Raw genomic sequence first — 62,851 nt, 5'->3', positions numbered from 1 at the left:
GGGGGCTTCGTGAGGCGGCGCGCCCGCGGGGGCTTCGTGAGGCGGCGGCGGGCAGCCGGTGGGGGCGGCTCCTGACCCACACCAAGCTTGGCAAACTGCTGTGTGGGATAAGATGCTACGAGACAACAAGAAGCAGCTATAATAAAGGAGATTTATTAGCTGTTGCAGTTTTCATTCATACAGGCTTACTTAATTACAAATCTTAAATGGGCTTGTATCATCATCAGGGAATGAGTAAATAAGATAAAATTACAGAACACAGAACCTGACATGAACAAAAAGATGTGATGATCTCTGGTCAAAAAAAAACCAAAAACACATCACTGCTGCAAGGGGACCACTCAAATGAAAAAAGAGCTAAGATGGCACAATGATTAACTTAGTATGGAAAAATTACTGCAGAGAGAATGAGAACCCTTTCAACGGAGCCAGTGGCTGGGGGTCCCCTGTAAGCAGGGAAGCTGACTCTTTGGCCACTGCTTTTTGCGTGCCCAGCCTCATTTGCCCAGTCTGCCCGCCTCTGATCTCCCGCAGCACCGGCTGGAAGTCCTCCGTGCGTCAGTGAGGTGAGGAAAAGCTGCTCAAAGTAGTTTTTGCTGGGATGAGCTTGGGGGCTGGCTGAGGGGAACGGGGGGGCAGGGGAGAGGGTTGCAAGGCCTTCCTTGGCTGGGTGGTCGCGTGCCGGGTTGTTTGGCGACGCTGCGTTTGCCTTTTCCTTCAGGTGGGAGGCTTGCCACTCCGCAGGTCTAACGGTGTCCCCACTGATGTTTCAGGAGCTGCTGCAGAAGAAAGAAGAAGCGGCGTGGGGACCTGGGAGGCAGGAGCGAGCCAGAAGAGGAAGCCGAAGCGTGCAGATGCGGGGGGGAAGGAGAGAGGCACCCTGGGCAAAGCACCTGTCCCGTTAGCGGGGGCGCAGTCCCATTTGAGTCGAGCGTTGCCGGCGCCTTTGGTGATCTGGCCGGCTTTGTGCTGGGCGACCTCCCTGTAAGCAGGGCTCGGGTCTTTGCTGTAGTTGGCCTTTTGCCTTGCTGCTCCTTTGGCTGCCTGGGGAGCGTGGCCCCCTGTAACGCAGGGCGAGAGCCACCTCTCCGCACCCTAGTGGGAAACGGAGCTCGCCGGACCCCGGGGCCACCCTGTAAGCAGGGTAGTGCCGTTTCCCTGCCCCTCTTCCTCCTCCGGCCCCTCGGCATCGTTGCCTGGTGGTGGCCTGTCAATGCGACGGCCCCGTACTCGGGGTGTGCGTCAAGGCCTCTGGCTTTACCTGCGAAGCCCCTTGGCGCGTTGAGGTCTGTGGCCTCCGTGCAGGCTAGGGACAGGTCACAGGCTCTTGTCTGTTGCCCGTGGTTGTGGATTTATTCCCAGGGTTTGGCTGCGCTGCATTGTCCTTCCCTTCTGGAAAGTCGTGCCTGTGTGCGTGTTCCCCTTCCTTTCCGTGTTTGTGTTTGTGGAGCAACTGAGCTTTCCCTTTAGGCCCCCACAAAGATGGCTGCAGCTTAGCTTTGGCTTCCCGGGGGGGAATGGAGGACTTTGGCGCATGCCGCAAAAGGGGTGTTCCCTCTTAGTCCCACGAGCGCAGCAAGTGTCCTGTCTTCCTCCTTTTTACTTAGTACAGATCAGAGCCACACGGTAGCTCTGTGGCCGAGGCCACCCTGTAGCCAGGGCTTGGGCCTGTCCTTGCTGGCGGCGTGACAGCCCCGTACTCGGGGTGCGTGTCCCAAGCCGCGGAGCCCTCTGCCCCTGAGCAGCCCGCCCGCCCTGTAATCAGGTGTGGGGAGGCTGCGGCGTTGCAGCCGGCTGCTTTAGCCATCCAGCTGGTGGGAATGACCCTCCCTGTCCCGTCAGAGGGTGCAGGTTGAGGTGCTGCTTGTGTGTGGAGTGACCTCCCTGCTCGGTGGGTCGAGGTTGCTTCCTAGGCTCCCAAAAACAAGACGTTGGTGATGTTGTGCTGCTGCCGGGCGGGCCAGCCTGTAGCTCAGGCGTTGGCGGGAGCCTTGCGCTCCGCGGGGCTTCTTGGAGAGGGTGAGGTGTGGGGGTACCGTCCTGTAGGCAGGGCTGTGCGTGCCCCCTGTGTGTGCTTGGGGAGCTGCGTTCTGAGAGACCCCCCCCGTATTCGGGCGGGAATGTGGCCCCAGCCTTTCAGAGGCACGGGGCCGCGAGATGTGGGGTTGGGCTTGCGCCCTCCCTGGAATCAGGGTTGGGATGCTGACAGTGGCCTTTGGCCGTGCCGCCCCGCTGCCTGGCTGCTGAGAGTTGTTCCTGCCGCTGGGGGGGAAACCGAGCTCTGTGGCTCCAGGGGTGTCGTCCGCCCGCCTGTAATCAGGGTCTGGGTGAGTGAGCGTTTGTGCTCTGCTGGCAGCCTGTGTGGGGTGACCGCCCCGCTAGAGGGGTGTGGGTCGAGGTGCCCCGGACTGGGAGAGAAGGAGCCTCCCTCGGGCGTAGGGATGGGGGCTGCCCTGTAAGTCAGGGAGCACCTGTGCCCCGCAGTCCCAGGCCCTTTGCAACGGAGCCAGTGGCTGGGGGTCCCCTGTAAGCAGGGAAGCTGACTCTTTGGCCACTGCTTTTTGCGTGCCCAGCCTCATTTGCCCAGTCTGCCCGCCTCTGTGATCTCCCGCGGCACCGGCTGGAAGTCCTCCGTGCGTCAGTGAGGTGAGGAAAAGCTGCTCAAAGTAGTTTTTGCTGGGACGAGTTTTGGATGGGCTGGGGGAGGGAGGGATTGCAGGGCCTTCTTTGGCTGGGTGGTTGTGTGTTGAGTTCCTTTGCTTCTATGGTTATTTTATTTTCTTCAGTTGGAGGATTTTCTGCTTATCTTGTCTCATGCTTCTTGTTTCTGTTTCAGGTGCTGCTGCAGAAGAAGAAGCGGCACGTGGAGCTTAGTGGCAGGGGGCAGCATTAAGTGTAAACTACTGGCTGTTAATCTTACGAGTTATCTTTGGCCTTTGGTAGCCACTGTTCTTATGTGGGTGGAGGACTTGATTGCTCTGCTTTTGATAGTGTTTTTTCCTGAGTATTAGTTTGTTTTTCATGTTGGTCTTCTGTTGATATCTACTATTAGTCTCCTTCATGTGTTTAATTTTGGTGTTAAATAAAGTCTTTTTTTCTTTAAACCTCTTTTTTCTTACTGGTTGAATTTTTTTGCCAACTTCTCTCACAGAATCACAGAATGGCCTTTGTTGGAATCGACCTCAGCTATCATGGTTCTCCTACCACACTGCCACAGGCAGGACCACCACCCTCCTTATTTGGTAGTACACCAAGCCTTGATTGCCTGCTGGGACAGGGCATTCACAACCTTTCTGGGTTGCCTATTCCAGCACCTCACCCCTCTCCTAGTGAACAACTTCTCTCTGACATCCAACCTAAATCTTCCCTCTCTCAATTTGAAATCATTTCCCCTTGCCCTGCTGTTATCCATCGTTTGTGAGTGTTGGCTCCCCTCCTGTTTGTAGGCTCCCTTTAGGTACTGAAAGACTGCAATTAGGTCATCCTGCAGTCTTCCCTGCTTTTCTCCAGGCTGAACCAGCCCAGCTCACTCAGCTTGTCTTCATAGGGAAGGTACTCCAGCCCCCTGATTATCTTTGTGGCCTTTCTCTGGACCTCCTCCCACAGCTTTCTGTGTTTTCCTCCCTCGTTATGGAAAATCATACAAGCTGAGGTGAGGATATTGGTGGATTTTGGTGCCTAGGGCTGACCGATGTAGCACAGCTCTTCCCTTAATCTTGCCCATGTCTTGTGTCAAGCAGCCTCAAGTGCAAGTTTTCATCCAGGTAAGATGCGTCCCTTCCATGTTTGCTTGTGCTTAAGTCTTCTCCCATTGCATTTTTTTTCAGAGCCCAATCTAGCCTGGGTGGGGGGGAAGGAGGAGAGACCAGGACAGGGGATACAAGTAGAACTAGCTGCTGTCTAAGAAGGAGAGTGGGGTAAAAAGAGTGTTAAAACGATACCAGCAAATGGGAAAGGTAGAAGGATAAGTCACCACAAAGGGAGTAGCAAAAGGTGTGATATGTTCTGATAATCATCTTAATGGTAAGAGTGCTACCTGAAGTTAAGTTCTGAATGTTCTCTGATTGCTGTTGTAAATCCAGTAAAACTTAAATAGGTGTAAGTATTGAAGTGTACAAGCTTCAATAGTATTTCTGTAGCAATGCACACGGATAGAAATAACTTTTCCAGCATAGATTTTCCTGAACAAGTATCTATAGCGTCCCACCTCAAATATGTGGATCAGTACCTTGCAAAGACGTCTGTCTTTCACCTCCCTGCTTTGTTAGTTTATCTTTTCAAAGAGAACTGTGAAATCTTTCAGAACTTGCCGTATGATATTCTTTTTTCAGGTAGAAAGAAGAAAACCACTTTTGCCTGTAGGTATACAGAGCATGCTGAAAAGATCGTATTTTCAGACTTCTTGCATAATTTAGAATTTTTCTGGATCAAAGGCCGAACTTTTTTGAATATGGGCTAGAAAATGGGAGCATTAAACTGAGTGTATAAATTTCTACAGTCTGACAGTCTCAATGACACCTTCATAAACTAATTGCCTTAATTTGATGGCTTTTATAGAAAAAAAGAGTTTATAATTAATAGGTCTTGCAAAGTTGGAGATAATCCTACAGAGATGATTCTGTATTTTCTAGTAGACTAGATAGAAATTGTGTGCGAGAGAGATGTCTGTGTATACTACATATATCCCAGCTATGTACTTAGAGCCACATGATGCTAGACCCATCAGAGCCTGACTTGTAAGGGGAAATCACCACACACATTGAAAAGAAAAAAAGGAATAAAAAAGCAGTGTACTACTGCCATTTCGCCCTCAAGGAATGGAAAAAATGATTGGATGATCTGCTTACTGCAAAGCTCTTCATGAAAAATGGAAAATGCATGCCACCAGTTTTCATAGGCTTTACCTAAAAACCTCTGAAGAAAGACAGTATTCAAAAAGCGTATTTAGATAAACCCAAGCATATTTCAAGAGAGAAGACCTACATCCCTGCCACTGCACAGAATGTTTCTGTGCCGCTCAACTTACCTACTGTATGAAGTCTCCAGCATCAGCCCTAGGACCCTGGAAGGCATCACAGGGGTGAGCCAGAAAAACCCCACAGAAAATAAAGACCAATAAGTGTTTCTCTACACGGATTTTAAATTAATTACTCTTGAGACTTTTCTGTGTCTAGCAGTTGAGATGCATTCCAAGTGAAATAATAATAGCTTTTACTTGCATTTTAGCTGGATTATTAAGACTATATAGTAATAAGTTGTTAGATTCATATGTTCCCCTTTGACATCAACAAGTTTTTGAGTGGAAAAAGATATGCCATACCTGGGAAGTGCAACAAGCTTGAAATGTGTATCACAAATTATAATTGATTTTGCCTTGCATTAGTTTTGAGCTTTTGCAGTACAAAATAACAGTATACAGAGTAAAATAATATGGTTTTCATTAAACCAAGTTATTCATGAAAAGTTGGGAAAAAAAAGAAGCATAAAGATCTAAGCAGACTGCAAAACATTTGGTCTTTAATAAAGAAAACTTGTTGTTTATCTTCTAATGAACAGCAGCATCCTCTACCACTGCAGCCTGTCAGCACCACACAGCTGTAAATCCATCTATCGGACCACTTAGTTACATATCTGTTCCTCTCCACAATACTCAGTTTCTGTGTTTCACTACCTCAAAAATATAAAACTTTATTTGATTTTGAATTTTTATGTAAAATATATTTCCATATGAAATATAATACTATCATTTTTTCCAGAACAATATTTTATATTTTCCCCTTTACCCTTATCTGCTGGTAAAGCAAAGCTGGCACATACAAACCAGTAAGTACAGAGAGTGACTGGCAAAACTCCTGCTTGCTTAGGACAAGCTGCCGAAGTGCTTCAGACATGGGGTGAGAAGGGAGAAAGATAGTTCCTTTGAAACAATGGCTGCACACACATTGACTGTTCTGCAACCTGTACTGTTTTCATTTTGTGACATGTTCTTATTTCTTAAATTTACTGGTCCCTTATTTTGGAAAGGTAGCTTCCACTGAGAAATTCTGTTCATAGTTTGAAAAGTTTATTAATAGGCTACTTCTTTCTCAAAAAAAAAAAAAAAAAGTGTGTGTTTTCTTTATTGGCATGTGTTATAATTTTCTAATGCACAGCGTTAATTACTGTTGACTGTACCTACCCAGCCATCCCCTTATCTTTCCTGCCCTCTAGCGACCAACCAGGCTTCTAAGTAAATTATGCGCTCCTCAAAAATCATGTCCCATTTAGGGCAGGTCATGCCACTAAAATAAATGTGCTGCATAGCTAGAGGCTACTACACAAATGACACACACAGAATGGCCATCATACCACCATGAGTCTCTTCAATGGCTGATAGCAGTGGCGTCAAGACTCCGCTCTTTCTCTACGAAACCCCCTGCTGCACCCACTGGGTGAGAGCTGGTAAATGTATTTCAGCAGTGGTGTTCTAACTCTATTGAATTTTACTGTTTATCTCACGGAAGAAACAAACATTGAAATATGATTTAAATGTAGATTTATTTTACATGATGTGACCCTATAAAAGGCAATTGAGTCTGAAAAGCAAGTCTTTGACTCACTGAATGGCTAATCGAATCTTGCTCTTAGAGTACGTTTAAAAATAATTTTCCATTCAGAGTGTCCTGCTGTGGTTTTACACTCCAGCTGTTGGGAAACTGTAGTGGAAAGGGATGTCAGCCTATAGGTAACTTAGTGTAATGGTATGAAAAGAAAGGGGAGTTTCTCTATTTAGATCTAAAATAGCAATACATTTTATACCCAGGGCTTTTTCTAACTCTCATTGATTTTCAGTGGCATTTCAGAGTGGTTTTTGCCAACAAAGCGTAAGTAGAGTTCATACCAAACTAGTAAAATGAGTTCTAGTTGTAAAGTTCTTTCAAGGGCCTTGGTAACAGGATGCATTCACACGGACACAGGTATTTATTCTTCCACAGACACATAACCTCTTGGTCTGCTTTGAAGCAGAAGCACTGATACTAAGGAACATGATTTAGTGGGCAACACTGGTAGCAGGCAGATTGTTGGACTAGATGATCTTACAGGTCTTTTCCAACCTTAATGATCTATGAATTTGAACTTAATGCATTTGCTACTTCTGCCGTAGGCCTGAAGAAGCATTTATGAACTCAAAAGCCTGCATACTTTTTCCAGCAATGTTTCCTCTCTGCAGATCTTGTTTTCTTACATCACGCTATTATCATGGGTAAAATGAAGAGCGTTTCTCAGAAGTATGCCTTGTGATTTCTGGCCTGCTCACAGACTGCCTGCTTCTTCCAGGCAGGATGATGTGACAAATAAATACTTAAGATCTCTGAGAGGTACTCTGCCATGAGTCTCCCCAGCAGAAGACAGGCTCAGGGGGACCTGGCAGTGCCCATTCCCTGCCTGCACCACACTAGGGGCTGCCTGGGGTCCACTGGGTCTGACTCACACTACCTCTACAAACGCTGTGACCTGAAGAGGAAAGGCAATGTGATGCTTCAGGGAGTAACCACGATTCTGGCTCAGCATTTATGTGCTCTTTTGTTATTTATTCAGTATTTCCTCAGTATTTTTGGGCAACGTAAAGCATCCTGTCAGAGGAAGAGAGTTTTGCAGCTATTTTTTCATAAACCCCCACCCTGCCCGTACCCTCAGTATTTTCAGCCCTGTTTGCCTCGCTGGAGTTGAAGGATACAAACCACAGTGCTGCAGAGGAGCTGCTGGGAAGCTCTGACATGGCTGCAGGCCCGCACACTGTATCTGTGACAGTTTGTGCCAGAGCATTATGACTGCATGCAAAGCTGCAGATGAATTATGTGTGTGACAAGCTGAGGAGGAACAGTGCCCACAGCCTGATGTTTTCATACTTGCGGAGCACAGCTAGCAAGTGGAGGAGAGCCAATGGGACAACACAGGGCTGCTTGTCACGGTGTGTGCTTGCTGTCACTGTGCTGGCTGCATCATTTGGTCTCAGTTCTACTGTTGGCTGTGTGCCTATTTTTGGGCTAAACTACACAGCCAGGAGCACTGGACCTTGACCTCTTCCTGCAGCACCGCTGTGGCCTGGGCAGTTGGTACTCTCCCTGCAAAAAAACATGGGCACAATTAGGGTTAGACATTAGCAGGGACAGGTAGTTTGGTCTTAACTACCTTATTGCAGAGAGGGGTGGTGTTTAACAGAATGGAAGTGACTAAACGGCACAAATTAGCAGCTAGATCCCTTTCCTGGCTCTCAGGCCATTTAGTTTACTGCTGTAACAATAGCCTGCAAGTTCAACAAGTTTGAGGTACTTATCCTTCCTGCCTGTGGAACAGGAAGCTCCTGGCCCCTGTCAACTACCTTTTCCAAAGTGTTTTTGAAAGATTATAGCATGAGTGGAAAAACGCATTTCAAAATTACCTAATTAATCCCCTTCTAGTTAGTCCCAACTAAGCTCAGACTTCCCCATCAGGCTTGTTAGGCTTAAAAGAAAAAAAAAAAAAAAAAAAAGATACTCTCCATTCGTCCTCAGATCCTTGAACTGGCAGTCATGGAATCGCGGTATCATATAATAGCTTGGGTTGGAAATGACCTCAGAGCTCTAACCCTGGTCAGGGCCCAGGGCCCCCACCCGGCCCAATCCTGATCATCTGCAGAGATGGGGCACGCACAGCTCTCTGGGCAGCTGTGCCAGGGCCTCACCCCCCTTTTGCCAGGATAGAGCAAACTGTTTAATTTGTATCACTCCTATTTCATAAGTATGCAAACACTTATTTTTGAGTAATGTTTTTTGTTATGTAAATAAATACTTCAGGATTTATTTTGTAATTGCATCAGGAAGTTATTAGCACCATAATGCACTCAACATTTTTTTGAAAAAAAAAGTCCTTTATTAGCACATCCTAATCGACATTTCATTAAGTACCATGGGAACACTACTACAGCTGTGGGACAAATCATCAGCTCTTGTGAAGATTTTCCCCTAGTAAGGATCAGGCAGCGCGTATCTGTTGTCTGTTGTGATTCCTGCCAATCTGTGAAAAAACGTTGGAAAAACTGTTCTACCAGGAATGCAATGCCAGACTGTATTCACAGCGGTAAGAGCCTCTGCGAGGCAGAACAAGAGCCAGCACTACGGCCGGAAGAGGTTCTTGCGGGGAAGCAGCACAAAAAGGGACGTCGCAAATCCACCGACTACCGGTACCCCCAGTCGTCAGCCCCCACAGCGGGCACAGACCCCCAAATCCACGCCACCGCACCCGCGGCGGCCGGCCAGCACCACGTATGGCGCATGCGCGCCGCCTCCCGCCCGCCCCTTCCCGGCCGCAGCGAGGCCGCTGCCGGCTGCGGTTGCGCGGCCGTTCCGCTTGGATCCCTCCGCCGCGATGCGTTGGGCCCAGCGCCCTGCTCAGCGGCGCGCGTCCGGGGCCGCCGCCTTGCGGGGCCGCGGCCTGTGAGCGGAGCAGGGAAGGCCGCTCAGCCGCATTCGGGGGGCCCGGCTCGGCATGGCGGCGCGGCGGTGCGCGGGAGGCGCGGCCGCTTTAGCCGAGGCGCCAGGCTGCGGCGCGGCGGTGGAGCCGGCCAGGGAGCTGTTCGAGGCCTGCAGGAACGGGGACGTGGAGCGGGTCAAGCGGCTGGTGCGGCCCGAGAACGTGAACGGCCGCGACACGGCGGGCAGGAAGTCCAGCCCGCTGCACTTCGCCGCAGGTACGGCCTGTGGCCGCGGCGCCGGGGAAGGGCCGAGGGTGGCCGGGCCGCGCATCGCCGCCTCCCCGAGGCGCGGAGCCTGTTCGGGCCGGGCGGCGGGGCGGCCCTCGGCCCGGGTCTCTACCCACGCTCTGCCCTGGGGGCGCTGCCCTGCCCCCGCGTCCGGCTGCTGGGCTCGGACGGGCCGGCGGCCTCCCGCGTTCCACGGGTAAACGGGACGGCCCGGCCGGCCGCGGGCCGCGGCACCTAGTGCCGCCTGTGCTGCGGCGTGTGGGCTCGGCAGCGCCGAGTCCTTCTGTAGTGCTCCCGGCCCCTCGGCAGGCCTGCTCCGCAGCCTTTCGCCGGCGGAGGGTGCCGGACAGACAGCACGATTCCGAAGTTTTTTTGCATTCGTGTAGCTAACAAATAGACTTTGTTAATTTGGCACTTAGGCAAATAGCTGACATCACAGAACAACTGCTGTCTCTTCTGGCTGGCCGGAAGACTGTATACTACCTTTTCAGACAAAGGCACGATTGTGGCTGTTGTTTTCGTGGTGTTTCTCTGGTTGGATTGCAGCCTTAGTGGCAGGACTGTGGAGCAGGCGGGGTGTGAGGGCAGCTTTTAGCTAGGCATTGTGCATAACTAAGAAATACGTTTGTTTCCCTGGTGAATTATTTTGGAAAAGGTTTCTAATTAAGGTGTCATTTTCTTACATTCAGTAAATTTAATGGATTTGAGTTCCTGAGAGCTGCTTTTTTCAGACAGCTGTGATTCGCAGATTTGGGAATCTTGGTCAGCAGGGGAGCCCAGGGGACAACATAAAGCATCCTGTCAGAGGAAGAGAGTTTTGCAGCTATTTTTTCATAAACCCCAACCCTGCCTGTTCACTCATAAACTGTGAACTTCTAAACGAATGAGACTGCCTAACAGCATTTTGTAGAAGTGGGTTGGTAGGTTGGATTTTGGGGTTGGTTGCATGTTAGTTTTGGATGTTGTTATTTTGTTGCTTGTTTTTGTTTTGTGCCTGAGGTGTTCCCCATAGGCAGTGACCTAGTTTGCCTCTCTGAACAGCGCAGATCTGTCTTGGCTTTAAAAACCAGGTCTTCTAACTTACTGAAAGCTTTTTTCCATTAAATAGGCCTCTAATATAAGGCGAAAGTGTGTGTAAGTGCTTTTGTCCATGCTTCTGTCCCCTTCAAGCTTGATAGAGAGAATTTAACTGCCTTTCTCATAGGGCTGTAGCCTGTGCGAAAAGTTTCTAGCTAGGGCAGGATGTAAAATGCATGTGTAATGTCTTGATTAATGTGCTTCCGCTGCTTCGGATGGGCTGACAGCAATAAGGGCTCTACCTGCAGTAGGCTCAACTTGGAAGTTGGTCATAAGCAACTCCTTGATTTGGGGGTTAAGAATGTTTTTGTTTGTTTTACTTTTTCCATGTTATTCACAGTTTGAGTAATACCAACTTCTTTTGTCTCTGTTGCCCGAAGGAATTACATTCCAGGATACAAAAGCAAAAGTCTGTTGTATTCTTGCTTTGTTTAGCCTAGGTGCGTGTTGTTAGAAAAAAATGTTACAAAACTTCTCTGACTAGTTTCATTTACTTGCAAGGCTTTGTTTTGTGTTTGAAACATGAAGATAGTTTTTGTGTTGCCTTTTTTCTCTTTCAGGGATACTCTGGGTTCTGAATTTGGTTCTTTTTTTTTCTTTTCTTTAACTATCACTGTAATGGGAAAAAAGCACAAACACAAATGCTCCTTTTTTCCTGTGTGTCCTAAGTAGCTCTGCTGCTTTGCAGTAAGAAACGAGAGCCTGGCTGCCTCCTCTGCGTACACACACACACATAGGAAAGGCTTCTGCGTGTGGTAGGGATGTAGTAGGGATCCCTTCCGGTAGGAAAGGCTGTGGAGAGTCCCTGTACCACACTTCATGGTGAAGCCAAGTTCCAGAAACTGGTCTGATGCAGACAATCCTCCATCTCCACTCCACCATAACTGTGGGTGGTTTGGGGGTGTTGCTATTCCCCCAGCTGGGGGATATTTCCCAGCTGGGATGGCTTTGCCCTGAGAGAAGCTATGGGTATGAATTGTGTTTGATTGAACCTACGTACTGACTGGAGGGCTACAGAGTGAATTCTCTACAACTATAGTGAGGCTTGCCACAGCTCATTATGGATTGATGCTCATGTTGGTTCTCTGTGTTCAGAGCTGTGTGCACACAGCAAAGCTTTGATGGACAGGCATGTCTTCTATGCAAGAGTGAGTGATGTTTATCTGTCAGATGCATAACTGAGGCAGAAAGTTGGATCAGAGGCTTTTCTAACCCAACTAGTAAAGTAGTTTCTGGAAAACATTTTATGGTACCAAAAGCGGGTGCCAAACAGTCTGTTGTCAAATAGCAGCAGTTGTGATATGTTTACAGGACTGAGGCACTTGTGAAAAGTCTCATCTGAGTAGATCCTGTAAGAATTAGGCAAATTGTGGTTATGCCTTCACCCTAGAAACATGATTTCTGGAAGTTTTGAAGATGTAAGAAAAATTCAGTGGAAGATTGAGAAATATGCTGCATATGATTTAATATGTAGACAGTGTAGCTCTTCAAGTATATCTTCTACAGGAGCTGATTTTTTGACATATAGTTCTATAGAGATTGCTTTCGTAAAGGTGCTAGCAAACTAAAGTTTGAATAAATGTGTTTGTCCAGGCGGGTATTGAGTATGTGCACCTCCTCTCTGGGCAGCCTGTGCTCTGTCACCCTCGCTGTAAGGAAGTTTTTCTCATGTTCATGCAGAACTTTATGTGTTCCAATTTGTGCCTGTTGCCCCTTGTCACTGGGCACTGCTGGGAAGAGCCCAGCCCCCATCCACTCAACTCCTGCCCTTCAGATAATTGGAAGTTGATAAGATCTTCTCTGAGTCTTCTCTTGTCCAGGATGAAGAGCCTCAGGTCTCTCTGCTTTCCTCGTGGGGCTCCAGGCTTCTGTTTACTGTCTGTCTGGGAGAAGGAGTCACTGAAGTCAGGTTTAGTGAGGAATGCGGTATGAGAAACTTCAGCTGTGATGAAACTAAAACTGAAAAGTTCTGTTGGAAATAAAATGCTGGCGCATCTTGTGCGTCTGTGGTTCTCTCACTGGAACTCTGTGCAGTGGTCAGGAATAAATACCATTTTAGCTTCTGATTTCCTTGACTCCTGGCTGCCTGCTGAGGCTGGGCAGGTTGGGTTGTAACAAAGATTAAACCCACTGGCCCCGAGTGTGCTGCTGTTTGCAGTCACACAGTGATTTGTGCTGAGGGAAAAGCTCTCATGAGGAGCTTCATTCCACACAATTCTTGATTTCCCCTGGAAAATGGTTTGCAACTCTGGTTTTTAAAGGAAGGAAGGCCAAGTCGTGTGCACAAGGGGTCATTACCCAGCAGGTGCTTGGTACACCAACATGTGGCTCTTACCTTTCCTAATAAGTTCGTGACTCAGATTGGTCTTCGTGAAGCTTTGAGGGAATTTTGTAGGCAGTGTCCCTTAGAGCATCTCTGTGTAGGCACAGGAGCAGCGGTTCTGAGTCATCGTGTCCTCTTAACAAAGGTCCTAGAGAAAGCATGGGCACAGTTGGTAGTAGTTTGAGATACTGGTGTATGTGCCATTACATAAATGTGCAAGATACAGCTGAAATTAAACAGTAGTAGCTATAGAATTGGCTTAAAGAATCCATTATTTTACATTTGCATTGCTAGCCACAGATGGGCCTTGTTTTTGTTGTCCACTAACATGAATGACATGAGTAAAATTGCCCCTGAAGGTATAATAGCATTTCTGTGCTTCAGATCAAGCTTTTGTAGTCACGTAATGTAGACTTTCTGGATATCCTTAAAGTATGGTTGTGCATGCTTATCATGAATGCTCTCAGATAAATGTTTTACATTCCTAAGGATTTTCTTGAGAGAATTTCAAAGATGAAAACAGTGTGTTCATTATGCTAATGAACCTTCAGAGAGCAGGTAGCCATACTGCTTGTTTTAACCTGTGAGTAACGCTGCCTGTTTTTTCAAACAAGCCATGTGAAATAATTTTCAAACTGTGTTATATGGTTTGTTTATTTTTACTTTATATAACTTGTGCATGCACAAGCTCACCACTTCTGCTCCCTGAGCTCATCTATTGGTCCCTCTGCAGATGTGCTGTGGGGTGGCAGAGTATCATACAGAGTAGTATTAGCTTTAATGGCCACATGAAGTGACTGAAAAAGAGGATTTGTGGTCAGTAGTCTGTCCTTTTGTTATGCTTTCAAGAAGCAGTTCACTCGTGGGAGCCCTACCAAGATATTCATTGTTTTAGTAATCTTGATTATTACTTTTTTACTGATTTTAATAAATAATTTGGGGTGTTTTTGAAAATAACCTTCCTTTAGTAAGAAACACCAGCTGAGGTCTTTATTTAGAGTGATTGCTGTCATTTAAATACGTTGTTTCAGCATGGGTGAGAGGGACTGGGGTTTGTCTTTCCCTGCATCTTTCTTTCATCCCCAGCACATGAGACAAAGCTGTTTCTCTTCCAGGTTTTGGTCGGAAGGATGTAGTCGAATACTTACTGCAGAGTGGTGCCAATGTCCACGCACGAGATGATGGAGGCCTTATCCCACTTCACAATGCTTGCTCTTTTGGTCACGCCGAAGTTGTCAATCTCCTCCTGCGGCACGGTGCGGATCCTAATGCTCGGGACAATTGGAATTACACTCCCCTTCATGAAGCAGCCATTAAGGGCAAGACAGATGTCTGCATTGGTAATTTTCTTGCACTTCTACCGTGACTTGTTTTCTTTCACTGTAAAAAATGCAATGTATTGTATTGTAAAATGTAAAAGATAACCTTTTAAAGATTATTTTTACTTTATGAAGCCATGTCTGTAAGGCTTAAAAATCTGATAAACTTAAATTCCTGCCAGTTTTCAGAGAAACAAATTGACTATAATTTTTAGATCTGTCTTTGTTAATTGCCCAAGTGTAATGATTGACATTGAGGGAAAAGCACCTCAGAGTGATCTGATAGATACTCTTCTGCTAGATACTCTTCTGCTTCTGCCCAGCCTCTTATTTTGCTTTCTGCTGTTACTCATAGTGCACTAAAAATAAAACTTTTCAATAATGAGCTAGTTCTGTCTCTTTTCATAGCAGTCATGTTAAATGAGCTGAGGATATAAAGAAAATTTTAACAAGTTGAGCAAGTGAATATAGTTGTGTGTATTGACTACACAATTCTTAAGAGAGAGGAAAAGATAGAAGTAGAGGTTGAGAAATTAGTGTTTGGACTGTGTGACTTCCTCCAGTTTACTTTATTCAGGAGCACATCTGGAGAGCAGTATATGTAACATGGTCTGTTTGGCCCCAGTATCTGTGCAAGGTCTATGAAGATGCATGGCTTGGTACTGCTGTGTGCTATTTAGGGAGCAGTCCCCTGTGGTTTTGAGGCAGTGTGCTCTGGACCTGTCGAGAAGGAGCTGCTGGTTTTAGGGCATATGTCAGTCTCAGGTTTTCACTGAAATTGCTTCCTGCTGGTGGTGGAACAGAGGTGGAACAGACTTTTTTTCCTCATGTGTTTCACTAGTTCACAGGTGCCATTAAGGAATTCTGACATCAAAAGGTTGAAAGGGGAAGTTGGGAACAATGATGGCTTTTTTTGTTGCTTGTTGCTTACATTGTCTCATAAGTCTTGTCAAATTGTTTTCTCATGAAATACTCTTGCATTTTGAAGTATTGCTGCAGCATGGTGCTGAACCGACCATCCGGAACACAGATGGAAGAACAGCTTTGGATTTAGCAGACCCATCTGCAAAAGCAGTGCTGACTGGTACGTGATAATCTTTAGATTAACTAATAATACTCCAGTGATTGTAATACAGTATCTGTGTATTCTTTTTCCCTCAGTAACTTTAACTCATTTCTGTTTTAAAATTCTAGATAGAAAATCCTATATGGCCTTATCATGTTGTTAACAGGATGCATTTCGGATAAATACTTTGTTATAACAGGAAATAGCATCACATTTTTAGTACTTAGCTCCCTGCAGCTTTGAAAGAGGATAAACTGTAAGCCTCAACTCATGAACTTAAATATATGGATATTTATTTAATAACTTTAGAAATTCTCTTCTGTCTTCCAGGTGAATACAAGAAAGATGAGCTCTTAGAAAGTGCCAGGTATGTGTTTTTATGGACACATCTGGAACTTGGTTACTTTTTTATAACTCTTTAAAGGTTTTCTGTGTAATGAATATATACATCCATGAGTTGACATTCCGTCCAGGTAGTAAGCTTTGGCTGTTTCTATTAATAAAGCTACAAAAATAACTACATAAACACTTTTTTTTTTGCTTTGCCTACTGAAACAAATAATAAACATAATTTTAGATTTGCAGAATGTTATAGCAAGGAAAAGTATGAAACCATAAGCTGCAAACAATTTTAATAAAATAACTGCCTATTTCATATCTTCTTCTACAGGAGTGGAAATGAAGAAAAGATGATGTCTCTCCTTACACCATTGAATGTTAACTGTCATGCAAGTGATGGCAGAAAGGTATTTTTCTTTAAAAATGCAATTTAAACTCTGTATCATAAACTGTTTATCATTTAGCAGTCGTTGCTTGTACTGGCTGTCTTAGTTCCACCTTTTGCAAGCAACATTGTTTGTCCTGGCAAAGTTCTTAGAAATAAGGCAGTCTAAAACACAGAAATGAATTGCAGAACTCAAAAATCTGTCGAGGTCCTTTGTCCCAGAATGTATTAGAAATAAAGCAGATTCAGGATTTGTGTTAATTATGTCAGTGGAAGTAGACAATGAGAAATGAACACAGTTATTATGCGTCTGATTCAAACTCTCTGGGCTTTTTTGATATTACAGGTGTTTTAAGGACTTCAGTAATTAGTACTGTTAATAAGTTTTGGAAGAAAAAAAAAGAGCAAATGCTGGTTTTGTGTTACTGATTACTGCTATGTTCTGTCATTTCAGTCTACTCCTCTACATTTAGCAGCTGGGTATAACCGTGTAAAAATAGTACAGCTGTTACTCCAACATGGGGCTGATGTGCACGCTAAGGATAAGGGGTAGGTTCATTTTTCCTTAGTTCAGAAGAAATGAAAAATGTTCAAATTTGAGGTGAGGTATAGTAACAACATGTTAACTGTGAAGATTTTCTGAGCTGAGACTGAATCTTTCTGTCGTGACAAAAATACTATGTGGACAGTCTTCAGTATTGTGATGCAGAAGAATTTGAACAGAACTGACCGTAAAATATGTAGCCTTTCAGGTATTATTAGCCATCTTATTTTTGCTTAAGAAAATACATCAGCAAATCACTGGGGAGTCAGTAAATATCATAATGGCCTAGTCTTAATTTTATTCCTACTTTTAAGTTTCTGGACTTCTTTATCAAGTGATGAAAAATTGAAGATCTGTTCTTCAGAGTTATCTGTGGACTGCATTTTTAAGCATTTGGTTGTTATCTCAGAACATGTAGTAAAATATGGATGTGCTGAGTTTGTTTATGGTTGTATAAAGTATTTTTAAAATATGTTTTTCATTATATGTATGCCTGTGTACGTTAAAGATTATGGAAAACAAACTCTTATCCATCCTTTTATCCTGTGATCCCTTCACTGCTATGTAGATAGCTGTCTGATCAGGCAACTTTGTCCATTCAGTGTTGAAATGCACTTTTGTCGTTTCTCCTTTACTAGCCCACAGTAGAAGAGCACACTTTGGCTGATTTCTCACTGGCTACTAAGACCATTCAGCTTGGTAGAACGTGAAACAGGGTTTAGAACTAGCTCTGCTGTTACTGTGGAGTAATGTCTTAACAGTTACTTAAGCAGTACCAGTAAAACTCCTCTGGTATCCAAGGGAGAAAATTTTATAGCAGTGTTCTTGTGAAAAAGGAAGTAACAACTCTCACTTTAGACAGCTATTGCCTTTACTTCTTTCTCACTAAGGTTCCAAGTCTTAGAGGAGCCCTTCAATTGCATTAAGACAGTGCAATTCATTTCTCATCTTCTTGTTAACTTACGTGTTTTTTGTTCTGAAAAAGGCTGATCAGTTTATATGGGCTCTTCTCAAGCTTCCCATTTCCCCTCATTTTCGTTTGAACAACTCAGGTACCATTGTTGTTTATTTTTAATGTTTAAGATGCAGCGTAGTATTATTAGCAATGCTTAGATTTTAGAATTTAAATAGGAGTACTAAGATAATTTCTCTCTTCTCTCCTGTATAGAGATTTGGTGCCACTTCACAATGCCTGTTCCTATGGTCATTATGAAGTAACAGAGCTTCTAGTAAAGGTTAGTCTTTGGAAGAAAAAAAAAAAAGCAAAATTAGATTGGGTAACATTAAATAAGAACAGTTTTGACTAATAGACTGATTAAATTTGCAAATTTTTCATCTTTCTAAAAACTTAAAAGTTGATAGATTCTGCTTGCTGTATGTTAGTTATCAAGTTGAAGTTACAGAATTTTCTGCTTGCAGGGAAGCTTTCCTCTTACAAATGTGCTTTCTGTTTTTAACTCATGTCTTAGAAGTTAAATGGTTCTATACCATCAAGTAAGTACTGCTGCTCTCAAGCTTTCCACCTTCACACATAAAAAATAGCCAAACGAAAAGAGCAGTACTATGTATTTAAGAATAGAAAAGTGTAAGTTTCCTGAAGGAGTGAACTTTACAGCGTAAATTCTGGCCCAGAATCACAGCCCTCACACCAGAGAAAAATAATGTAAACTGAATTGGCTTATCTGAATTGTGTTAATCTTGAAGATAAAGTCTGATACACATTAAACCAAGGGCTTCAAGACGTGCCCTGCAAGAGTCTGTGCCACAGAGGGACTCGGGAACTGTATCCATTCTCATCTGTCACAGTAAATCATGAATTAAAATAGCTGAGGGGTGCTGTCAGATGACTTAGTCTGCTTGGGTTCTCAGGGAGTAGCTGGTTTTCTACCTTGAGATCTCAGTCCCCACCAATCTCAGGTTTAGAAGAAAATAAGTTAAAAATGATTAAAAGAAGCATATTTTGTAGTAAGTATAAACAGACAAGTTTTTTGTTTGTTTGAACTTTACAGGCCAGTCGTAAAGTGAATCTTCTGGTACTAGACAAAAAATGTACCTGGCCACTCCTTGTCTCTTAACTGCCAAGCTGCAATTGTATTTCCTGTTGGTATCTGCTCCAGTAATTACTGAATTATTTTTTGTGAGCAATACAGTGTTAACAGCAGCAGTAGGTATGAGCATGTCCAATCAGACTTCCTTATGGTTAGAACTGAAGGTGTCTAGAGAAGAATTACATAGATGTTAAAGTCCAGGAGTCTTACTCGCAGAACTTTGTACTTAATGTTTTAAACCAAGATTGATTTTGCTTATTTCTTTCTGGACATCTTGGCTGTCATTATTTGGGGGCGTTTACAGAATGTGTGTTGTTCTGAGCTACTGTAACTGTTCACTGTAGAGTTTTTCTAGAGCAACAAGTAATAGGAGCTTGTCCAGACGTGATTTGATGTAGGTGATTTAGACTCTTAATTTGATTTGACCTGTAGATGAGCTGTTTGATTTTCAGAGAAGAATACCTGATGAGACTAGCTTGCCTTTAGCTTCTGTAAATGTAACTTAGAGACACCAGAGGATTAAAAACTGCAATATGTTGAAATATTCTGTTATATTGAATGTGAAAATCTGGAGAATGTCTTGGATACCACTTCCATACTAGCTTTGATTTTTTTATTTTAACAGTCTACTGCATTGATAAGTTTTTCTTCTAGAAATCTGGGTTTGATATTGATCTTTTTTACTGCTTTCCTTTTCAAGCACGGAGCATGTGTGAATGCAATGGATCTGTGGCAGTTCACTCCTCTGCATGAAGCAGCTTCTAAGAACAGGGTGGAAGTATGTTCTCTTCTGTTAAGTTATGGTGCTGATCCAACACTGTTGAACTGTCACAACAAAAGCACCATTGATTTGGCTCCAACGCCCCAATTAAAAGAACGATTAGCATGTGAGTATAAAATCAGTTCTGCAGTTTTAGATTGGACTGTATGCTTAGGTTCCTTGAGGTTTTCCTGTGACCCAGCGGAAGTTGAATGTGGAAAATGCTTACACTTTACTCTTAATTGTGCCATGTTTGGCATTTTATTTCACCACTTAAGATTTAAAGTTGCTGGAATGTTTCTGAAACTAGGTCAGTTTTATTTGTGGTCAGGATGTTTTTTATGGCCTTTCTTCCCTGAATACATTTTCCCTTGTGACCTTACCGGTACGCTTTTGTTTTTCCCGTTTACTCCTGTCATTGCATCAAGACTGCTGAAATATTCTTTTTTATTCCATTGTACTTTGTTAGAAGAAAAGAAAAAAATAACTGTTTTGAACATTGACTGTGTTTGTTCTGAGTACACCACAATCACTTAAAAAAAAAAAAAAAAAAAAAGGTGCTGATTTTGTTCAGCATACTTAACAGGTTGAGAAAAATGCTTTCAAATCCTGTCCCTCTGTGGTCAAACAGTGACTCTGAGGTATGTTGAAAATCTACACTAGACTTCATGGTGGCAACTAGAAATAGTTTTCCAAAGGGAAGTCAGAAGCAGAGATACTCTTGGACTTTGTCCATATGCAAAGAGTGGAACCTAGAATGTGGTGGGTGGAGTAGATCTTGTTGGATGTCTCTGGCTTTAGTTTAGAAACAAAGTGGGATTCTTGTGTTTTAACTTAACTAGTAAGTTCTATCAAGTGGTGTAAAAGCTTAAGTCTGAGCTGGAAATTTTTTGCACCAATGACTGTTGCAGGGGGAGAAGCCCCTTCAATGTCCTATCAGGAAATAAAATGGTTGTTTTGGTCTAACTCAAAGAATCAATCTTCTTGATCCTTCTAGTGTTTAGGAATGTAATGTTCTGGAATGTATGTATTTCTCTTTAAAGATGAATTCAAAGGTCATTCACTGCTACAAGCTGCAAGAGAATCTGATGTTGCTCGTATAAAGAAACATCTTTCTTTGGAGACAGTTAACTTCAAGCATCCTCAAACACATGAGACAGCACTGGTAACATTTCAGAATTTCTTAATTGTCTTGCATGTATCGTGACTGACCTACACGTAGTAGGCAATACTTTGAGGGCTCAGTTGCATTGTTAAACAGTGTAGTTGTGTAATTCAGACCAGTGTCTAGAATTGGAAAAAAAAAAAAAAAAAAAAAAAAAAAAAAAATTTTGTTTAAGAGTAATGTTAAGACTAATACAAATTGCCTCTTTTCCTTACGTTGTATAAATTCTCTTCTATAGACTGCTCTAATTTTTAGTATTAGCAAGTTAGATGTGTCAGCTTTGTAAAGCTTAAAATCTTTTGAGAGTTTGGAAAAGTATTAGAATGAATCTAAAGAGTTCATCTCTTAAGGAACTCCTTAAATTAGTAGGCTTCTTTGTATATTTCTTTTTATGCTGACTTTGCACACAACCAGATCTTAGTAAGTAATAAAACCTTGTGTTGGTAACTGGTTATTAATGGTTTTTAATGTTTGTTGGGTTTTTTTGTTTGTTTGTTTTCAGCACTGTGCTGCTGCATCTCCATATCCTAAGAGAAAACAAGTATGTGAATTGCTGCTGAGGAAAGGAGCTAACATTAATGAAAAGACAAAAGAGTGAGTGGTTACAAGTGAATCCTAAACTTTCATTTAGAAGATTTTGCCAAATACCTTCTGAATCACTTTTATTTTTTTTCTTTAAAGCTTCTTGACACCTCTGCATGTGGCATCAGAAAAAGCTCATAATGATGTTGTTGAAGTAGTTGTGAAACATGAAGCTAAGGTATGAATTAATATTTTTACTTTTCTTTTTGTTGTTTAATTTCTGTTTGTCTTTTCTTGTCACGAGAATGGACAGCAGAGTAGACACTTGGCTGAATTTGTTTTGGTAGTTATAGATTTATACCCTTAAGACACAGACAATCAATCCAGCAGTGCAGTTATGCACTTTGAGACATTGTCTTTGGTCCTATTTTATAAAATGTGCAGACATCGTTCGTTTCATGTTATTAAAAATTTATAAAATATCTTACTACCTGCTGTATTATCAAGAAGGAGAAATTATACTCTGCTTTTAAAAAAAAAAATGGGAGATGCACAAACAAGAGGTTACTCAGAACTGCAAAACAGGTAGACTTTATCATGTGCTGTAAAAATTACAGTAAAAGCGAAGTGTTACATCAGTACAGTGTTTTGACCCAAATTTCCACAAAAAGAGAATGTAGAAAGGAGATGCTCTGTAATTTGGGCTTGGGTTGTTCCAGACTGGTATTTTAAGTTCTTCTATATGGAAACTTGGATACAGCTTTTGGATGTGGCCTGCTGTAAAGTTTACAAAGTGATAATCAAAAGCAGTGGGACAGTAGGAAGTACAGATAAGCTTTGGGTACACAATTTTGAATGTTGGTTGCCTTGGTTGAAACACTATTATAAAGTCCTAAATCTGAAAGACTGCTCTAAGCCAATGCAGATAAAAGTGACTTTACACACTGGCACAAAAGATGCCTGCTGCACAATGAAAATTACAGTCTACATCTGTATATGGTAAAACTGCCATAACTGTTCACACATGTTTACACACATGTGATTATTCCCCTGATTCTAAAAGGAGTCTATTCTTCCTCTGTAAGTGCAGTTATAACTTTATGAACAGCTGTTGTTTGTCTTACCTTTTTTGAAATGTCGTGACCTTTGATTAGAATAACATTCAGCATATTTTCAAAGTAGGAAGAATACTTGTGAAACACTCCCATTCAGCAATGAAAATAGCTTTAACAGCGTTTTGCTGTTACTATTTCCTTTAAGAATGTATTCTAAAGATTGTTTTATTTTTAGGTTAATGCATTGGATAACCTTGGCCAGACCTCTCTTCATAGAGCAGCACATTGTGGTCACCTCCAGACTTGTAGGTTGCTGTTGAGTTCTGGATGTGATCCTTCCATTGTATCTCTGCAGGGCTTTACAGCCTTACAAATGGGGAATGAAAGTGTGCAACAACTACTGCAAGGTACAACTGATTTATTCAAGATGTGTTTAGGAAGTGATGTGATAACAAGTTACTTGCTATTTCGAGTTCTGTCAAGGAATAATAGTGATCAAACCAAAAAAGATACTTTTTGTGGAAGGTAAAAGCTGGCTTGAGTTATTCAGTTCTTATTCCATAACCACATGCGCATGGAGATGTCCTGCTTATAGGTATGATTAAATCTCTAGTGGTGTGCAGGTTGTTGGAGCTGCTCAGAATGTTTAACGGTAAAGCCACCTGGAACCATTTTGTAAAAGTCCTGATATATGGAGGGGAGGGTACAGTCTTGTAAGTAGAAAATGGATTTAAAAAGAAAAAAAAAATGGTTGCTGTGCAGTTGCTAGCAGAGGCAACAGGCTGTGTAGATTTTAATGACTGAGGTTCAGATACTGTATGTGTAAGTTTCTTCAGATTAGTCTTATTCTGAAACTGAATATTTAATTGGTTTCACAGCATTCTAAAATTGGTAGGAATCATGTTCCCGTAGGCAACTTTTTAAACACTTGTAGAGTTAATAGGTACAGCTGTACATAATTTAAAAAAATACAAAACCAATCTATAGTTGAATAGCTTTTTCCATTAAGTCCTTGACTTCCTTTAAGTTCTTGAGATACAGAAATTATTTCCTATCCTAAATTATTTCAAGTATGTACAGTTAATGATCTGCCGTGCAATCTCACTTGTTTTGCAGAAGGTATCCCTCTAGGTAATTCAGATGCAGATCGGCAGTTGTTGGAGGCTGCAAAGGCTGGTGATGTGGATACTGTTAAAGTAAGTTTAGATCTGTCCCAAAAATAAGTGGGAATTGCATCCTGTCATTTCTTCCCCCCACCAAAAAAAAACAAAAACAAATGAATAGCTTTTCTTACTACTTTATGAAAGTTACAATTCATGGTAAAACCTTTCTGTTGTGCAAAAACTATGGATAACAAAATTTTGATGTTTTCCACCTCCTGAATTTGCATTCAATTCTTACTTTAAAAATGTATGTATGTCACAGATGTGAGATTGGGAAGAGAAGGTAATTATTTTTTCAGGGGATACAACCTATGAAAAGTAATATTTCTATTTAAAAAACAGTTTTTAAAATGAAAAAAGGTTTTTTCAGAAATGGGTGCGTATAACAGCATTTTATGACCCAAATTAGCATGTTTCTACACCATATATAGGGATTCATGTTTTGTCTGTTGGGTTTCACAGAAACTGTGTACAGTTCAAAGTGTGAACTGCAGAGATATTGAAGGGCGTCAGTCTACACCACTTCATTTTGCAGCTGGATACAACAGGGTGTCTGTTGTTGAATATCTTCTTCAGCATGGAGCTGATGTGCATGCAAAAGATAAGGGGTAAATAATCACACTTGTATATTTTCATGGCTATTGTCACTACTTACGTTTGTGAGCTTTTGTCTTTTGATAGCTGATGTGCATCCCATCTTTCTTCAGTCAGTCTTTTATTTTCATGGGGGCTTCTGTTGCAACAAAACTGTTAGAATATCCAGAAAAACATTTTGCACCTGAGACGGTTACTGTTATTCTGTTTTTACTTTCATTCACTGCTACTGGCATTTATACTACTTTGGTAGCAGATATACGCAATATATGCATATAAGCTACTATGGAAAATGTAATTTTCTTAAAAGAGTTTTTGTTATAATTGTTTAAGGTATGTTGTGCTTTAGGTTCATATCTGTGTGTGAAAAGAGATTCTGTTTTTTTTAAGATAACCTTTTTATTATTTGTTTTCCAGAGGACTTGTTCCTTTACATAATGCTTGCTCATATGGTCACTATGAGGTTGCAGAGCTGCTTGTTAAACATGGTGCAGTTGTCAATGTAGCTGACTTGTGGAAGTTTACTCCCTTACATGAAGCTGCAGCAAAAGGAAAATACGAGATTTGCAAACTCCTATTGCAGGTACTACATATGCTTGAGAAAGGTTACTTTCTTACGTTTCTTATTCGGCCTGAAATGTGCTTGTACTTCTTGGACAGATTGGTTTGTGGTTGCTAAATGAATGAGGTAAACATTTCCCATAGGAGGACAACTATTGGCAAGTGTATTTATTTTTTTCATAGTAAGTGGAAGGCTCTCTGCAAAGGAGTCAAGAATGTGTGAAAATATTTGCTTAGTAAGGTGAAGATTCCTGAGATGCACAATATTTATTCTGTGTATGTGCATGCTTAACGCCTGTCTTTTGTGTGCACAGCATGGAGCTGACCCCACAAAGAAGAACAGGGATGGAAATACTCCTTTAGACCTCGTTAAAGATGGAGATACTGATATTCAAGACCTACTTAGAGGAGATGCAGCTCTGCTAGATGCTGCTAAGAAAGGTTGTTTGGCTCGGGTGAAAAAGCTCTGTTCACCTGACAATGTCAACTGTCGAGACACGCAAGGGCGGCATTCAACACCACTCCATTTAGCAGGTCAGTGTTCTATTTAACTGATTAGGATTAGTAAGCTGAAGTCCTTAATTTAGTATTCTATGCATATTAGTCATCTGTTTCTCCACTCTTCTAGACTGTTTAACTTCAGTTTTCCTGTTCTGTTTAGCCCAAGAGGGTCTTTTATTGGGCATATATTGACAGAGGTTTTAAAATCAGTTAGCCTTAAGTGGGAAGCTGTTTTCTGTAACAATGCACTGTCTTCACTGGAAGGGACGTATTAACTTCCAAGTAATTTAAGTGAATTATCATTCTCTACAGCTTGTTGAGGTAGTCTTTAAAGGTATGTTGTATTCATTCTGTCCTTTTGCACCCTTCCAGCTGGTTACAACAATTTGGAGGTTGCAGAGTACCTGCTACAGCATGGAGCAGATGTGAATGCCCAGGATAAAGGAGGTTTGATTCCTCTGCATAATGCTGCATCTTATGGGGTAAATATGTTGGACTTTGAAGATATTTTCTTACTAAAAAAATAAGCAGTGCATTTCAGTGACAGCATTGTGACCAATACTCTCCAAAAAGCTTTTGCTATTGAGTTATAACATAATCTTATTTATAAAAAAGTAAATAAGTAATTCAGTCATAGCAAGCTTATTGTCGTATGCAAGCAATTCTTTGAATTTGTAAAACAATGGTATGAATTGACAGAGTTGTTTTCTGAATGTGAACACATGCAAAGTCAACCACTTAAAAGGTGTTCCACAATTTATTTCTATACCTGTGCCAGTTTGATTCTACCAACAAGTCTGGTGTTGAGATACTAGTTGTTTGTGGCTCAGGATCTTTGTGCTTGGATCAAGTCTTTAATTCTTCTGGATTTGAATTCTGTAGTAGTCCCTTTTTTTTGGTGGTTGTTTTTTTTTCCTCTCCCACAAGAGAATATTAGTCTTTTATCAGAATGTAGTCTTTTATCAGGAAGAAAACACCTCATCTTAAAACTTCTATAGTAATTGCAAAGTAAATGCATCATAAGGAAAATCAAAATGAAATTTTGAGAGAAATTATCAGCAGTAGTTGTGAGTTAACTTAATATTTGGTAGTACACTGGAATACACCCCTGATGGTTTTGTTTTTCCAGCATGTGGATGTGGCAGCTTTGCTTATAAAGTATAACGCATGTGTGAATGCTACAGACAAATGGGCTTTCACACCTTTGCATGAAGCAGCCCAGAAAGGAAGGACACAGCTTTGTGCCTTGTTGCTGGCACATGGGGCTGATCCTACACTGAAAAACCAGGAAGGACAAACACCTTTAGACCTGGTCACTGTAAGTGTTGGGGTTCTTGGGAAATCTGTTCTTACCTGGTTCTTGTGGCGGCTTACCTTAAATGACTCTCACTGTGGGTTTTCTTGTTCATATGTGTCTTTCAGGGAATGTTAGTAGAGCATTTTTGAACCTTCAAATATTATCTTGCTTGAGGCTTACTTCAAAATGAGGCAGGGGAAAAAAGCACGAAAAGAATTTGTGCTTAGAAAATAATGCTCTTAATTTAATACTTAAATTTTTAACTAATAAAAAAATTGTAGTAATCAAATGTAAGCAAACTTTATAGCAACACGAATTTGGGAAACTATCTGACAGTTAGGGCTTTGATGGTTTGACTCTCCCTCCAAGTTTTATAAATCAATCCAAAGTTACCCAGAGTAAATTTGATTTCATAAAATCTAAAAAAAAAAAAAAAAAGTAGTTTTTCCTACAAATGTAGTTTTATTTAACTGTCTCAAAAGCTTTTGAGAAATATTGAAGTAAAAACTTTTTGGTTTATTACCATCTGTGTTTATAAACATCTTAAAGAATTGTCTGTGCTATTAGCATAAAAGCTCTTTGTTGAATTGCATTGTAAAATACATGTTTTCCAATATGCATTTGTTTGTTTTTTAGTATACTTAGGAATAAGTCTGGAATGATGATGATGCGTTCAGGATAAACAACTCTGTAAAAATGTTCCTCTGTTTTAATAAATTGTCTTCTGATGTTCAGGCAGATGATGTCAGCGCACTATTGACAGCAGCAATGCCTCCTTCTGCCTTACCATCTTGCTACAAACCTCAGGTTATAAGTGTATCTCAGACAGCAGGTTCTACAGCTGATCCCCTGTCATCTGTTCCATCCAGTCCATCCAGTCTGTCTGCTGCAAGTAGTCTTGACAATTTGTCTGGTAGTTTTTCTGAACTTCCATCAGTTGTTGGTACAAGCAGTGCAGAGGGAGCTACTGTTCTGGAGAAAAAAGAAGGTGAGGCTTTCTCAATTAGGAATGAGTAACAGTTTCTACTGTATTATGGAACGCATCTGTGAAGTTTCCCAAAAGATATACGCAGTTTCTGTGACGTAGAACATACACAATATCCCTATTCATTACAATTCATTACACTGTCATTAGTGAAGAGCAGAAGTTTAAAAATCTTGCAGTACAAGATTTTAGTATTTTCTCCTTACAGATTATCTTCAAAAGATTCTTTCTTTCTTCTGTACAGACTCAGAAGGGTGAACTGTCTTAAAAGAGAAATCAGATGAAATTTGACTCCATTCCAAGCAGTGTTTTACAACTAATTTTATCCAGTTTCTGAAAGGTTAGACCAGATGTTCTGAACAGGTTACTTCTATAATGTGTTAGTTCTCAAAATATTTGCTGTTTGAACATCCATTTCTATTAGGTAGGTTGTTGCTTATCTCATGGAGGCAAAAAGACCTTCTGTGTGTGTGCACATGTGCACAGATGATGGAGTCAGAGTTGACTGATTGTTGTCACTAGTTAGTGACAGATATTTATTTCCTATTTTCACAAGGCCAGGAATTTCTTTACCTCCCGTAATTGTCACTGATAGTAAGATTGTATTTTGTTATGTAGTATATACATGAATATTTCTTCTGAGGTTTTTCTTTTATCCAGTCTCAGGTGTAGATTTCAGCATAAATCAGTTTGTGCGGAACCTTGGCCTTGAACATCTAATTGACATATTTGAGAGAGAACAGGTGAGTGAGTATGTACACTTATTTCCAGATACTGTGTTAGAAAGTAAGGCAATAAATACTGACTGGTTAGAGTAGTGTAGTTAGGTATATTTAAAATAAGTCAGTGTTTCCAACTTGGAATGGAATGAAGGAAACATTCATACTTGCGGAATTTTTTATATATGTTAATGTAGATGTGCACTTTATATATATACGTGTGTGTGTGTGTGTGTGTGTGTGTGAATATTTATATGCATATAAATAAGACCTATGAACAAGAGTGTACCAGTTTGAGAGTATAGCTCTGTTTCCTTTCAGTGGTATACATGGTGAATAGTAGTACATACTGATTAGAAATTTGTGTTTATTTCTCAGTCAGAAGCATGATCCTTGCTAATGATACCAGTTGCTTGGTTGTGTGTTTCATAGCATATTTATTTGCAGACAAAAGTTTGGAGAAAACAGTTGAATCAGAGCTAAGGGCAAGAATAGTGTCCTAAGTTGCATGTATTTTCTTACTCGCTTTTTGCCTCAGCAGTTGTGCTGTATGTTTCTGCTGTCATTGGCAGCTTGTTGTTCTGTTTATGTTGTTGTACAAAAAATGATCTATCTCTCATTCTAGATAACACTTGATGTGTTGGTTGAAATGGGACACAAAGAGTTGAAGGAAATCGGAATTAATGCTTACGGCCATAGGCACAAAATCATTAAAGGAGTTGAAAGACTGATTTCTGGACAGCAAGGTATGTGCTTGTTTCAAGTCATTATATAATACTGCTTTTGTAGAATTCGTTTCAGTAATACCTCAGATTATCCCAGGCAGTGACATTGTTGTCTGTCAGTGCTTTTGTTAATTTTCTGTATCTTGCTCTTATACCTAAGTATGTTTGTATTGCAAGCACTTGAGGCTGATTATCTGTTATGATACCATTATCAGCAGTTGCAGACTCTGGGACTCTGCAAAAGGACAGGTTCCATGTTTTTCCACTGCCTAATGTTGAAATGAACTCTCAAGCAGGCAGTGGCTTATGTGTAGTTGCCTTGTCATGTATGTTGGAAATAGCAGGCTAAGCACAGGCGCATGGGTTGATGTGTCTGAAATGTTCATTCCTGTGGATGGAATGAATGATAAGTATCCTCAGATAAATAAAAATAATTTTAATCTGTATTCAAACACAACTGCTATGCTTTGATGGCGTTTATGATGTTTTCATTGTAATGTACAGGGAGGGGTTATAAAAGGAAATACTGAAAAAGTTTGTTCGAAACCAGCAAAGTAGCTTGAAGGATGGCACTTTGACATCCTCAAAAAAATACGTTGCTGATGGAAGGCAGTGTAAATCATTGAAAATATTTGCTGCCTTATTTTTGGCAAAAGTCTTCATCCTGTAAAATGAGTTCTCAGAAAATGGATCTCTTAAAACTGTGTTAGTGGTGATCATGCCAAACTGGCAGTCTTAAAGCAGTTTCTGAAGCTGCTGCTATGTTTTGTTGTATTCACAGGACTTAACCCATACCTGACTCTAAACACCTCCAGTAGTGGAACTCTTCTCATAGATCTTTCCTCTGAAGATAAGGAGTTTCAGTCAGTAGAAGAGGAGGTATGCCTCTCTTTGTAACTTCTCAGTATTTTTTGTTAGTTCCACTACTGATATGGCAAGAGGGCATTGCTAGACAATTGAAATATGATTAATACTTATAAGTATAGTAAGAAACTTGCAATAAGGATACTTAAAGTTTCCATCTTAATTATACCACTATTCCAGTCCGTGCTCGTGAGATTGGTATTTTTTTCTTGGTAATGTTGTTACTGCTACTCATGTTTTTAACACTGTACAATATAGAAAAGCTCTTGCATGTAACACAAATTCTATACTACCAATTGCCTGCCTGTTAAGGCATGTGTTTAAGTCACTTCCTTGCGAAGTATAGTAATCACACGAGACAGTTATGAAGAAACAGTAGTCCAAACATAATAAAGGCAATCTTTCTCGTTTGAAATCCTCAGATGCAGAGTACTGTCCGAGAGCACAGAGATGGAGGACATGCTGGGGGAGTCTTCAATAGATACAACATTTTAAAGGTGACTGTCACGTTTTCATGACTAACTGATCTGGCCAAAATTATCCTTGACTTGTCCATAAAATGCTCTGCATTTATTTGTTGAATTCTGTAAGAGATGTGTCATTCTTAGACATGCACAGGGAAAAGATTATCCTCCAGGGAAATTCAAAGAGTAGGATGATATGGGAAAAACTACTTACAGTCAATAAACATTAAAAAAAAAAAAAAAAAAAGATTTGACATAAAAGGACCTCACAGAAAACTGCAGAATATCTGGAGAAAAATATAGAAGGTTTCATAGGAAACAAAGGCTTATTTCCATTAAGGAAGTGTGAGCGAAAAGCAGGAAACAAGAAATGAAAACAAAACTTTTGAGGCATGGAAGTGAAGGGACCTAGTATGGCTTGATTTAAAACCAAAGCAGCTTAAAGCAACAGGAAGTAGACAAACTCTGTTTAAATAATTCAGTAGAATTTCAGTTTGCATTTTCTCCTGGGGAAATGGTTGTTTTAGTTAAAATTATAAGTTGCTAATTTCTTAAATACAGATTTTATGCTAACCTAATATTACACTTCTGTAATAGAACAGATGCACGGTCTACACACACAAGGCTTTGTTATTGCTCACCCTACCTTTGCTTAGGGTACCTTAATTATTCTAGAGGTCTTCCACGAAGACTTTTCTTTATTTAGATGGCTTTGTCAGTCTATTCTCAGAGGGATACTGCGGCATAATTGTGACTGGGCCTGCTAAATGCAAATTAAGAAGGTTTAAGATGTTTAAAAGTAATTGATTCTTAATTAAATGTATAGTATTTACTCAGTATTATACTGCAGTAATACTTGTGAGGGTAAATTAAAGAATTTTGTTGTTTTTTGTTGAGTTTTAAGGAAAGAAATATTCTTTAGGTATTCTTTAAGCATTTTAAAGTGTTGTGATACAACTAATGTATGTTAAAAATCTGTCATGTAAACACAGGTTTTCAATTTGGGGATTAAACTTATATTTTTACTGTTTCAGATTCAGAAAGTCTGCAACAAAAAGCTGTGGGAAAGATATACTCACAGGAGGAAAGAGGTCTCTGAAGAGAATCATAACCACGCTAATGAAAGGATGCTGTTTCATGGTGAGATATTGGAATGTGTCTTAGATACTCATCTAACCGTCAGTGCAATTTGTGGAGGGTTTCTGTTGGATATATGTATTAGATTTTTTTTTTCAAACATTTTATTAAGACACAATGCACAATACACTGGATTCTTCTTCTGAAACTTGCACAACCATGTTTCTCCCACAGGAGACTATGAAGTTCTAAGTGAAAACACTTCAGCTGTAACGAATGGAGGCTAAGGGAATATGCCTCATCCTTCATTAAGTTACCAGAACAGTGTTATTGGTTGTTTGATGAAAGTGATGAAAGATCAAACTATTCTACTATGAGCTGTGGGGGTTGTTTGTTTAATCAGTAATTAAATTCTTACAGCCTTTACTGGAATGATGAATAAATAAATAAAGGTTATACCAAAGCTAGTGGAAAGATGTCTTGCATGCAGTTACGCAGTTTGTCCTGATAGAGAAATTAAATACATCTACTGTGCTTTCCTACAGTGAAAAAAACTACTTAGTTCCCAACACAAGGTTACTCTTGGAAGTTGCAGTAACACAGCAATTATTGCTTGCCCAGACTGACAGAGATCAAAATAACTGTCTTTTGATTGTGGTCTGTACCTGCATAAGAGGAACCAGCCTCTTGATGGAATGATCTTTTTTTTATAGAAAAGACTTGAGATTATTTTCACTGTAACTCCTTACATAACTGAAATGCCATCTTCTCTTAGAATAGCTTTTCTCTAAAAATTCCCTTATATTCTTACCGTGGTATGAAAGCTTACTAAAAGAATACATTTTTTTCAGAATTAAAGAATATAATGCATCTCAAGATCCAGAGTCTAACTTTTTAATAGGTTATTTTTGAAGTCTAAATGTTATGACCATTGGTTGCAAGTAAATAGTGAAAAAGAATGCTGGAGAGACAAACAGCTTTTGACAATTGTTGCACAGTTTTGTTTGGAGTCTGTTTTTTAACTTCTTTTTTAAGTGCAACTTATTAAGAAGAAAATGGGATTTGTGTAGCAGCGCAGCCCAGAATCTATGATATGAAGCCATGCTGAAGGGAATGCAGATTCACTGAGCTTTCTCTTGTAGCAAGTTATTTGAGATACTCTCCTTTGCAAATACATGATAAGCTGACACCTTTCGGCACCTATCCCTTGCATAAAATCTTTAGCAGACTGGTCCTGTAAATTGGAGCTCAGAATTTCTGGAGGTAGATTTCGCTCTGTGTGTGTGAGGAAATGGGATACTGAAAAGAAAGAAGTTGGGGGATGATAGTAAAATTGTTACAAATTTCTGTGTGGTGTACTTTAAATATTTTACTTCCCTTCTCTTAGGCTCCCCGTTTGTGAATGCAATCATTCACAAAGGCTTTGATGAAAGACATGCTTATATAGGTGGCATGTTTGGAGCTGGGATTTATTTTGCTGAAAATTCTTCCAAAAGCAATCAATATGTGTATGGGATTGGAGGTGGCACTGGATGTCCAATTCACAAAGACAGATCCTGTTATGTTTGCCATAGGTAAGTTATGATCTTTTACATAAAAGAATCCGATCTTGATTTGCTGGTCTACAACACGGTGTGCAAATTAGCAGATTCTGTGGGAAAAGATTTCCTTGGTAATGAGGCCTTTTTAGCACTGCTATACACTGAGCCTAGCAGAGATGATTAAACAACCTTGATAATTTGTATTACAGAACCTTCAGCTATCTTCATTGTATATAACCAAGACTTTGCTCTTAAAAATCAGACTTAGAGAGCAAGGAGGGTCTGCTAGCTGCTTGTGTGAAAAATGTAGCACTATCAGTGTGCTGCCCATTTGATCATCTGTCACAGAGACAGGAAAAACTCAATGATGCTCAGATGCTGTATTGAGGAACAATTTGGCGCTTTGGAAGAGATCATCTCATGTCACTGCTGCTTCAGATGATAAAATATAGGCATGGATTTATGCAATCTCTGATACTACCAGCATTCTTAAATCCCCTTAAATCCTTGAGTCTGTACCCGTATTCACTTTTATACTGTTACCATTTTCTGGTACTCTCAAATAAAAATAAGAATCTTCTTGAAGTCTAGAGAATGTCAGTTTAGTCAGGCTGTTAGATAGAAATCTAATGTTAGAGCATCAGGGAACTATGATGTTAGCATGAATGATTTGAGAGCGGGGACCCATAGAAAATTAAAATGGAAAAGGGGAGGGGAGGGAAAGCTCAGTGAAAAATCTGGAGTGCTTTGTTAAGCACACTGTGTCCAGTAAGTATTTGTTTGCTATTAACAGCCCTTTTCTCAGATGGAAGAACTCTTCCAAAGATGCCGTAACTTTTGTCCTTCTGAAACAAAATTTGAGAATTTTGCAAACTACGGAGAATACCTGAAGTGTTCATAAAGTGTGCAGTTCTCAAGCAACAGTTTAAAATTACAAAGACAGTCTTTCTAGTGCTATACAAGCTTTCTTTAGTCATGATCCTTTTTTCCCTTTCAACACAGGCAGTTGCTGTTTTGTCGTGTAACACTGGGCAAGTCTTTCCTGCAGTTCAGTGCTATGAAAATGGCCCATTCTCCCCCTGGACATCACTCAGTTACTGGGCGACCCAGTGTAAATGGACTGGCATTGGCAGAATATGTCATTTACAGAGGGGAGCAGGCAAGTTGTTTTTTAGGTTTGGATTTTCAGACTCTTTTTTTAAGGCAGTGTAGTATGTTGCCTTTTGTGGGGTCTTTTTTGTTTTTGTTGTGTTGTTTTCACTCTGTGTGGTAGAAATAGCTGTTGTCTTAAACTCTAGCTGTGGCTGAAAGTGAATTTTCTTTGTTGTCTGAATACTTGAGGCATTCTGCCATTTGGCATTTTGTCTTTTTCTTTGACAATAGACATATTTTTTTCTTTTACAGCAAATGTTCTGAATGTATCCAGAAAATGTAAACTTAATAAAGAATGTGTGTTACTCTTTCAGGCTTATCCAGAATACTTGATTACTTACCAGATCATGAAACCTGAAGCCACCACTGAAGCTTAAGACAAATTACGTTTGAGAAACCATCAGACTTGGATGTGAAGATACCAATGTCTGCCATCCTGTTAACTGCAATGAGTTGTTGAAAAAAAAAAAAAAAAAATCTTCCATCCACAGGTGGTGTGGTAGCAAATGTGAATAAAATCTGCCGTTTTTGACTTGATAAAGCTTTAATAATGTATAGTATGTTTTTCTAAAATTTCAGAATTGTCCTCTTTTTCAGCACTTTAACAGACACCATTCCAGGCGTAAACTGTGGTTTGCCTGTACTAAATTAAAACAAAAATTAACTTGAAACAATGGTTTTATACAATACTGCGTTGAAATATAACAGAAATTATAATGCTCTATACAGGAAATCATTTTACTAATATTGTGTTCTTTAAAACACTGCATTTACACTGAAAATGTTTCCGTTTGTAAAACTGTAAATAAGAGCTTTTGTACTAGCTTGGTATTTATTTACATTGCTTTGTAATATAAGTGTTTTAGAACTGCAACCTTGTACAAAATGGTTTTTTTTCCAAATGTTGGTTTGTTCATCTGTTTGCTTATGCACAATAGATTTGAAAAGCCAATTTTTTTTCAGGGTTTATAATTTGTTTGGGGGAGAGAAAACAAATTTTATCTGAAGAAGTTTAGAAATAGCCAACTTTAGATTGAATATTCAAATTTTTGTTCTGTAGTTTTATTTATGAAATATACATTCCTGAGAACGATAGGCTATGAAAATATTCCAACTGAATGCTAGGGTGTTCTTCCACCTCTTTACTGGAGTCTCGTATTTTTATTTCTGTAAAATGTCTTCTGAAGTTTTTATTTAACTGTAGCGATAGTTGAGCTGTATCCTCACTTCAAGGCTAGTAGACCTTGCAAGTTAGTTTTAATAAATTATTTTCCTTGAATGTAGTTGGCAAATTAACCTCAAGGAGGTCTGTCTCGAGTTCCTCTTGCTTCCATTTAAGCCTGGAAGTTAAATGGTTCATTCCTAATGTGAGGGTGGCAGCTTGGCCTTCTCCATATGATTATTTTGCTAAATGCATCTCCTTGTTAGTGCCCTCAGGATGTGAGTATTGCAAGGTGGAAATGTTGAAACCATCACGTCGTCTCCTGTGTTTCTTCCGTGTTCATGTTCAAGCTGCAGTTGAAGCACTTGTCTAGAAGCGTGCTTGCCTGCAGTGCTTCTGAGTGAGTGGAGCTGATGGAGGCACAGCTCAGGGCCCTTGTGCTCAGGCTGCTGGATGAGCAGCGCAGAAGTGGGACCTGCGGTTCTCCCGTGGTGACGGCTGCCCACGGTCCTCTGCTAAGGCACTGCTGTGGAAAAGGAATGCCAAAGGTATCGCCCCGTGCCAGGTCACGTTCAGGGTTATTGAATGCGCTGATGGGTTCGGTCGGCCCTCTCATAGCTTTCATGTGTATTCTACTTCTTTTCCATCTGCAGTTTTTGCCTACATATTTCAAAAATATGTAAATACCGATCAGAGTTCGTTTGTTTTTAACGTGGTTAGGAGTATGTTTGAGTTGTTTTATATTTCTGCACACAGCATAGTGTCCCGGAAGACAGTTTGGTTGCTGGCCATGTTATCATACCATGGTTTTAAATGTAGTAACTGGTCAAGATAATGAAAACGTCTTGCTGATGTGGTGGTTATGTGATTATGCTCTATGTAAAAATGTATTGAATCTTACCCAGTTATGTGGGGAATCTGAGTAATAAGATTGCATAACTTATCTCTTGCAGAAAGTAACATTGGCTATGAATAAAAAAGGCTTTGATTTTTAGGTACTTTTCCCAGCATGTTGCCTGTTCCTTTGGTGTAGTAACGCTGGAATTGGTGTTCATGCAAAACCTGTTAAGTATGTTTAAAACTTCTTTGTTATTACTACAATGCTTCATTCTCTATGAATGATCACCTAATGTCTTGTAAAATATTGTGGTATGATAGATTTAAGTGGTACCACAACACTGGTTTTGTCTGTTTGGGGATTTTTTGAGCTGTTTTGGTTGTTCTTTGTTTTTTTTTTTTGCATGACATACCTTGCACTCTGAAGATGGAAGCTGTAATGATTTGATAATATTGACTATTGAGGTGAATCTTTAATCTTGTGTGCAATTAGTTCTGCTTTACTCATCCTAAAGTGTCTTTACATGTACTGTATAACATTCCATATTCATTTAACACTAAATAAACTTAATTCACCGGTTTTCTGGTAGCATGAGTAATTACAGATGTAGTGTGTCAACCCATCGTTTTGAATGTTAGCATGCAAGACAGTTTAACAAACTGCATTAGCAAAGGGGAAATTAATTGCATTAGAGAAGCGTGGACAAAAACCTGTAAATACTGCGGAAACTTGTAGTTTGGTGTATAACTAACTGCTTTAGCTGACAGTGCAGATGTTTTAGTGAGCTGAAGCTTCCATCTACATTTATTACGCATTTAAAACTGCATTATCTGGTCCTAAGCTGGAAGAAAATGGCCTCGAATTGCTTCAATAAAATGAAGAGTAGCCTGAAAATTTGGACCTTTCAGGTTAGCGTATTGGTAGCAGTGTGATAAACAACTTACTGATAGTACTAAGTAAATAGTTCTCTTTCAGTAGGAGTGTTTGTGTGGTAGGTGATTTCCAAAACCAGACTTGAACAGAAGGACAGAGACGATCGCTAGATGGCAGGAGAGTAAATCTGTAGTAAGACAGAAGGTGATGAAATTCCTTAAGGTATCTTGGGAATAAAATTACAAAGAAAATCATTTCTGAAAACTTTGCCTATCTGGGTTGTTACCAGAAGCAAACAAAGTAAATTTAACTTTCCATTCTGCATTTTGTAAAGTAATTAGTGTAAAAACAACTGCTTCAAATAAAGAAATTGAAAATGTTAATTTTTTTCAAAACTGTATTCATAGTAAGAGTTCAGTTCTCAGAAATAATTTGGCAAGACTCTTCTGCTGTATGTAACTGAAAACTAAGATTTATCCATGCAGTGTGTGTCCAGTGTTCAAGAGCTGTGTTGACACTGATTTTGAGTGGAGTAGATTGTATAAAAGGAGTTGCTCCTGTCTTTTCTACCCTGAACTTCCCCATTAAGCATCGTGCTGTGTGTGCCTGTACATGTGTATTTTTGAGTATGCACACACATGCTTTTTCCCTTACCTCGTTCACTACAGAGGAGCAATAACACTGGAGCTGCGGTGGCTGAGGATGGTGGCAGCGGGGGCAGTGCTGTAGCTGAAGGTGCACAGGGGCACGTGCCTCTTGCTGCCCCGTACCAGAAGCCCTGGGGAACGGTGCTCTGGAGCAGCACAGGGAGGGGATTTTTACTCTGGCTGTGTGCCTCCCCAGGTGACCAGGAAAAGCTGCAGGCGGCCAGAACAGAGAGCAAGACAAAGAGAAAAAGCATGTAGATGACTGGTTTGGAGTTAATGTGTTCTGCTCTGAAAAGGGGAAGGTTGATAACAGAGAAGACAGGAGGGGAGAGAGACACTGCCTTTGAAGAAAGAAATGCAAATTGTAAGGGTGCTGTGAAGTTAAGGTTATTTCTGTCTCATTTTTGAGTCGAAATGGCAAACAAATGTTGATGCATAGACATTACAGGGATTTCAAAATAGCATCTCTTGTTAAGAGCTCAAGTAGTTGTAAGGAGAAAATTGCAGCCAATTCAAAACCATCACTTTAGACCTGGGAAGTAACATATGCAAGCAAATGAAATAGGATTCAAAATCTGAAAGCAAACATCCTGAGTAGTAGTTCTTAAAAGGATTGTTTGGTAAGCAGTATCAGAGACAACTGCCAGTCAAAACAGCGCAGCAGCTCACACCCTTACTCTGTATACCACTGGATGGAAATAGTCTGGGAGGCATAGTGAAATCATGAAAACAATTTGCAAGAGATACAAGAGTCTCACGTTATACGCATAGCAGCTTTTAATAGCCAAGAACCTGCTGCAAGCAAACTGTTTTGCATTAGGTGTGCCCACTGCCTGCCTCCTGAGCCCTCCCTTCTCCCAGAACTGCCAGCTTTTTGAAAAAGGACTTCACTCAATGTATGACTTACATGCTTTGTGTATCAAGTTTGGGTTATGTTTACTTTTGCAGGAAGAAGAAGAAGAAGTAAAGATATAGTGTTGTGCAATTAATAGCTTAAATGTTGTTAATTGTGTAGTAGGGTGAATTATGTATTACAGATGCTTTATTGTAATATCAATAAATAACATATTTTCATTTTAAAACTATTTTTAAAATAATGTTTAAAATGTCTCCTTCACTGGACTGATTCTGCAGCGCAGGTTTGGGGGATTTGGTGGTTCATTGTCTTTGCCTGACTGGAACACTGCTATGACAGCAGGGTTGGACTTGCTGAGCAGATTCCTGGTTTTAGATTAACAAATGTTCTCATATAAGTAAGCAGGATAAAATCCCACGTGTTTGCCTCAGAATTTCAGTATTTTCAGAAAAAAGTAATCAGGACTGTATTTATTAATTTAGCAACAAAGATACTGTATAGCTGTGAACTGGAACAAACTCAGGCACAATGTACTTGTCCTTTTGTATCTAATTCTGAAGGTAAAACGTGACCAGGAGTTCCCAAGCAAATTAATGGCATATGTCATATAGCTTGAAAGATTTATTCTGATTTCTTCTTTTTCATAGCGCTTATCTCTTTCAACGTAGTGGAATTCCTTTATCTATTTGTACTCAGTCTGGGTAGGTTCCTTCCAAGTGCACTCTTTAACAGTGCTACCTGAAGAGGAGTAACAAGCATTGCTCTGTTATCATTATTACATGGAGGTCAGACCAGGATTCAGAGCGTGGCCTTGCAGAGAAAAGGCTGTGCACGCGGCTTGGCTGGAATGGCATGTCCCAAGCTCAGCCCCGGGGGCTCAGCAGGCTGCGTCTGATGGCATGCGGCAGGGACATTCGAGTCCTACATAAAGTGTAATTTCCATCACCTATAGATAGCAGTCAGCCTGAAATTGTCTGTATTGATGGAAAGTCCTGTCTTCCCAGTTGTTTCTCTGCAGCGTTCTCTGTAACTGAGCCTGGTTTATTTTTCCAGCTGAGCTGTATACCAAGGTGTTTCAGTCAGAGCTCAGAGAGCCACAAGATCCAGTGAGAAGCTGAAAGGCATTCCAGTTTGGATGGAAGGAAGTTTCTTACCTAGGAGTAACATGGATGGCTTTCATACAAACATAGCTGCTGTTGCTCTTTACTGTACACACCTGTGAGAGCAAAATAAATTGATCTGGGTTGATAATAAAGAACCTAAATTGCAATGGGCAATTTTCAACTTTGTATTTGAGTAGGATAAATGTATGTTTTTCTTTGATTTTGAGAACTGTACTTGCTTTGAAGTAGGATATTTTTATTCTTGATGTTAAAAGCATGAAAGTAAGATCATACCAAAGTTGTTACGTGTTTTAAGCAGCTTCAGAGTAAGGGGTATCTGCCTCCATGAAGGGAACTATCTCCACTTGTACTTATAGTTTAGAATTCAAGAAATTAAGTTGAGAAGCACATACCACTAATTGTTAAGAACAAGATAGAGTAATCTGCATATTAACGCTGTAAAACGAATGGGAAATCTATAGCTCTGTATGTGGAAAGCAGCACAAGGGAGACCACCAGTTCTGACAATCAGTCATTCACATTTCCCACTGTTTTCCCCTATTGTAGCAAAATGTGAGAAGCTGCTCTCAAGGCCACACATACAATGCTCTCTATTGGTCTTTACTGAGGCATGATCAGCATCTATGCTGAAAGTGCCAGCATCAAAGAAGTGCTACTTGATGACATCTGGCAGCCTGGCTTTGCTACAGATAGATTTATGAGCTGTGAAAGATGGTCAAATTAACATCTTCTGCATTCTTGATAGGATTAGGGTTTCTGGGACATGCGGGCATTTGCATATCCCCTGACTTTCCACATTGGCATTGTGTTCGTGGCTCATTTTAATAGATTTCTGTGAGGGGCTTTCTCCCTTTTACATCCTGCTATTTTTCAGTTGCTGTTGGCAGTGACGCAGATGTGTTGGTTTAAGAGACCTGGTAGAAATCATACCTCTTGGTCTGACTTCTTCCAGTTAAAATCTTAATCAAGAGCAGCAGCAGCAGTTGCAGTAAACTTAATTTCACTTGAGGAAAGATGTGCTTCACTGGGGATGAGCTTGCATGTGTGCACACGTATGCATCAACTTGAATGACCTTTTATCAGAGCAACACTGAAGTTGTTGCTAGGAGTTAAAGAGAGATCTGACCCAAGCGGAGCCCGGAAAATGCAATTCAGAGCATTTACAGAGATGAGGAGAACAGAACTGCTATCAGTTCTCTGTAACAAAGATTTCAAATGTTTGGTGATCTTTAGAACCAGAAGTCAAAAGCAGATGATTGTGCCCCTTTGCTGCAATGAGGGAGTGGGGATGCTCCAAAACTTGGTGCCTTGCTCCACAAAATGGTCAGCACTTCTGGGAGGGGCCCAGGAACAGCTGCCAAAAGCATCTGCCAGTTAACTGCAGGTATTAAAGAAAATAGTAGAAGGCTGTGTCCCCACATGCAGTTTAATGCACAACCATTTCATCTTGCTGTTAAGCACCAGTATATCTGTTTTGCCTTTTATGTAGCACCAGTATTTCATTTGGCAGTATGATGGTGAACTGAGCGTTTCTGCTGCCTGTCTATAATGACAATTTTTGATACTTTTCACTACAGCCTACTGTGGGTTTTCTTGGCAAAAGAACAGATTATGCAGACATTTGGAGTAGCAATCTCGCTTTGTTTTCCAGTTCCAAATAGTCTTTTTTCTTTTTTTCTGATCATAAACTGTCCCATCCAAGCCTGCCATCAGAGAACTCAGAGAGAATCTATTAGAACACCTTAAAGCTGCCTCAAAAAAAAAAGTATTTTGTACCTCCTTTCTTCCCATGTTTTCTTCTTGGGTTGCAAATTTTTTATGGCATAAGGACTGTCTCTACCCAGATGTATGCAGGTAAGCCCTTCAGGTGCTCCTGTAATACAAGTGATAAGCAAATCTCTCCATTGTCAGACCTGCTGCTCCATCTTTTTGTCTTCCAGGGAGTTTATCTGATCACTGCTGAGTGACACAACCCAAGTCCTGTTTCTCTGATGACTGTGGCATCAGTCTTTCTGCAGCCACTAGGAAATGTGCGTGCGGAATATGGAAGCTACACTGGGTCACCTTGATTGTTCTGTCTGATTCTGTCTGATGATGCTAAGGGACATGCTGCTGTTAGCTAATTTCAAATCACCCTTTCTTCAGACTAGGTTTACGGAAAGATAAATGAATGGATCTTTGTGAACTCCTAATCACCTTCAGTTGTAAGACTGAACAGCTTTTATGCTGTAAACTTACAGTTTTCAGAGTTTTCAGCAGTTCTGTTGCTGAAAGCCATGCTTGCCTGGCTTTGGACCCTCAATTCATCTCCTGTGTGATGATCTCCCTGCTGAAAGCTCACTCACCCTTTAAGTTGGATTGGATCCCTCATCTTGTTTGTAATAGAGCTGCATGAACACTTGAGCTGACATTAAAAAAAAACAAACAAAACAAACAAACAAAAAAAAAAAAAAAAAAAAAACAAACAGGGAAGAGAGAAAAAGACAGGAGAAGGACAAGGCTGGCTCCTTCAACTGTAAGGCCAACTTCTGCTGGAGCTGATGGCATAAGCAATGTTCCTCAGCTTTGGCTTGCCAGCGAGAGATAGCTTGAGTTCATTGCATGAGCATGTGGTGAAAGGGATTTCCAAGGTGCACAAAAAAAAATGGTGTACAACATATCACCTTTCAAAGCTTACAAACAGTAATCATATGTACTTAGCCCTTACCTGGATGTGTAACACTAAAAACAAATTAGCTATTCATCTTCAGGAAATAACCACTTTTTCTAGCACCATCTTCTGATCCCCCCACTCCAGCCAGCTTTTGCACTCACTTCCATTCCAATTTAAAGTTAGATGATGTCTGTTCTCCAGAGCTGGCTAGAATGGCTTGGCCACGTAGGGGCTTCATGTCCTGCTGGAAGCAGCGCCAGGCAATTTGGGCTACCTCTGCCAGCCTGGTGCTCTCAGAAAGAGTCAGCCCAAGGCCTCTTGGTGGCCCAGTGCTGTGTTGTCCCCACGTGTGTGTCCTGCACACAGCCGGCCTTCACTGTACAACTGCCTTCATCTTCCAGAGAGATGGGAGACCCTGTCTCCCTTAAATCTACAATAACTTCTTAAATCAAAGCATTTTTTTGTTTGTTTGCTGGTGCTGTTCTGCTGTTCTGCTGCATGACTGAGGCACTGTCAAGTTGTTGGCTATGGGTTCATTGCAACAAACCGTCACATTACCTCTGCTGTTTACCATGGACTAATAAAGATTTCAAAAGCCCCCAGAAGCTATTAAGATGCCGTTGATATGCACATCTCTGGCTGGCTGTGTCGGCCGCGGGAGCGCGCTCATTGGCCCCTCGCTGGGTGGGATGACATCAGGCCCTGCTCTCAATAGGGCCTTCAGTTTGCCTCAATGTCTGCTGAGGGCTGCGAGAGAATAGAGCGGAGGGGAGAAAGCGTCCACGCTACATGGCCTTGAATCCAATAAAAACACAGGCAGCTTCAGCTGGGGATAATAGAACTTTAAAAAAAAAAGAGCGAGACCGTAGTCTTGGAGCTGCTATTAGCAGGGGATGAATCGCAAGGGACCATTTCATGCCAGGGTACTTTAGAGAGTAGAATCCCAAAGAGCCATTAGCTCTCAGTGAGAGTCGTGTTGAAGCCCTTTGCTGTCAGGACAGAAGCATGCATATAAATTTTATACCATTTGTCTTTGAGCAGAGACAAAAGATCAGCTCTAAACCCTCAACATCTTGTCTCAACTAACATGAAATAATACTCTCTTGTGTGGCTGTCTTGTTACCTTTTACCCATCAGAAGAAAACGTGATAAATTTATTCACAATATCCAAAGGTTTTGCTCTTAAAATTAAAAAAGGAGATGAAAATGCAAGGAGTTGAGTCTAGATTTATTCCTCTTAGTACAAATCATATTGCTGTTAAGGGTGGCGACTTTGGAATGAAACAGCACTTTGTTTAGTTGAAAAGAAATACAGCTTCAAAGTCAGCCACTGGGGTTTCATCCACAGCTTTTCACTAACTTAACTTAGAGGATGATGTCTCTTATATTCTCTAGTTCCAAATACAATCTTAAATATATACATATATATATTTCTGTGAGACTTTTTGTTCTTTCAGTTTAAATCATACAGAGGTTTTGGGACCTGAGACCTTCACTTAGTCGTGCAACAGAAGATGCTGAGTGCAGTAGGTTTGCTCAGACTAAACAGTGCCTCTGGTTATGATTTACAGAAAAAGATCCTTTAAAACTTTTTGCTTTGAATTCAGTTTGTTGTGTGTGCTGAAATAGATCAATTCTGTTTTAGGATTTTGATGTCTTTTGTTAAAGAAAAAAAATCTTTTCTATATATGTTCTGTGTTAAAGAGGCATTGTATTCCCCTTGGTAGTTACCTTATCTTCAGTACTTTGTCACCATGTAATAAGAAATGATGTGTGGCACTGAGGGACAGGGTTAATGGGCATGGTGGTGATGGATTCATGGTTAGACTGGATGGTCTTCTCCAACCTACAGCGTAATTCTGAGTTTGCCATGATCCTTTCAGCAAACATTCTCTCATTTTATGACAGTTTAAATAGAGAATAGTGGAATATTAGAGTCTCAAATCAGTAAATTCCTTGCTATACAAGGAATAATTATTCCTGCACTTCCTCTGAGAGATGATCATAAAAGTTCTTTTGTTGATCCAATAGCTCTGCAGTGGGTGTAAAACTGAAGTAACATCAGAATTATTCACTGTGGTTCACTTATGACAGAACACTTCTGAATGGCACAAGACAAAACTGAACAGGTGAGCTCTACATACTCAACAGTTTTACACATTTGTTCTATCACATTTCCTAGAGCAAAGTATGAGACAGCTGCTCACACAGCAGTAGTGCTGGCTCCAGGTAGCAGAACCCTCTTCCCAACATGCACACTGGCAGAGAGCAGTCAGGAACACAAGCACCCAAGCAGAGTGTGAGAGCCAGCAGCGAGGTCAGGGCTCAGGAACACGGAGATACATCACATTGTTGCTGTCAAACAGGCATCTGTGTGTTCCTCTGGTGCTTCAAGACTACACGGGTGGGCCCACAGCACTTGTCACAGGGGGTGTACGGCTCTGCAATGGGAAGGCTGGAGCCAGGAGCGGGATTGCAGCACGGCGGGCAGGCCAGGCCGCTATTCACCACAGGAATGCAGACTGGTCTGCTGCCTCTTGCTGTCCCTCTCACGCCCTCGTCCCCTCCAGGGACACATGGCAGCATTAACCTCTCGAATGCCTGAAATAAACTGGCAAAATATTTGCCTTTGCAGCAGCCAACACGGAGCATATGCATTTCCCAAAGCATGGCACATACGAAGCGAGGTTAAGCCCCAAAACTTGGAAGCGTTTCTAAAGCTGCAGATATTTTATGTGTGATTGTACTCAGATCCCACCCACTTAACGAAATGTTGTGAGGGCCGGGAGAGTTAATCTGAGCTTTGGAATACTGTATGGGTAAAAGCCTCTTTCATGTAACCACATTAATGTACTGAGCTTGGAATTCTTATAAATCCAAATTATTACAAAGGAAAGGGTTTGGTGTTTGGCAAAACCACAAAGCCTGCCATTCACTTGCATGGCTTTGCTTTGCTTTACAGTGGGCTTCAGAAAAGAGCTCAAGGCACAAGAGAGAGACTGGAATACATTGAAGTCATTTAAAGAGAAATTCCCAGAGATTTAAGGTTCTTTTATCCAACCCACTCTCACGTGCTTTTTTGTTCCTCTATCTTATTATTTGTTAATGGTTGTTTTTAAGTTGCACCACAAGTCCCCACAGACACACCATCCTTCTTTGGGATCCCCCCAGAGCAGATTGTGCTCAAACCCGGGTAGAAAACAACAATGTCAAATAACCACAGGTGTCACAGAAACCCAACACTACAGCCTCATCTCCTTTTCTAAAACCCGATTTTCCACAAACAACTAAAAGAGATTCTGCAGGTGGCTGAGGTTTTACCAGGCCTGGAGGAGGAAGGTGGACAGCCTTTTCAGTGGTGCCTTGTGGCCCTGGAGCAGTTCTGATATGCTGAGAATGCAGAAGGCAGTGCCTGACAAGTCAAATCTGTATTTAAAGTATGCCTATGACAGCTCAATAACAGCACCTTAAATTGCAACTTGTACTCTATATATTGCAGTATATTGGCACGCGTTGGCTTGTTTTCAGTTTCCCTCTTAAAAAACAAGGATAGATAGATGTTCCTTCAAAGCAAGAGCTAGAGTTGTCCACATAGTGCAGAACCATCTTTTGCGGATATTGGACTGCTCTCCCACCTCGTTCCAGACTGAACCTGTAGGTGTCAAACTGACTTAGAGAAAAGGAAAAGCTTTAAGGCAACTCACAGCCATGGTGAGCCCTACAGCAGACATTGCTGTGGATATCACTGCTATGTAAAACACTGACAGATGCCTGTTCTTAGTTTAGCTCTGCTCGGTTACTGAAGAAAGATTTATTTCATGTATTAACCTTGTGGCATCACTTTACAGGCAGGGATTGTTGCAAACAACAAGACAGCTTGCTATGTTTTTAACCTCACAAATTAGAGCAACATGTTGTAATTCTACCTCCAAAATCAGAAAGTGGTGAAAGAGACTTTCAGTTTGCTATTAATCACGGATTTCTATGTGTAAAAACCACAGGTAAAGCCAGCTGTGTTACAAACATGCCCAGATTCAGCATCATTGATATTTCTCCTAAGGAAAACTGATACTGTAATTCTGTTAGAAACTCAGACACTGAGATACTTGTTTATTTGTATAACCTCACTGAACACATGTGAATTCAGACTAGTTGCCACCTTTACTGCGTAACCAAAGGAAAGAAAACAATTTTAATTGCGTACAATGTGGGGCAAAGATGATTTTTTTAAAATCCTGAAAACTTGAAAGAAGTTAAATCCTCTGGTATTCAAAATCCAGAAGCTAAAAAGCAAATTGATTTTTTATTTTTGAAGATAAGTCATGCTTTTCCTTGAATGACAGCTTATTATCCTGGTAAGTTTAGCTGGAAGCAACCTTGTGAGAGTAACAGCACCTGCAGCTGCCTGAGGGGAAGTGCCCTCTCGTTAGTGGAGCCTGGGATCACCTGCCTGTGGGACAGCACAGCTCATAAGGTCTGTGGGGTAGAGCAGGTGGGCTGGGTTCTAGTATTGTGGTCAGGCTGCTTGTTGATGTAGGCCCTGGCCAGAAAGAACTGAAGAGGGAAGGATGAGATGGCAGGAGCCATCTAAATTTGGAATCAGGGAGGTGGTGAAGGATGGGCCTAGCTGCAGTGGGAGAGCAGAGGTAAGGCTGGCTGCAGCATGGGCCTGCGCAGGCTTGGGTGCCTGGGTTAGATTGGGGGGATGACAGGTTTGCGTTGCGGGGTTGGAAAGGAATGGATTCTGGTGGAGGTGAAGATATTAGCTATAAATTCTTCCTGTGCTTGGTTGGCTTAATGACTACAGTCAGCTACCATCTAATCATAGGAGAAGGATGACAATACTATTGATTGGGGAGGCATGAATCTACACTGCTTAAAAACAGTTCTATGGATCTGACTGGTTTTTTATCCTTTGGGATCCACAATACCCAAGGTACAGAAATTTGGTATTTGTTGCTACTTAACTCTGGACATTGGTATTATTAACCATAGATTAAATGAACATGGTCTCCTGGATTGTTATATTTCATTATTTTGTGATGTGTAGGAAAGGCTTTGTGCTCTTTCAGAGAACAAGGAGGGTAATGCAGTGAAGCACTGAGCAAGGATCCTCTTCTTTCTCTTCTTCATGGGGCAAGACATTGTATTTGCTCAGAATTCCTAGTTGGTTTTGTAAATGAAGTGTGATGTGGATTAGCAGATCAGTTGCCATGGTGTTGCACCTTTGCGTCTGATAGTATGAAACACAAGCTCTAGAGGCACTGCATGAAGCTGCTGTGCCAACGCCATGGAAGTAAAACAAAGCTGCATATTATTGCAAGAGAGCATGCAATGCTATGGCCACTAGCCTGCTACATGGCTGGCTGAGTATTATAAGGGAAAAGTGAGACAGATTATTTTTTTAAAAGTGCAAATTATGCATTGACAGTCAGCCTTTTGCATAGTGCTGCTGAGCAGTATCCAAGCTACTTGCTATGAAGAAAAATACCTTGGGACAAAGAGATGTATGCAACAGCCTCCCACAGCCCTCTTGTGGGAGCCGCTTGGCAGATCCTTATTGCCTTGTGGTGGTTTCCTCCCAGCTGCCCTCAAAACTAGAGCTTACAGGTGCTCCCACTTATGGCTGCATAGGAGCACAGGAGCACCTAAATGTATCTCTGTGGGCAGCCAAGGAGGGCTGGCTTGTTGAAATTCTGTTCTAACTCAGTAGCATTGTGTATGTGGACTGCTGTGCTTATCTGTGAGATGGGATCACATTTGAGATCCTAACAAACACTCTTAGCTGTGAGAATCGAGCCTCTGTGATGTTACTTCCCCCTGTATGAAAAGGTAAAATTCTGTCTACTGTTGTAAATAATGCAGGGTGGCCATGTGTTGTAGAAATTGCTGTTCCTTTTCTTGTAGGATGAGAGCAGGATGTCTAAATGAAAAAGCAAGACTGAAGAAAACCTGAACTATCTCCATCAAAATGTACTGGAGTTCTGCTTCAGTAAGTGGATGAAGTGTTCAATATCTCAAACCCCTCCTCCACCTTTGTAAAGCAATTTGCTTCAAAGAAAAGATGCTTATGTGCTACAAGGACATTTCCGAAGGGAGACAACTAGAAAATCAGCCTAATTCCTTCTGTTTTGCTCTTACTTGTGCTGAGTGCAGGAAAACAGATAGTTAGGAAAATCTTGCAAGGTTTTTGCAGGACCTGGGGTGCTCTGGTGCCTTTGGCCCTCAGTGGGTGGTTTGAGCAGGCAGGGGCTGCACCTGTGTTCTAGGCAGCATCTGGATGGTGTGGCTGCAGCTGGTGGGAAGCATTTGTTATCTTATTGGCCATGAGTAGATAACATTTCCTAATTAAGTGGCAAGAATATATATATCCTGAACACATCTGTACTTTTAGTTTTCAGCAATTTGAGGAAAAAAAAAAGCCTTTTCAGTGCATGTCTCTTGATATTCTGTATAATCCAGATGCAATGTGAGAGAGTATTTTATTGTGAATGGGAATGCAGCTTTGGTGATAGCTCATTAGCTAGGTAAAACATCATTCACTTCTGAAGCATCGTTTGGAAGAAACTCTTCTGCTGTGAGAGTCTCTTCACAGCTGTTCTCTCAACTCTGCCTGCTTATATCTGACCTGATCTGCTCTGTGGGAACATGTCTGGGCAGCTTGTTCTGTGTGTGATAGATCTGTGGGAGCAAGGCAGCTTTACTAGGGCTACGCAGTAAAATCTTTGTGCTGTATTGTGGTACCCATGGCTTTTAGCTGGACAGTTTCACTGCACCTTGAACCTGTTATATAAATTTGTGGTTATTTGTTTTCCGTATCATTTTCAGTGTGCTCCGTGCTGCACACCTCACCAGCTCTTGGCAGCCACTCGCTGCTGTGCTGCAGGCTCTGGGGAGAAAGGAGTTACGCGAGTTTCCAGAGTGTTATCAAAGTTGGCACTTTATTGGAGAAAGGTTTAAAAAAACTGACGAAGTGGAGGGGCGAGGGGCTACAAGGGCCGAGTGGCTCAGCTCAGCCCTGCCAGAAGCCGGCGAAGAAGGCGCACAGCGAGTGCCAGCGCTGGGCGCAGTAGGTCTCGGCCAGCTGCTCGGGGGAAGGCTCGGCGGAGGCCTCGATGGGGCCGGGCGGCACCAGGCGCAGCTGAGCCTCGGGCGGCGCTCGGCCCGGTCCGCAGAAGCGGGCGCTGAGCGGGCCGCCCTCCGCGCAGGGCCGGCGGCGACGGCGGAGCCGGGCGACGATCTGCCGCCAGAACTGCCGGCTGCGCGCGCCGTAGGCGGGGCAGCGCCAAGGCTCTCCGCGATACACGCAGCTCTGCTCCGCCCCGCGGCCCGACGGCGGCCGGCAGCTCAGCCGCAGCTCGCTGCTCCCCGCCGCCCGGCGCACCTCCCAGCCGCACCGGTGCTGCTCCGGCGTGGAGAAATGCCCCGACGGCGCCGCCTCCGGGCCCGGCCCGCCGCCCGCGGCCCCCAGCGCGGCCAGCGTCAGCAGGGCCAGGGGCAGCCTCATCTCTCAGCGCCGCGGGTGCCTCCTCCGTTGCCTCGGCGACGGCGCGGACCGGCAGAGGACCCGCCGCATGCCCCGCGCCCTGCGGGGACACGCGGCTGTTGGGGGGCGGCCGTCCCGCTGCTGCGGACCGCGGCCCCGCTCTCGGCTCGCCTCAGCCCTCTTCCCTCCCCTTCCCCCCCTTTCTCCGGCAGACCGGGCGCTCTCGGCATCGGGGGTGCCAAACATAGCTGGGGACCGAGCCGCTCGCCTCGAGTCTCCCGTCGCACCGCTCCCTCCCCTCATCCCGCCATGGCACCGCTGACCCCCAGCCTCCCCGGGAACTCACGGTGCGCGGCGGGCAGCTACGGGTGCGGGGAAGGCGAGGCGGCTGCTGGCGGCGGCGGGGAGGGTGCGGGTGTTATCAAGGGCCGGGGGCTGTCCCCCTGCCCCCGCTTCCCACTTTCCCCGACGCCCCTCCCCAGCCGCCGCCCCCGGGGATACGCGGGGCTGTCCGGGGCCCCCGGCAGTGCCCGCCCCCTCCGCTCGGCGTTCTTGGAGCTCTGACGGCCGGGCCGGGGGGTCCCGTCCGGCAGCGGTGGTTCTGCGGGCACGAGTTATGGCTTCAGAAGTATCGAAGTGGGGAATTCTAGGACGGTTGTTTTCCTTAGCTTGGGAATTTTATGAACAGATGCGTGCGTTCCTGCGTATACCTACACCATCTCTCCCCGTCGATGGGGCGGTCCGTGAAGCAGTGCCGTTATCCCGAGGCAGAACTGCCGGCGGAGCTCAGCCCGGCTGTGTCCCCGCGGCTGGGAATAGCCCGAGGGGGACACCTAGTGACACCTTGGTGTCTCACGTCTGTAGGAGAGACGTGCGAGGAAGCGGTGCCCTTGGAAGCCAGCTGCACCCAGGCACGTAGATATCGGCTTTCGCACATTGGTTATAGGGCCTCTGAGCCTGGCTCGCGGGCAGCTGCCCTGGTTGCTGAGAGCAGAGATCTGGCTTGGAGTGGCAGCACTGGCAAAAGCATGCTTTAGGTACCCTGGGTCTTCAGGGATACCAGGCATCCTCTGATCTTTCCTGATTGAGCTGTTCTGCTTTGAGCAAGTGCTGTCCAGCAGGATTCAATGGGGAAGACTGATACTGACTTGTTTGTCTTTAAGTCCTTAAAAAGAAAAACAAACAAACAAACAAAAAAACACTACATTTCTGCAGAGATTGAGCACAACTGCCCGAAGTGTGGGGTGTGGAGTTCTTTCTCCAGTTCAGGGGAAGATTAGGGAGTGGTTCCATTTCCCAGCTACAGGAAGAGCTGACATTGTTCTTCCTGTTTGATTGTTTTGGGAATAGGAAACAGCAGGGGAGAGAGGGTCTGGATAAGGAAATACGATGACAATAAACCATAGGGAGAGACTTTGCAACCAGAAATTTCAAGTAGAAGCCAATAGCTCCTTTCCTGGAAATACGTATATACCTACCTCTGCAGGACATGACTTAGCTGCTGTTAGCTGAGCACAAGATGCTCTGCTTGGCATGTTGGGTTGAGCAAATCCCTTTCATAGGCACTGAGGACCTCCCATGGATTGCAGGCGGAATCTTGGCATCCAACCTAGGGATGTGGGTACCGTGAGGCACCATAATGCACTGCATTGTGACTATTTAAGATCCTCTGTGGCTCCAGGGAGCATAAGGCATATCATGTGCCTTAGCTTATTCGTCCACCAAACCGTGGTGCTGCATTCAGATTAAGGTCTCCAACCACCTGTAACTGCTATATTCTATTACACCGAGCTCCTTTTCCATTTTTCACATTCTTAATATCATTTTTCCAGTACAAATTCTAGAGAACCTAAATGGTCCCTGTATTTTAAGCAGGCTGACCTGGTAGGTTTAACAAAATGTTTTATTTTGTTAACAAATAGTCTATTTTTTTTTTTTTTTAAGAGAAAAAATGCAACATGAGTAATGTTTTCTGTCATCCCTATGAAGTATCCTGCCTGAACTTTGAGAAAGTTCAGGTGTTCAATTTATTCAGAGCTTAATCCTTTTACCAAGCTGCTAATGGTCTGAGGCATGGAAAATTTGATTTTCCATGATGTGTGCTGGCATGAAGACTTACAAGGAAGAGTAAATGTCAAAAATTAATTGTGAAAGGTGTCATGTATCCAATGATCTATATCCTGTCTCTCCCCCCCATCCTCCCAAAGAAAAAAAGCCACACGACTGCACAGCACACCTTGACTGTAGGATAGTGTTTATTTAAATGCTTACACAGAGGCTTTACCTGATCATCTTGAAGCAGTGGGAGAACACTGTTATATGTGATCTAAAGAGGAGGTTGGGCCTGCCCTACAAACTAATGATTTTTAATGAGCCAGAATACACAGGCTGTGCAAGCCTGTGCCAACTTTGACAACATACAGTTTGTGGCTCTTGTATTAAAAAAATTAAAATCAGCTTGGTGTTGTGTTTAAGTAGAGCTATAATATCTCTAAGAGTGATATGCCATGATGAGTTTTTCCTTTCTTACCACATACTATCCCTTGCTAAATTTGGGATCTTTTGCCACTGAAATCTTTTAATCTAAGTGAGAATATAACGTTAGTGAGGAAGAACATGTTTCATTGCAACCATGCTACAGCTGAGCTTAAGAATGATGGAGCAGAGCACCATGCAGGTGTCTTACTCACGTGGAACAGACCCTGCCCACAAGTGCCATTGCACTGGAGAAGGAACATACTCTTGAAAATATTAGTAAATATTAGTAATTCTTTTTTCCTAACTGGAGCAGTAACTGAGCAGAAAGTTTCTATTGATCATTGCTGTGAATGTGAAAGGCTTAATAGCAGGAGTGACTGTAGCAGAGGGCTCTCTGGGTTATGACAGCACAGCTGTTTTCTTTTTTTTAAGCTCTTGAAGAGCTTTAGATAGAGGCTGGCAGCACAGCAGGCAGATCTTACCAGTCTGGTGGGAACTCATGGCCTGGAAGCACTGGGTCCATACTGTGAAATATGCTTGCTTAAAGAGAGAATATTATGGTTATTAATTATCATTATCAGTTGATTTATTATAATTTATTGGGCTGACAGTGCTAATGTTCTGCTATAATCTTAAATCCTAAATGTAAGAGACAAAATGTCTAATCACTGGTTTGCTGCCTTGAAACTCGGCTCTGTTACATAATTTCTTCCCTCTATCAACAAATACCAAGAACGTTTTCTGTGATGCTGCTTTTGGTGACCATATTACTGACCTGGTCATCCGTAAACGCCTTATGCACTGTTATTTTATGCATACATTTATTTAAGTTACTTTGGAAAACTGATAGTTCATTTTCTGTTTTTTCATATTTTTATTTCCTGAAATGTAGGTGGAACACTGGAAAGAGTTTTCAGATTGACCATCAAACAAAAGACAAACCAAGCTCTACATAGCTACTAAATATCATTACAACTTGTCACTTTTCAGTATGATTTCTGGTTAATTCAGCTTTATTAGCAGCAAAATTTGCAGCAAGTGTGCAAAACCAGATTGTATTATCCCATCTGCATCACTTTTTCCGCTCATTTAGTCAGAGTCTGGGGGGTTTCCCATGCTGAATCAGGTATCTTCACTTCATTCAGTAAGTCATAAAATACAAGAGTTTGAGTTGGAAGGGAACCCTTGAAGGTCATCCAGCGCAAAGATGTCCCCTGCAAAGACCAGGGACATCCACAGTTAGATCATGTTGCTCAGAGTTCCCTCCAGCCCGACCTTGGTTGTCTCCAGGGATGGGGTGCCCACCACCTCTCTGGGCAACCTGTGTGCCTCATCACTCATAGCGTAAGAAACTTCTTCCTTATGTCTGATCTAAGTCTCCCCTCTTGTAGTTTGAAGCCATTTTCCCTTGTCCTATCACAGCAGACCCTTCTAAATAGTCTCTCCCTCCTTTTATTCCTTTCTTTCTTATATATATATTTCTTAATGTTTTCAGAACTTTCACTATTAGGCAGTTATCCTATTGTATAGATAGCACAGAAAAATATGGACTGTGGGTATAGGCCAGGTGTTGTTCACTGGGTTTTCTAAAATGTCTTGAATGATTGGAGGCAAGGATGAATAAAGGATAAGAAGCGCAGACTTGAATTACTAGAAATCTGTTGAAGCCAAATATGCTAGGAGAAAATCTGTGCTCTTCGGTGTAAATTTAAAGCAGTGCTTAAAACAATAACTCTGAGGAATAGGCAGTATGTGGTGGTATTGCCAGCTGCGTGTTCCTGTGTGCAGGGAAAGGGGGAGGATTCAGAAAAGTGACTTAGATTATAACAACGAGATAAATGAAGAGTTTGGTGGTGGTTGTCATGTAACTGTGGTGATGAAACCACAGGCACCACATGGGGCAATGGATGGATGGTGTTTCTCAGCCCCTTGGGAAAAAGCAGCTTATGGAGAGTGAAGGATTAATTTTTCAACATTGTTTTTACAGAGGAAAAAGTCAACTAATTGAAATTCATTCACTTCACGTGGTGTGTGGCATGTGTAGGTGCAGCATCTGAAATCCAACATGAGAGACATGATTTTGGCAACAACAAAGCAGCAGATGCTTGTGACAACTGAGTGGTGCAACAGATTTCTCTTTTGCTACCTAGGTCAGCTGTTTTTCACTGAAATTAAGGTTTAAATGCAATGTTAAGATATCATCTTAGTACCAGCAGGAGATATATAGATATAGATATATGTACACACACATGGTTGAGGTATGACCTTGGCTTCTTTTACATTGATATTTTCAACTCAGCAAAGCAAATGAGTGCATTTAGGAAGAAATAAAGGAAGGAGGAAGGAAAACCAATTTTGGAGAAGTATCATCTCCTCCAATGCTTCGGAACCACTTTTTGCAGTATATAAAGGCTAACAGAACTGTCACAGGCTTCCATGAAGTGCCCGTCATGAGAACATCCAAGTGGAAGAATTGAAAAGCTTATTTAAATGTAAATCTGCACATCTGTACAACTGCACTGGTTTTTGCTGTGTGAAGTGGCCGCTTAGACTTGAGATTGTGAACCATGTTTATTTTTGTGATGGTTTCCTTTTGGTTTTCTTCTCTACTGCTTTGTTTATCATTTAGTGATGGAGCAGTGATTTGTGGGAAGAGCTGAAGCTGGAAACGTTTCTGCAGTAGCTGCACGTCTGTGTGCATTTGGGAACAAGAAAGATGATGTGTGAAACAGGTATTTCTCTCTAGGTTAGAAGGCTGGAAAGAGGGGGTTGGGAGGAAATCTCAGGCTTTATGTGTTAGGATTTAGGTGACAGGGAGTTTACTCGGAGACTGGTTTTGTTTTTTAGTTCTTTTTTTTGTTTGTTATTAAGGTTTGAATTGCAACAATGTCACAAGGCTTCATGTTTTCTCATGCAAAACAAGCAACACATGATTTTTCAGTACCTTCTAGTTCCTGAAACAGGTATGTACTGGGGCAATGCTGCAGATGTAACAGGCTTCTTAGAAAATGGCAATCGCAGAAAGTTTGTGTATAATGCAAACTAAAATGTAATGTAAACGACATGACAAGCAAACAAGTAAGCAGTAGGCAACACAAAAATGGAACCAGTGTCAAGTGTATGCATGCATTGTAGTTAACTTCTGAAAAATATTGCTTAGAAAACAAGATGAAACATTGTCTCAATGTGGTGTTCTAGTACATCTAGTACTAGATACTAGTACTGCCAGAAGGAAAAGAGAACGGGAATTATTTGCCTTAGCAGAGAAGGCAGCTGGTGTACATCATAAAGCCCTGCAAGGTATACTGCGGTGGAGCTGGAAGATGTTTTGATTAGTATATTTAGACCTTGGTTAATAAGTGTTCAGATATGGTATCTGTCAGGTTGGGCCGTTTTGACACCAAGGATATTTGAAGGCTATTTTTTAGGTCGTCTTGACATTAATGGTACAGTAAGTGGGAAGCTAGGCATGAAACTGAACTTCTTTCAGGCAGAGAAATACCTCACATATGGTCAGCACATAAAGGAGCATCTATTGATCTGAGTTATGAAATCTGTGCTTGAGGAATAGCCCTGTGTAAATGTCCTAAAACAACACCTTCACTATTTGTTTGGTGTTTGGAAGTAACCCAGAAGCAGATGAAGTGCTGCTGAAGTTCTACTTTGGAAAGTGCCTCTTCTAAGGGATTGTAATGGTGCAAATATGAAAGAATTTTGTCTCTTAAATCCTGCTGAAATGAACCTTTGGATTTTTCTTGTAATTCTAATACATCTCATCACACTTGAGCCTAATGGTATTAATTGAATCTTGCCTTATGTAACTCAGCTGCTTGTTCAGTTGCAAGAAAAATATCAAACAGAAATCACAGTCAATCAATGAGAAAAGTTGTTAGCAACAGAGGTGTTGCTCATTTACTGCTCAGGGAGCTGTTTGGGCTAGTGAGGTGTGTGATAGCGAGGTTATCATTCAAGAACCTCCCCAGTTTAGGAAAATCCGAATACATACAATATCAATATTTATATATTATTATTAAATCATCAACAGATGCAGTGGAGGGCTCTGCAGTGTAATTTTCACGTGAAGCACCTTCAGTAATATACCACTTAAAATGAGTATAAACAATTTATAGTATAGTATTTCTGAAGTTTGTTACAGGCTTGAGCATTACATTTTGTTTACTACAACAGTTTGTACAGCTGTAAGATATCGTACTTTGTATCATCTGCACATCAATAAAGACCACTATAAGTTAGGTACTAACAAACTTTCTACAATTCTATGAAATTTTTCCAGAATCACTTAAGAGCAATTCTAAACTGTCCATTTAGTAAGCTTTGGAAGTAAAGGCCAAGCTGTTTTCTTCCTTAAGTCAATACCCATTAATTTCTAGGCACAATCTGACTTCTTAGTGAATCTTATTTAAAACATAACCAAAAGAAGTGATACAAAAAACCGTTTCCATTCTTAGCACAAATGTGACCAGCTACCAGGCATTGGTGCTGATTATTCTTAAGAGAACATTGCTCAAATAAGGCTTTCACCACCTAGTTTCTGCAACCCATTCTGTCATATATGTTTTCATCAGTTGAGTACAGAAGTCTTGCTAGGGCAGACAGCTCTCAAATAACAGCAAACCTTGTGGGTAGGTAGACTTTTCCTTTCCATTGATTAGCAACTTTTATCATTAATAATGAGTCTGTGCACATACTTTAAAAATAAAAACGAAATAGATGTTAAAGTCTCCAGTGAACAATAATTTCTTGCACCAGAGACAGGAGTGTGGCAGGCAGTAAGGGGCTGTTCATCAGGACTGTTTTATTGGTGTGCCAGGACATTCCATGATGGCTTTGTTGTGCAACACTGTGGAGTGATATGAGATGCCTTGCAGCTTTAGAATGTAGTCTTGTTCTTTTGGAGGAGATAAAAGATGCTGCCACTCTTACAATATGACTTTCTGATTTGTGCAAGGAGGAAGAAATGTAGCAAGAAAAATCCTCAAATAAACTGATACCGATCCTTTAGCTTCTGAATCCACGTGCAGTTCATATATGATCACTGAGAAAATAACCAAAGAGAATCAAACCAACAAATACAATGATCTATCTCTTTTAAGGAAATTACTGGGTTTGTTCAGGATTGCTCCCCAGGTGAGGCACTGAGTGTACTGAATGACAGCTGTTAAATTCTGGTTGAGTGGGTGATGTTAAAAGGTGAGTAATCGCTAGGAACAGCCTAGATCCACATCATTAAATGCTGATTCCAGAGTTCGATACCTGGAACTGCTCAGGATCCTTCATAACAGCAGATGGATTTTCTAGGGGTTGAACAATCTTCCGACTCAACAGAAGATGATGTTTTAATTAATCAATTTTTAAAGTGTAAACACAGATTATTTTGTATAAAACCAGACACATGGCTTTGAAATAAACCTGGAACTAAAACCAAACAAAACTTTCAGACCTGTATGTACCTATATCATATGAAACCATGAGAGAGGAAAAAAAAAAAAAAAAACAAAAAACAAAAAACAAAAAAAAACCCACTGTTTTTAGTAGCTACATCTAAGAGAGTAAGTTTTCTATGTAAATTTTGTTATTACACAATTCTCAGTATCACAAGTTAGTTTGACTGAAGAGCTGGGGCAACCAGATATGTGGGAAATATCTACCTGCTATAAAAGAGGGTAAGAGGTGAAGGTGGCAGTGGGAAGAGGTCAATGTGTGATTGCTGTGTGCTTTTGGAATGGGGTTTATACATGTGTCACTCCCCTGGGGTAAAAACAATGTTTCCCATCCCTCTGGTTTGGGATTTTTTGAGAGTATGGGCATGCTTCATGTGTAGGCAGTGAGCTGTCTCTGTGCGATGGCTGTGTGTGTGAAACATGCCGTTACTTATCCCTCTGGAATGGGGTGACGGTGTCTCTCATGCCTGTCAAGCCCTGTAAAGGCATTAATAGTCTCCAGGGGCAGCTCTGACCCATAGTCCAGTTGCAAAGTGGCTGTCACACGACAACACTTGGGGCTGCTGCCTGGGATAGCCTGTGTTGGCGCACTCATGAGCCTCTTCTCCATGGGGAGCTCCTCTCTGTCTTCCTGCTGAGGACTCACTGCATGGGGCTCGGGCTGCACCCAGGCTGTGACAGTGGTGGGTGGCATGGTGGCAGTGGCTCCCTCCTTTTGGCAGGTGGTGTCCTGGTGGTAGGAGACCAGCTCGTTACTGAGGTGGACTCTCTCTACTGCAGCCCTGGTGGTGCTGCAGCAGAGGGACTGGCAGCCCAGCAGGTTGCTGAAAGCCCGACGGAAGTCTGCATTGAAAGCATAGATGACTGGGTTCACTGAGGAGTTGGCCCAGCCAAACCATACAAAGACGTTGAGGGTGGTTTGGCTGACACATGGTGGCTGCCCTTTGCTGTCGCTCTCAGGCTGGCAGAAAGGTAGCATGCAGTTGAGCAGGAAGAAGGGCAGCCAGCAGCAAACAAAGACTCCCATTATGATGGAGAGGGTCTGCAGCACCTTGGTCTCCTTGCGCAGGGAGCTCCGCAGATTGGAGGCAGGCTCCTTGCTGTGGGCTGGGCACTGCCCGCCTGCTCGTTCCAGGGTGGAGATGCGGCGGATCTGGGCCTGAGCAATGCGATAGATCCTGGTGTAGGTGACGATCATGATGGCCACAGGGATGTAGAAGCTGATGAGGGAGGAGGTGATGGCGTAGGTGCCGTTCAAGCTGACATCGCAGAGGGAGCTGGGGTGCCTTCTGTCCTTGGTTTTGTGCCAGTGCAGCTGCACGGGGACGAAGGAGATGAGGATGGAGAGGGCCCAGGCCAGGGCGATCATGGCGCAGGCCAGACGCTGCGTCATCCGGCGCTCGTAGCGAAAGGGGCTGGCGATGGCCCAGTACCGGTCCAGGCTGATGATGCAGAGGTGGAGGATGGAGGCGGTGGAGCACATAATGTCAAAGGCCACCCAGGTGTCACAAAAGTGGCTGCCGAAGAGCCAGAAGCCACCGGCCACCTCAGTGACTGCCTTCCAAGGCATCACCAGGATGGCCACGCAGAGGTCAGAGACGGCCAACGAGAGCACAAACCAGTTGGTGACTTTTGTGCGCAGGTGGCGGAAGCGCAGGACAGCCAGGCACACCAGAGCATTGCCCGCCAGCGTGCCCAGCACCAGGACGCCCAGCAGGCAGCCCGTCAGTGCCTGCAGTGCTGTCGGGCCGCCCGCCGTGCTCGCCATGAGGGCCGCGCCTCGGGCTACTCACCGCACCCTGCCGTGCCCGGTGCTGCTCTCTGCCGGCGACTGCGGGGCGGAGGCACCGGCTCGCTGCTTAGCATCGTCCCAGAGTGCGGCGGCCGAGGAGGTCGGACGGATGGGCCCCCGAAGGTTGCTCTGTGCTGCTGGGCAGAGCCGCGGCCGCCTACCAGCAGAGGGGCAGTGCTCGTCAGAGCCTTCACAGCGCACGGCGTGTTCCTGCGTGAGTGCCGAGTAGACTGCAATGAGATGCCTGGTTTCCTAAAGAGCAGGGTAATGCTTGGCATCTGCCTACACTGAGCGCTACTAAATCTGGGAGGATGCTGTGGAAGCTGCCTTCTCACTACAGTGTAGCAACTCTGTTTTGCTGTTTACTCTTGAGTCGAGAAACCCAGAGCGTGGAAGCCTCAGACCTCTCCAGCATGGGTTTTTTATTTTGGCAGAAGGCTGTCCGTGCATTTCCACAGAAATTAGCACCCAAAAACTGCCTGTGGAGATTTCAGCCTAAAGTGTCTTGTGATGCATTTCAGTATTTCCATTTGCTTTTATAATGGCATACGTGTTGTTATATAAATGTGTCTTGCATGCATTTACAGCCTGCTTTAGAGAAGGTGTCCTAATGCAGGGAGGGAATAATCTTTTCTTATTGAAGAATGCGTATGATAATCCCATCACAAGAAAAGGATATGCATGTTGGAACGTGAATAGCAAAGATCAACTAATGTCATTACTTAGCTTGTCAAACAGGCACCTCTTTCTAGAGGAGATTTTTGTTTTATTTTCTTATTTGCTTCCAACTAAAACTGCTTCATCCACCAGTGTCAGTGTAAATAATTGCCAAGCCAGGAACTGTCTGATTTCCTCTGTATGGTGAAGATATTCCTGGTAGTTAAAATAGAGACTGGAACATTTAACATGAATTTTGAATAGTAAGGCTGGCAGCTTACCCTGTAAAAATTAGCATGTTTGGGATAAGTAGGCTGCATTGTGTCAGCTCATAACAGATTGTTAACATTTGGTCGTGGCTTTTAAGATTCAAATTGCTTTGTGCCTTGGAGACCATATTCTTCATAGTGCAGCACTGTGTGCTGTTCTTGCTGCTTCTTTCAGTTCTCTGGGAACTGAAATACATTCCTCATTTGTCTGTAAGACAAACTCTTTATTTAACAATTTAGAATTTTCTCTGATAAAGTACATGCTTTATTAAAGTAATAGTTGCTGTCAAAATATCATAGGCTGTAAGATGCAAGCAGGCAGCACACTTTGGCTTATTTGGAGCCATCTGTATTTCCACATAAATGGATTTTGTCAGCATCTGCTAGCTGTAGGAAGTCTCTGGCTTTTATTCCAGTGCTAAAAACTAAATCTTTATTTGTAAGAACTATACACATTTGCTAATTTTATTCGATACATTTGCTCTTCTTTAACAATCTATGAAACGATCCTGAAGAATGGAATCTGTTAAGAATAATACACAAGACAGTAGATGAAATTAAGGCACAAATGTACCAAAAATGAAAGCAATGTTTTTGTATGTTCAGCAGTGCTGCTACATGGCTCTATAGCAGAAGGTAGGCAGCATTATGGAAAAACCTGTTTTCAGTGTCTCCGTATATCTCCAGTTTAGCATTCATTAAAAAGGAAAGTGAATGTGCTCATACTGTTTTGTGTGCATACGTTTTTATGAAAGTGCCCTACCTTGAGTTTTTGAGACTGCTGGCTGAAGTCAAATCTAGCTGAGAAGCAGAGTTCTAAAAAATTAAGTTCCTAGAGATGTAATTGAAGTAGGAATTGAGGTAGAAGTGAGAGCCCCTACTGGTAGTCTCACTGGTAGAAGTCTGTGTTGTGGATACAACTCTTATTAGGCACAACTGAGACCACAAGAAGTGAGATGTTATTAATGCCCTGATTCTAGAGAAAATATTGACAATCACATTCATCTTCCTAGATACCAGGATGCAAGATGCAAATGCTTAAGAAACCATACAGTGAGTCAGAGGCAATGACAGGAATAGAAACACTGCCCCACTCGTCTTTCTATATTGGTCACGGCAGAATGAAGAGTAAGCTTATCGCAGAGGGAGGAAAGAGAGATGGGGAAAAACACAGCACACTGTGAAAGCCAGTGTGTTGATAATGTTGCAGACTGTTTTTAAGACATGTGGATGTTCCGTGCATTAAACTTATCCAGAATAAAATAGGAAGGGTCTGAGAACGATACTGTAGAAGATGCCGCTAGGCTGGGTGAAATAGTCTCTTGTGACTCCAGAATATTTGCAAGCTCATTCTTACTTGAAAAAGGAAACTTGCTTGGAGAATATGTGTAAAACATATTGCAATGTATATAAATGCATGTAATCTCTTCACACTGTACATTTTTTAAATGCCATCATTGTACTGGAAAACTGTCTGCTCAGTGGAACTTTTGTCAGAAACCCAAACCAGTTTCCTTCTCCCTCTCCTTCCCTTCTGCTTCTCTCACTTCTCTCTCATAAAGCTATCTCATCCAAGACTCAGTGCTCATATATTTATAGCACATATTATAGTTAAGCAGAGATCTGATTCAGAACTTAAAATTAAGCCTTTGATAGTGTACTATTACCACATTCAGAGCTCAAGCCTCTGTAGGTCCCTACTGCACTGGCTGATAAGGTAACTACAGGTCAAACTACATCTGCCATCAGGCAGCCCATGACCCTCCAGGCCAAGGATGTGCCTCCTGGGTGAGCATGCAGCCCTTGCATGCCGTGCCACTGTGCTCCTGCCTACTAGCATTGCTCCACAGTGAGGCCCAGCTGGAGGGCACATTTTGCTGCAAGGTCCGAAAGGCAATGACTGCACGCTGCAGGCCACACTCACCCAACGCCAGTCGTTACTGCTTTGTCAAATGGATTTAATGTCATCAGAGTTGATCAGCTAGTTCTTTTACTTCTGATACTTTGTCACAGTGAGTATAACCAAATGTATGAAGTAATATTGTTTAGTGGAATGTGATTACACTGTGTAAAGACCCATTGAGGATGTTGGTAAAATGAATCTCTGAAGAAGTGGTCCACCTTACAGTCTGAATGGCAGCATTTGAATTGCACTAAACTGGGTTTTGTGATTACCTTTGCCACTACTGCTTTTGAGTGACTTCAAATGCCTTGGAAAAAAATATCATGTAGAATTGAAGGCAAAAACAAAACATCTGAAACAGGGATGATTCTCTCTCTCTCTACCTATTTATTTTGCACTGTATAGCTAAAGAATGTATCCAGCTTTGTGCAAGTGTATGCTTAAATACATGTGTACGTGTATTATCATCTTGACTCTAGGTAATTTATTCCTGTTTCAGTGCGATGTGAATTTCATTAACCTGATCATATACTGAGACTGGTAATCTATTTGTACAGTGAAGCCAACATTTACTGTTGAAATTAAATAGCATTTTTATTACAGAGATATGGCTTACCTGCATAATAGAATTGAAATTCACTGAATAATTCATTGTTTCAGAAGCTGTCTAGACAAGTTAAAGAA

At 42.1% G+C, this 62,851-nt stretch overlaps 2 protein-coding genes across 2 annotated transcripts; one reads left to right on the top strand and one right to left on the bottom strand.

Moving 5' to 3' along the window:
* The first annotated feature begins 9,507 nt into the window (after positions 1-9,507).
* Positions 9,508-36,546, top strand: TNKS2 (tankyrase 2). The gene is made up of 27 exons (XM_042818369.1): positions 9,508-9,709; positions 14,237-14,461; positions 15,429-15,524; positions 15,837-15,873; positions 16,177-16,252; positions 16,685-16,779; positions 17,943-18,009; positions 19,523-19,709; positions 20,626-20,747; positions 21,250-21,341; positions 21,429-21,507; positions 22,560-22,731; positions 23,441-23,520; positions 23,950-24,095; positions 24,499-24,664; positions 24,957-25,176; positions 25,516-25,625; positions 26,273-26,461; positions 27,176-27,428; positions 28,086-28,168; positions 28,770-28,890; positions 29,651-29,748; positions 30,156-30,230; positions 31,232-31,337; positions 32,662-32,848; positions 33,818-33,974; positions 34,282-36,546. Exons 1-27 carry the CDS (start codon positions 9,508-9,510, stop codon positions 34,342-34,344), a joined length of 3,504 nt encoding a protein of 1,167 aa, XP_042674303.1. The 3' UTR covers positions 34,345-36,546.
* A 21,430-nt stretch (positions 36,547-57,976) lies between these two features.
* Positions 57,977-59,314, bottom strand: LOC122160032 (D(1) dopamine receptor-like). The gene has a single exon (XM_042818224.1). The coding sequence runs from the start codon at positions 59,312-59,314 to the stop codon at positions 57,977-57,979; it is 1,338 nt and encodes a 445-aa protein (XP_042674158.1).
* Positions 59,315-62,851: the final 3,537 nt, after the last annotated feature.

This window comes from Centrocercus urophasianus, unplaced genomic scaffold (genome assembly GCF_019232065.1).
Source record: "Centrocercus urophasianus isolate 14NV4802_14NV808 unplaced genomic scaffold, USGS_Curo_1.0 seq_17, whole genome shotgun sequence".
Classification (NCBI taxonomy): domain Eukaryota; kingdom Metazoa; phylum Chordata; class Aves; order Galliformes; family Phasianidae; genus Centrocercus; species Centrocercus urophasianus.
This window is presented reverse-complemented; position numbering and strand designations above follow the sequence as displayed.

Coding starts and splice junctions, on each gene's coding strand:
- TNKS2 (XM_042818369.1), top strand. CDS start 9,508: ATGGCGGCGCGGCGGTGCGCGGGAGGCGCGGCCGCTTTAGCCGAGGCG. Junction 14,462..15,428: donor CAAGACAGATGTCTGCATTG/GTAATTTTCTTG, acceptor TGCATTTTGAAG/TATTGCTGCAGCATGGTGCT. Junction 26,462..27,175: donor CACCTTTAGACCTGGTCACT/GTAAGTGTTGGG, acceptor TCTGATGTTCAG/GCAGATGATGTCAGCGCACT.
- LOC122160032 (XM_042818224.1), bottom strand. CDS start 59,314: ATGGCGAGCACGGCGGGCGGCCCGACAGCACTGCAGGCACTGACGGGC.